The 72,089-nt window shown below is 37.2% G+C and overlaps 1 protein-coding gene across 4 annotated transcripts; it reads left to right on the forward strand.

Moving 5' to 3' along the window:
• The first annotated feature begins 2,693 nt into the window (after positions 1-2,693).
• Positions 2,694-55,930, forward strand: foi (solute carrier family 39 fear-of-intimacy). Of its 4 annotated transcripts, none has more exons than XM_073981010.1 (8): positions 29,100-29,221; positions 29,649-29,957; positions 44,146-44,955; positions 50,109-50,520; positions 50,592-50,761; positions 50,835-51,660; positions 54,332-54,600; positions 54,840-55,930. In XM_073981010.1, exons 3-8 carry the CDS (start codon positions 44,401-44,403, stop codon positions 54,975-54,977), a joined length of 2,370 nt encoding a protein of 789 aa, XP_073837111.1. In that variant the 5' UTR covers positions 29,100-29,221; positions 29,649-29,957; positions 44,146-44,400; the 3' UTR covers positions 54,978-55,930. The 4 variants fall into 4 exon arrangements, with proteins under 4 accessions (XP_073837108.1, XP_073837109.1, XP_073837111.1 ...); XM_073981009.1 differs by having other exon boundaries at positions 29,200-29,225; XM_073981007.1 differs by lacking the exons at positions 29,100-29,221; positions 29,649-29,957 and adding an exon at positions 2,694-3,257.
• Positions 55,931-72,089: the final 16,159 nt, after the last annotated feature.

Here is a 72,089-nt window from a genome sequence, read left to right on the forward strand (position 1 = left end):
TATAATTTGTGAACATTTTTCCGGTAACTCACGAGAAGAAAATTTCCCAATGGAGTGCTGTTGGAGTACATGTCGAAATCTTAACTGGTGGTGGGAATACAATATCAAATCCATTTAGCAGATGAAGCAAAAGCACTTAATCTTGGATTAAATGAAGAGCGGAGTAAACACACATGTTTGCGATTGAATTCAATAGAGAATTTTCATAATTTGTGTTAATTTAATAAAGTTATTAATATTTTTGTTTTACACAAATAATAAATGCATTTTATTTTGTTATTCAAAACACGTGCTCTGGACTGCCTCCTATTCTACCCCAAAGGGTCAGTTAAAATGCAGTGCCAAAGGTTCAGTTAAAATGCAATGCCAAAGGGTCAGTTAAAATGCGGTGCAATGGAGTGCCTCTTTCCGGGGTCACTCCCTTGTAAAAATCATGAGTGAAAATGCATAATTTGATGCACTTCCAAATCACTTGTACATATCATTTAACTGCCTCTTTGGAGGCAAACTTTTCGCTGGGTTTGGAAAAGCCGAAAAGTGAGTGTGATTCTCATTCATATGAGAATACTAGACACTTAAGCCCTCGGCACATACAGTCCGTTTTGTGACACGTTGCGCGTTGAAAACAACAACCACATGAAAAATGTGTAAGTGATGCCAAGTTTGTTTTTGCAGTTTTCATGTGGTTGTTGTAACGCAACGCTCAACTCGCCGTATGTGCCGGGGCCTTAAAGGCCTCGGCACATACGGCGCGTTGAGCGTTGTGTTACAACAACCACATGAAAACTTCAAGAACAAACTTGGCATCACTTACACATTTTTCATGTGGTTGTTGTTTTCAAAGCGCAACGCGTCGCACAACGTACCGTATGTGCCGGGGGCTTTAAAGAGTTCGGTTTTTCGCTAAAAAGGCATCATTTCAAAAACTGAGAAGCCAATTGATAATTCCCTTCGCCGGGATGAAATAACTTTAGATTTATAAACTCACGACAAACTCTGTTGCAAAAACAGTTGCAACTTTTGGTACTTTTTGAGTAGAGTTGGATATTTTTTGCACAAATACCGAATACAACACTGTATTTTTGGTGGATTTGTGCCGGATTTAAAATAAACCCAGTCATGACAGGATTTAATTTTTGTGTGGCAAATCTGATCAGATTTGAGCCGATTAAGCAAATAAATCTTCATGGAGTGGGTTAACCCGGCAAAAAGCTGTAGCGTAGCCGTGCTACTACGGCAAAAAAAAAACTCTGGTGTAACCGTACTATTATACCCCTTTTTGGCACTTAACCGGATTAACCCAGTGGGTCATGGTAGAACAAAAAAAGGTAGCAGCAATACCCAGCTGACTGAACTGGGCTGTAGTGTTAGTGTCAAATTCCATACGACATTTTATATACATATTTATTTCTATGTTCGATGTATATTAGGGATCTCTAATATACTCTAAAACACCACTTATAGAGGCGGTACAATATTTGTTAATATGTGTGGTATTTTGTAAAACTTGAAAATAATAAAGCCCTAAAAACAAAATATTGAAACAGCATCTCTTTTTTCAATGAATTACGAGCGACCCCAAAAATTTTTGCAAGAATTCTACTTCCTGCGTGATATTGTGCATTTAGTGAAATGATATGGAAACATTCAAACTGAAAATCTATCTTCCAATAATTTATAGGCATTTCCTTATTTTGTTTACATTTATATTTGACACTAACGTTCCAAACAAAAACAAATGTGGTTGTTGTTGAGTTGTATTTGTTGTAGTATTAACTTTACCTTATATTTGTTCTACAATGCCAGTGGGTTTGGGTTTCAAATGTTAATTCCATAGCGTAAACCTCAAATAAATTCTTATAAAGAATGTTAACCCGGCAAAAAGCTCTAGTGCTAACGTCGTTTTATATACAAGAGAATTGACAATTTAAATCCACTGGATTTACTAAATCTGGTACAATGTAACTGAATTTTAACATTAAAACTTATGGCAAGGCGTATATCTTTTATGAAGATCTAACGCGCTGTAACGTGTCATAGAATATTCAATAATAACATTCTGTTTAAATTTCGGAAATGAAATTACGTATTATTATGTCTTTGTCAGTAGTCACACGCGCAAAATTTGCGGTAAAGAAAATGGGTTTTTTGGATGAGAGCGGGGAGGAAAGATTATAGAGAAGCGATTTCCTCTCTGCTCTCTCCCAAAAACTCTTGCACTGTTCCCGAACCTGCAAGAAGCTACTACTTTTTACTACGATTACATTTTTTCCTTTATGTTATCGAAAAAATAGTAACAATTAGTAGATTTTTGCTGTTCTAGATCAGACCATATATTTCTTTAACGCATATTTTGCACGTGTGACTACTGACTTTGTCTGGGAAATGGACATCCTTCAAGGTTTATGTTTTATTTCAGTGTCCTTTTATAGCTCTGTTCCAGAACTAAAAAGTTTTTACAATTTTTACCACTTTTACACATTTTGCGTTCCCGTACACAAAACTTATATGAAAATCGTTTACGACTTTTACAACTTTTACGACTTTTACCACTTTATAAAGTACGGGAACAGGCCATATGTTAAATAAATCATCCATTGTGAACAATGCTTGCATTGTTTACGCTATGCCAGATGCCATATTGTTCAAATATACTAAATTGATCCATGCAATTACTGGTGGTTGTGAAATCTTGTGTTTGTAAGCTATCATCATGTGATGAATTGCGCCAAAAGTAAGAAGCATTCAGCCGATTTTTTATGCGGTGGGATTTAGGTTATTTTTTCTGTAAAAATAACAAATAACTTTAATCTAAACAATTCTAAAAAAATGTATAAAGTGAAAATAAATGTATGGTTAATACACGCACATATTTGCAATTAAAACAACAAGACAAAAGTAAATCTTAGTAGAAAATCGTGTGTAAAAAGTTGCGTAGAGGAGGAAGAAATTTGAGATGAGTGCAAAAATATAATATCCAAAATATAAAGAATGTGCGGAAAGAAATGTGATATTGGCGTTCTCTAATATTGTTGATTGAATAAACAATTCTCATTTGGAGAGAATTTGAGAAGTGTTCATTGATAAAAAAAAAATCCCAAAAAGTAGAAAGAAAGAATGTGTTCCGTATACGATTTATAATTTATGCTTTAAATAATTGTACATTCGCATTTTATGACCGCCGTTCTTGCGCCTGCCATCAACCTACCTACCCAACCACCAATCAGCCAGCCAGTTCATTATCAAATTTTCTTCAGGTAAGCAAGTTTCCTTTTTCCCATCCAAATCCATGTGTGTAAACATTGATGTAGATTTATAAATAAATAATCATCAAAAATATAGTTGTGTCCATATATGTATTATATATGTATGTAAATGACATCCATTCACACATATGGATGTGGAGGGTTGCATGTTGTTGCTTTTTTGGAGCTTGGAGACATGTAATAAAAAGAGGGCCCGGAGTGATTATAAAATAAGGCCATAAATTGCGTATAATGCTTGTGTGAGTGGGGGGCTTTGTTGAGTTTGCAAAATGTATAAAAAAATATTTTCCTAAAATAAACACACGAGATATGTTGGTTATGTTGCGAAATTGAAATTTCCGCATCAGCTGCGAGAGTAGTGTTGGTAAACGTACATTTTGTTTGAATGGCACTATCGATAACATAATAATCTTAAGGTGGCCTTGCCACACATCAACAATGCAACTTATTTGTTTTAGTTTTATGGCTTGGAACCGTTGTTGTGGAAATAAAATCTATTGATTATAAATATCTGTTCCAGAACTGCAAGAATCTACTAATTTTTACTAATCTTTCGATATCATAAAGGAAATATTTGCTCTGTTCCAGAACCTGCAAGAAGCTACTACTTTTTACTACGATAACATTTTTTCCTTTATGTTATCGAAAGAAATAGTAAAAATGAGTAGATTCTTGCAGTACTGGAACAGACCAATTGTTATAGTACTAAAGCATAGTACACATTGACCAACAAAACAGACAGCCATCGAAGTCTATTTCGTTTATATCAAAGTCTAGCTGAATAATTACTTTCCTAAGACCAAAACTTAAAACTCGACGCCTGACGTGTGCGTACAAAAATACAAAAACAAAATACATGTATTTGTTTTTGTTTTCAATTTGAAATACATGTATTTTGTTTTTGTATTTTTGTACGCACACGTCAGGCGTCGAGTTTTAAGTTTTGGTCTAATATTTAAATAAAGGCCTGGGTACATAAGCTGCCTCGCCTGGGTGTCTTGCTTTCCTGCTTCATTTTCGACATAATAAAAAATAAAAGAATAAAAAAGGCCGAGCAAATTTCGAACTGGGTTGTCCTTTTCCTTTTTTAGTCTTTTATCAGAAGCAAGCAAGCTTACTACAGGCGAAGCAGCTTATGTGCCCAGGCCTTAAATGCTTAACATATTCCACTACAAACATTTTTAGCTAAACAAAAGTTTTTATTTACCAGAAAATTGCCGTAAAAGTACGTTGACTGTAAGTTTTGAATGATGGTGTGAGTTAAGGTGCTTCATATTACTAGTGGACAAATTCTATTTTCTCCGGTAACCTCCAACTGCCTTAGGATGGCTATTACGGTAACACCGGAGCAAGTACTGCAACGAGAGCATGCCATTGTGCTGCTATGCTGGAAGAATCGTTGTCTCCTCAATTGAAATTCTCAGCATTCCAACTGATTTGAATATTTTTCCATTGTGTTGCGTTTTATTGGTGGATTACTCTGGTGCCGCATAGCTTACCACAGATCAACCTACCGCTTTTTATGTGGTCAAAAAGGTTTCTTTATCGGCATCCCAAGTTCCTTCTTCCTACATCTCAGCTAGTCGCAGATAGCTATGGCAGGCGAGAACGACATGAGCATGATGTCGAATATGACCCCTAGTATCTTGGGGTAGTAGTTAGTGGTCGAAATCTGCTACTATCGACCATGATATTCAACTCAGTGCTCGCCTCTGTTAGCCAAGTGGTGAACAGAGAGGGCGTAGATTTGGTGACGGATATTTTCATATTGTTTGCGTGCAAAAAGTTGGTATGAACAGCAAAATAAGAGTTCGGCCATTTACAAATCACATCAGGAAATGTACCGCCCAGATCGTACAATCATCCGCATACTTTACAATCTCAATGTTTCGCTCTACGAGTCTTGGACTTCTTGTTCGTGAATTCCACGTACTTCCGGCTCATCCAGCTGTTTCAGCATAACTATGGAAATTCCATTAGGGCGCTTTGGATGATTATCGTTTTTGATGGCATTCGCAACATCATCTCCATTGTAGATTGTGGTGGTTCCTCCTCGGTAGAAAGATATCTAATACGACTTGGTATTCCTCTCTTCGCCCTCTCACTCCGGGGCTGTACCGAGCAACCTGTCGATTAAAATTACTTGCCAGACAAAATAAATATTTTCGACGGTGACAAAAAATACCCTTCATCGTATTGAACGCGATCTTTCCTGAGTATTTAAGTCATGTGAAACTTCTCTACATGTGGATCTTATGCTACGCCTTTAGGATTGATATAAGCGAACTTTGACCGTGCCCATTCTGGGATGATGTTGGGATATTTGTATGTAAATTAACATTTCAATGTTGGGTGTGTTGCTGGCGGGAACGTTAGCAAGGTACATTGGTGATGCAACACTGCTGGCGATCTCGTCTTGGGCTTTTTGGATGCTTTCTGTGCTTTTTATACCCTCAGCATTTATGCTAACGCTGGCTGAGCAGATTGATAGCTCTACGTTTTGCACGGTCAATGAGGACGCCCCTACCAGAATTAGAGGAGAGTGTCACAGTTCGCCTGACATAACCATCGTGTCACCCGGTCTGACAAATGACGTTACCTGGCAACCCGTCATTTTCCTTGGATCAGACCATCTCCCCATAATTGTCTCCATTAGCAGACCACCCGACTTCATCACCTTTGAACGCCGCACGTTCGTCAATCATAAAAAAGGTGATTGGCCGAGTTTCAGAGAGTTCACCAATCACCGCTTCAGAGAATTGCCCAATGCTTCTGATGTTCGGGTAGCGGAAAGGACGTTCCGGGACATCATCACTGCTGCAGCCGCTCGCCATATCCCTGCTGGTCGAATACCCGAAGTAAGACCAAATTTCCCAGCAGAGGCGACGGGATTAGCAAACGAGCGTGATGAGCTTCGCGGTATCAACCCCAATGACCCCAGAGTCAGGGAGCTGACTCTGGAAGTTAACAGGCTGGTCGGCGAGCATAAGCGGAACAAATGGTTAAATCATCTGAAGAGCTGCAACATTGGAGCCGGTATAGGTGAATTGTGGGCAACGGTTAAGTCACTCTCGAACCCTGGAAGAAGGGAAGATAGGACGTTTGGCGACGTTACGTTGACTGACCCGAAGTGGTGCGCAAGTCATTTCAATCGACAGTTTGTCGAGCATCCCGAGAGTGACAGGGCGAAGAGAAGAGTATTACGTCGCATCAGATCTCTTCCAGCCGAGGATGAGCCACCACAATTTACAATGGATGATGTTGCCAATGCCATCAGGAACGCTAAATCATCTAAAGCGTTGGGCCTTGATGGAATCTCCATGGTAATGTCGAAGCAGCTGGATGAGCCGGGAGTCGAGTATCTCACCAAAGTCTTCAACTTGTCGCTAGCCACCCTCGTTGTTCCCGAAGTCTGGAAAATGGGCAGGGTGGTACCACTACGGAAGCCAGGCAAGGATGCCAGCAAAAGTGAATCGTACAGACCGATTTCGCTTTTGTCGCCCGTAGCAAAGACACTTGAGGCCTTGATCCTCCCCAGTATCAGAAATAGCTATCAAGTTGCCGATCATCAACATGGATTCCGTAAGCAGCACAGCACGACAACAGCGCTGCACGCCATTACCACATATATCTGTAAAGGACTCAACCAGAGACGGCCGTGCGATAGAAAAGTGATGGTGGCTCTTGACTTATCAAAAGCCTTTGATACAGTCAGGCACTCCACGCTGTTTGTGGACATTGAGCAGACAACCCTCCGGCCAAGCTTGAAACGTTGGATAGTCAACTATATGTGTGGACGCCAGTCGTACGTGGAATTCAGGAATAAGAAGTCCAAACCCCGTAGAGTAAAACAGGGAGTTCCCCAAGGTGGGGTGATATCTCCGGAACTGTTTAACCTCTACCTCTCCTGTATTCCACCCCTCCAGACGCCATTGAGATCGTGACGTATGCGGATGATTGCACGATCTTGGCGTCGGGTACTAATCCTGATGACATCTGTGAGACACTGAACAACTATTAAACTGATCTTACCACCTTTTTCCATTCGAGGAATATGCAGATTTCCCCCACAAAATCTACAGCCACTCTGTTCACCACATGGACAGCGCAGTTTGGACGTGAGTTGAATGTCGTGGTCGACGGTAGCAGAATTCCGACCACAAACTGCCCTAAAATTTTAGGGGTCACATTCGACACTACATTCACGTCGTGCGCACACGCCACAGCTATCTGCGACAAGTTGAAAAGTAGGAACAAGGTCCTCAAGTCCCTGGCCGGCAGCACTTGGGGTGCAGATAAAGAAACCTTGTTGACCACATATAACGCGATAGGTCAGTCTGTGGTAAGCTATGCGGCTCCAGTCTGGTCCCTGAGATTATGTGATACGAATTGGAAAAAGATTCAAACTTGCCTCAAATCTTCAGTGGACCATCTACATGAGGAGACAAAGATTCTTCCAGTTAAGCAACACAATGATATGCTTTCGTTGCAGTACCTGCTTGGATGTTACCGTGTGAGCCATCCCAATCACCATCTTGTGGGTAGGCCCGGCTCATTCAGGGGGATCAGGAAGGATATCCATGCTCTAGAGGGAGAGGTCCAACGATACAGGAGAGAATCCCTAGATCAACAAGCATATCAAGCAGGATTGAATAGCATTCACACGGACGCAGTTGCCAAGACCTTAAGCAATTATAGTGTGAATAAAGTACTCGGAGTACATCCTCCATCTATCGCAGCTGAGGAGCGTCAGCTGTCACGACAAACTAGAGTAGTTTTGGCTCAACTACGCTCGGGATATTGCAGTCGCCTAAATTCTTATTGGGCGGAAATCGATCGCGCCGTGCAAGACATCTGCCCAGTATGCGGCATGGGCCCGCACGACACACAACACCTTTTTAACTGCCCCGCCAAACCTACCCATCTAACTCCAGTGGATCTGTGGCTACATCCCATCGAATCAGCCACTTTTTTGGAACTGGAGATAGACCCAGAGCCAGATTGAACAGAGGAACGAACAAATAAACATAAAACACTGTTACAACAACAACAACTGAATGCCAGGATAGGCTACATGAACGAATTACTAACAACGGTGGCAAAGAAACTTCTCTTGATAAAGTAGACGAATCCCCTGAAGATGCCAACAAACATTGACAAAACGTCGGGAAGAATGAATTGAAAAGGATTTTTTGCATGCGCTTAGGTCTACCAAGCTTAACGAAACAATGCAATTTTCAGCGTAATGTTGGCTCGCATATTTTTAAGCATCTAAAACATCTCAACAAGTGGTGACGTAATGCATGTCGTTGGGATTTGGTATGAAAAGCAGGTGCCATATTATTGAGCTATTATGAATCGTCCTTGTCCTTTAAGGGATGTTCGTGTCCTGTTTTTTAGTTTTGGCAGATAGTTTCTTGAATTTCATTAAAATTCTTTCAAGCATTTTGAGCTGATAATGTAAACCAATGGCCATAATTGTAAATATTTGCTAAAACAGCAGCCTCAAATCAAACCAGCCATGCAATTCAACCGGTTGTTGGTTCTCGCTCGTTCGCTGCTACTTTCAGTAATTCGAGTTGAAATTAAAAGTGTGATTTCGCGTCAACGAAACAAAAAGTTGCGTATGTTGGCACAAAAAATAGCAAACAATTGCTAACCGATTCTTTTTTGTGCCTGTATTGTCATATTTATCGTTTTTGTTTTGTTGATTTTTTTTGCTGTGGAATGAAGGAACGGCGTTAATATATCAGGTAAACGCAAAGTACTTAATTTTGTTTTTTATATTTTTTTGTAATTTTGTAGTGCTGCTGTTGCGGCTAACTGGCTATTGACTTTGCCTCTACATTTTTAATTTGTATTTTTTTGAATACGTTTTTTGAAATTTAATTCTTACTTTGTTTTTACATTTCGTATGTGACCAGCATTTGCAAAGTGGAAATTTCAATTTCAATGAACGTTGCTTGTCGGTCGCTTGGTGTGTCGCATTGTTGGTTACTGATCAAATTATTCGAAACGAAATGAATGACCGATGATTAATTAATATTATGTATATATGTCGGTGTCAAAACTATAAACATACCTAGGTACTCATATGTATGTAGGTATGTCAGAATTTAACTGATTTAATCCAATAAGCCAACAAAGTACTTACACCTAGATTTAGTTAATGAGTTGTTTAATGGGTTTCGTGTGAAATGTTGAAAATAAAGTAACGAGTGGTATGAAGTGCAGATAAAACATTTTTAAAGTACCCGTGGATAACAAAATACTGTATTTAATGGGAATAAATCGCAGTGAAGTTCAAAGTAGATTCTTTCAGCCATTCCAGGAAAATATGCAGAAACAAAATTACCATTTCGTTGTTGTTGTAATTGTTGTAACAGTGTTTTTTATTATGTTTGTACGTTCGTTCCTCTGTCAATCTGGCTCTGGGTCTATCTTCAGTTCCAGAAAAATGGTTGCTTCGAATGGATATAGCCACAGATCTACAGGAGTTAGATGGGTTGGTTTGTCGGGGCAGCTGAAAAGGTGTTCTGTGTCAAGCCCATGCCGCATACTGGGCAGATGTCTTGCACCGCGCGATTGATTTCCGCCCAATACGAATTTAGGCGACTGCAATATCCCGAGCGTACTTACTTACTTACTTAGCTGGCCCATTACAGAACATTTGTTCTATAGGCCGAACTAAGAAGAGATCTCCATTCCTCTCTATTTGTTGCTTTGCACACTGGAATACCGCGCCTTGTCATCTCATCATCCACTTGTTTGCGCCATCTATTCCTTGGTCTGCCAATTCTGCGTGCACCGCCATGTGGCATGTATTCATACGCCTTTTTAGCGGGTTCATCATCGCTCATTCTTATGATATGGCCTAGCCAACGCAATCGCTGCATCTCGATACGTTTAACAATATTGATGTCGTTGTATAGCAGATACAGCTCGTTGTTCATGCGACGTCGATATTCACCGTCAACGCAGATTGGTCCGTAGATCTTTCGAAGAATTTTTCTCTCAAACACACCAAGCACTGCCATGTCTGCTTGCGCAAGTACCCAGGCTTCGGAGCCATACATCAGCACGGGTAGTATCAGTGTTTTGTAGAGCGTTATTTTTGTTTGACGAGATGTGGCTTTGTTTTTAAACTGCTTACTTAATCCAAAGTAGCATCTGTTGGCCAATACCATTCTTCTTTTTATTTCACAACTGATGTCGTTTGTTGTGTTGACGGTGGTGCCGAGGTAGACGAAGTCTTTTACTACCTCAATATTATAGGAACCAACTTCCACAGTCGGTCCGAGCTCAATGGACGCATTGCGCGTCGACACCATCAACTTGGTCTTCTCACCGTTTACCGCCAGACCCACTTTAGCAGATTCTCCTTCGACCTTTATAAAGGTATCAGTTACTTCTTTTACTGATCGACCCATGATGTCTATATCATCAGCATAAGCAAGTAACATGTGAGCGTAGTTGAGCCAAAACTACTCTGGTTTGTCGTGACAGCTGACGCTCCTCAACTGCGATAAATGGGGGATGTACTCCGAGTACTTTATTCACACCAATAAGAATTTAGGCGACTGCAATATCCCGAGCGTAGTTAAGCCAAAACTACTTTGGTTTGTCGTGGCAGCTGACGCTCCTCAGCTGCGATAGATGGGGGATGTACTTCGTGTACTTTATTCACACTATAATTGCTTAAGGCGTGTGAATTCTGTTTATACCTTCTTGATATGGTTGTTGATCTAGAGGTTCTCTCCTGTATCGTTGGACCTTTCCCTCTAGAGCAAGTTTATCCTTCCTGATCTGCCTGAATGTGTCGCGCCTACCCACAATATGGTGATTGGGATGGCTCACACGGTAACATCCAAGCAGGTACTGTAACGAAAGCATCTCATTGTGTTGCTTAACTGGAAGAATCTTTGCCTCCTCATGTAGATGGTCCACTGAAGATTTGAGGAGGCACCCTGTTGCTGTTCTCAATCTTTTTCCAATTCGTATCACATAATCTCAGGGACCAGACTGGCGCTGCATAGCTTACCACAGACCGACCTATCGCGTTATATGTGGTCAACAAGGTTTCTTTATCTGCACCCCATGTACTGCCGGCTAGGGACTTGAGGACCTTGTTCCTACTTTTCAGTTTGTCGCAGATAGCTGTTGCGTGCGCGCACGACGTGAAAGTAGTGTCGAATGTGACCCCAAAATTTTAGGGCAGTTTGTGGTCGGAATTCTGCTACCGTCGACCACGACATTCAACTCACGGCAGCGGGTTCTAACGTACCGGATTGACCCGAAACCATAGTGTTTCGGCCAGCGGCTGCGAACCCAGCATTAAACTTATGCTTCTACGTAGGTTTCATGCTGCTACAACAACAACAACATTCAACTCACGTCCAAACTGCGCTGTCCATGTGGTGAACATAGTGGCTGTAGATTTTGTGGCGGAAATCTGCAAATTCCTCGAATGGAAAAAGGTGGTAAAATCGGTTAAATAGTTGTTCAGTCTCTCACAGATGTCATCAGGATAGGTACCCGACGACAGGATCGTGCAATCATCCGCAAACGTTACGATCTCGATGCCGTCTGCAGGGGGCGGAATACAGGAGAGGTAGAGGTTAAACAGTTCCGGAGATATCACCCCACCTGGGGGACTCCCTTTTTCACTCTACGGGGTTTGGACTTCTTATTCCTGAATTCCACGTACGACTGGCGTCCACAAATATAGTTGACTATCCAACGTTTCAAGCTTGACCGGAGGGTTGTCTGCTCAATGTCCTCAAACAGCGTGGAGTGCCTGACTGTATCAAAGGCTTTTGATAAGTCAAGCGCCACCATCACTGTTCTATCGCACCACGACTTTTTTATAGGTGTACTTTTAATGCTCTATCTCTTCTAGTTTCGGAGATATCACGACTTTTTTATGAGTGTACTTTTAATTCTCTATCTCTTCTAGTTTCGGAGATATCACGACTTTTCTACACGATCGTCTCTGGTTGAGTCCTTGACAGATATATGTGGTAATGGCGTGCAGCGCTGTTGTCGTGCTGTGCTGCTTAAGGAATCCATGCCGATGATCGGCAACTTGATAGCTATTTCTGATATTGGGGCGGAGTAAGGCCTCAAGTTTCTTTGCTACGGGCGACAAAAGCGAAATTCGCCTGTACGATTCAATTTTGCTGACATCCTTGCCCGGCTTCCGTAGTGGGACCACCCTGCTCATTTTCCAGACTTCGGGAAGAACGTGGGTGGCTAGCGACAAGTTGAGAATTTTAGTGAGATACTCCAATCCCGGCTCATCCAGCTGCTTCAGCATTACCATGGAGATTCCATCAGGACCCAACGCTTTGGATGATTTAGCCTTTCTGATGGCATTGGCAACATCATCCATTGTATATTGTGGTGGTTCATCGTCGGCAGGAAGAGATCTGATGCGACGCAATACTCTTCTCTTCGCCCTGTCACTCTCGGAGTGCTCGAAAAACTGTCGATTGAAATTACTTGCGCACCTCTCCGGGTCAGTCAACGTAACGTCGCCAAACGTGACTGAGGTTCTATCTTCCTTTCTTCCAGGGTTCGAGAGTGATTTAACCGTTGTCCACAATTCACCTATACCGGTTCCAATGTTGCAACTCTTCAGATGATTTATGCTCGCCGACCAGCCTGTTAACTTCCATTGTCAGCTCCCTGACTCTGGGGTCATTGGGGTTGATTCGGCGAAGCTCATCACGCTCATTTGCTAATCCCGTCGCCTCTGCTGGGAAGTTTGGTCTTACTTCGGGTATTCGACCAGCAGGGATATGGCGAGCGGCTGCAGTGGTGATGATGTCTCGGAACGTCCTTTCCGCTATCCGAACATCAGAAGGATTGGGCAGTTCTCTGAAGCGGTGATTGGTGAACTCTCTGAAACCTGGCCAATCAACTATCTTATGATTGACGAATGTGCGGCGTTCAGAGGTAATGAAATCGGGTGGTGTGCTAATGGAGACAATTATGGGGAGATGGTCTGATCCAAGGGAAATGACGGGTTGCCAGGTAACGTCATTTGTCAGACCAGACGACACGATGGTTATGTCTGGCGAGCTGTGACACTCTCCTCATTGACCGTGCAAAACGTAGAGCTGTCAATCTACTCAGCCAGCGCTGTACCTCTCTGGTCATTTCCGAGGGCCGAATGCCACATCTCATGATGCGCATTAAAGTCCCCCAGGACCAGACGATTACGACCTTCCAAAAGCGGGCTAATGTTAGGCAAGTAATCTGAGATACAGCTATTTCTCCGCGGGATGTATACATTCAGCAACTCTATCTCGGCAGTTCCACACCTGACTGCTACCCCCAGACAGTCCATGTACGGGTCATTAGAGACAGGCTTAAGCGAGATAGGTCTGTATTGGACAGACTGGTGCAATAGGAAAGCTAATCCCCCACCTCCACTTCTGGCGCGATCTTTCCTCAGAACATTGTAATCATCATAATACTCTAAGCTGTGGATGTTGTTCAGCTTGGTTTCCTGCACCGCAGCGACCTTGATGTTCTTCCGACTCATAAAATATACTATCTCCTCGATCTTACCTCGGAGTCCATTGCAATTCAATTGCAAAAAGGCTGCATTTTCGGGGATTGGCTGGTGTTAAAGGCTGCGTATGCGGTTGTTATCGAGGGAACTGCGGGGGAGTTAGATGCACCCACTCCTGACATCTATTGCATCTCACCGAAGGTTGGATGTGGGTGAAGATGCGGATGTGACAAACAGAGCATATATATATTGGTCCTGGGTTTTCCTCCGTCCCAGCTCGGACCAATAGAATTCGGAGCAGGCATTCCGGGATATGCTGCTCCCAATACAGAAAAACGAAACAAATACGAACATGTACACACTAAGGTGCAGCCGCTGGCCGGAACATTGGTTTTGTGTTGTTCCGGGTCAATCCGGTACGAAAGAACCCGCTGCCGTGGGATTGTAGCTTCTTGCAGGTTCTGGAACAGAGCAACTTTTTGTAAAATATTTGTAATATCGGCCAAGCTTGATCGATTTTGTTCTTCGTTTTAGGCTAACGATCAAAAACGTATATCATCGAAAAATTGATTTTAGACTCCAAGTATCTTTGGATGAAATCAGTTTCAGACAATTTGGAGTCGGTTTAGACTTGTCCGTGTCTGTCTGGTACTGGTATACACGATAACTCTCGAAAGGATCAAACGAGTTGGTCCAAACTTCGTTCTAACTTAGACCAAGTTTGAAGATGACCCTATCGGTTCAATCCTTCATATTTTCCCTCATCCCCCCAAAAAATTTCCTTTAACGTTTGCGCACGATTTGGTCCAACATAAATTATATCGGTAAAGTTTAAGGGCATTTCTTGAATTGTTTTGAATTTTTTGCCGCATTTTTTTCCTCGCGGACCATTGTACTATGTGGTGCTGATGGTGATACTACTCTGCTCCGAACTTTGGATATCACTTATGATACGACCTGCTTGGATTAGATTAGTATGATCACCTGCCTCTGAAAACCTTAGAGTTTCCCGCTGTCAAAAACTGACTCTGGGCTTGTTTCCTTAAAACAAAAATGGGAGAAGGAAAAATGAATAAAGTTACGGTGGTCTACCTATGAACAATCCCACGGCAGCGGGTTCTTTCGTACCAGATTGACCCGGAACTATAGTGTTTCGGTCAGTGGCTGCCAACCCAGCATCAAACCTGTGCTTTACGTAGGTTTCTGTGCTGCTACTACAACAATGAACAACTCTCTCCCACATATGTGGGTGCCTCCGAATCCGGCAACAACAGCAAAACAAAAACGGCGTTGTGGAAAGGAAGTTCATAAGATAGTGAGATTAAGTGAGCGAGAGCATCAAAATACAACAGGGCGGAAGAAAATCCTTTTTGTAGAGGGCGATAAAGTGAGTTCGGACATGAAGATAGTGAGTCGATCTTTGAAAAACTTAGGATTCTAAATGTAAATTCCGGATCTTCAGTAGAGCAAGATAGCAGCGGAGATTGAAAGGAAATCCCTCATCTGACCAAAGCGGTGACGTTCATCAAGGGATGTGGCTGCAAGCTCGAGCATGCGCTCCGTCATGCTCGAAATCTTTGGCAATCATATCTAGACCTTGGATGTGATGTGAGGTCTTCCGCAGGAAGAAACATGAGAAATGTTCTCTTCTTTTACTTAAATTTAAAGCATACAAAGTTGAACAGTGTCCCAAAACAAAAGGTTGAAGGGGTTGCTAAAAATCGAATCGATCGTATTTAAAATTTGAAGTATCTGATACTGATTTTCTATACCCCAGCAGCGCAGTATGAGGACTTGTTTCGGATCTATTTTAAATGCTTTACAAAAGATTGTTTTTACAGTCCCTATTACAACGGTGCAATTTTTCTGGAGTATGTCCATACTTCCTGAGATAATGACCAAAAGCTCCAAAAATCCTGCTGGCACATATTAAAATGGCTGCAAGTTAACTCTCAAACGTTTTCATAAATTTCTTCAAAATTTTGTTTAATGTAATTTAGTATTTTGAGTTTTCTATGAAACAGAAGTTTGCTTACTAAACATTTTTGTTATATATGCCAATGATTTGCTGTGACCCCAGATTACGGTCCCTACAGATTCCACGTATTTTTAAGCGAACTCGTGGTACAAAATCAATATATTTTATGTACGGCATAATTAATTTTGTTTGCTTCTTTTTTTTTTTGTCAGAGTCTGGGGGCATATCTCCGTCAGCACAGCTGACTGATACTTTCTTACTTGTTTCTGCGTATATTTCAAACAAATTAGCAAAAACTATTTGATTTTTTTTATTTTGTTGACCAGTGTTATCAATCAACAAGTTTATATATAAAGTCAATCTATTATACGGAATTGCTACTGTATTTTTATTGCTGTTATAAATTTAGGTCAATAATTTTAAACTTGTTCTATTTTCGCTCTATTAGTCAAATACAATATCAATAAATAGATCTATAGATCACTTACCAAAAAATAAATTATTTCCTATTGGTATTCATGAAATTATTCGAAAAGTTTAGTTTTCATATTATAAAAAATAAAACAGGTGTTAGTTGACAAACATTTTCATATACATACATACCCATTATGTTCTATTTATATATTTACATACATATATATGTGTGGGCAAGCATAAAACACGTGTTTAGAACGGAGCACCTTTCCATCCTAAAAACAATAATATTAAATTTTTAGCTATTAATAATTTCAAATTTCAAAATAAATCTATGAAATTATACGTGGAAAAAATAAAAATTATTCGTATTGGTCTATACGTATGATTTATTTATAGAATTAATTAATCTACAAAACGTATGCGTCTATATGTGCAATATTAAAAATATTCATACGTCACCCTAAACCATGTGCATGGTGGAAAATTTTTGAATGAATTTAATTATTATTTGTTATTGGATTTATTATTATTATTAAAATACAGTTTTAAACTGAGTTAAGTTAAATAAGAAAATTTAATTGAATGTGCATCCCAAATCATCACATTCACTTGAGTTTTGAATGTAAAATACATTCCATATTTTACTATTAAAATTAAAAATTTTTCTTTACAGTAATATATGAACTGCAATATATAATATATTATTTTTCTTAAAAAAATTCCCATGAAGATGTATATAATTATTCCGTAAAATATAATCTTTCAGCACTCTATTAAACGACATCTTTTGTCTTAAAATAGCTTTTAGTTGTTATGGATTCACTTTTTTTGTGATAACAAACTTTATAAACTATTGAAAAATATAAGACAATTTGAAGATGTGAATTTAGAATGGTACAATCTAGAAGGGAACAAAGCCGTTTTTCGCATTTTAGACACTAATACAATTTAGTTAAATTTCGAACATGTACAGGTGAATTTTAAACACAGATTTTTTTGTTTATTTTACATCTATTAACCGTGAAAACATTTATTATTCGGGATTATGACTTATTCAAACCATTTCAATGTATAAAGAGAATATGAAATTAAGAAACGAAGCAATATTTAGACATGTCACAGAAACGAATTCCGATCGAAAGTAGAATTAATTCCGTATTTAGCTTCTTCAGAAAACGAAAAAGAAGAATTTTTCGGAATGAAACCACTTTTGATTTTGCAAATGGAATTGTATTTTTTTTAATTTGTCACTTTAAAACACTCCAAAAACACTTAGAGATAATAAAAATTTAATTTTATTAACAATTTTACATTTAATTTCATATTTAAGCTAAATAGTGAAGTTTTTCCATTTCACCATATCGATCGGAATCTGAAGCTCAAGCAAAAACGATCGAAATGAAATTACGGAATTGAACTCATTCTGATCGGAATCTGTGACATGCCTGATTATTTTATTTTTCGTTACTGTTTTGTTTATCATCAATGAATTCCACCTATGTTAATATTTCCTTTTATTTTTACTTTACGTTTACGTTTCCATTAACTTCATTAACTTTCATTAATGAAATTACGGAATTGAACCCATTCTGATCGGAATCTGTGACATGCCTGATTATTTTATTTTTCGTTACTGTTTTGTTTATCATCAATGAATTCCACCTATGTTAATATTTCCTTTTATTTTTACTTTACGTTTACGTTTCCATTAACTTCAACAGCTAAAAATGCATCACTGTAAATATATTTAATACTACTATTTTAAGCAACTAAGTACTTTTAAATTTATCAAGCAACACTGGACGACTTGTCGCTTCTCAGAAATAGAAGCTAAGGAGAATAAAATTAAAAAAATCGTTTATTCCTCTTGAGCAACTTGAACTCTGTACATCAACCTCAGTGCTTCCTTAAGTAGTTGAAACTGATAGCAAAACATCATCCGCAATACAGATAGGTAATAAGTATTATTTTAAAACCTAATCATTTGGCGTTTTATTGTATGTCCTCATAAAACCTACATACGTAAACTGTCGGTTGCAATTATTAATTTACAGTCGTTTAAACTTCACATTAAAGCATAATTGATTTTATTTATAGACTTTAATAAAACATTTGGTTAAAATTTTTAAGAAATGGTTCTAAATATTGTAACTCCAAGAAAATCGGATTATCCATAATGCCTCCAGTCCCGTCCATCACAGCCATTCGTTTTCATAAATCATTTAGCAAATTCGCAAACACCTTTCTGTCTTTTCCATGCTTAATAGTTTTGTAATATTTCGGATACCCGTCCATTCTGTGATGTTATCAAACCCTTACTTACTTAGCTGGCTCAGAATATTTGTTCCATAGGCCGAACTAAGAAAAGATCTCCATTTCTATCTATTTGTTGCTTCGCACTCTGGAATACCGCGCCTTTTCATCTCATCATCCACTTGTTTGCGCCATCTATTCCTTGGCCTGCCAATTCTGCGTGCGCCGACAAGCGGTGCGTATTTATACGCCTTTTTAGCGGGTTCATAATCGCTCATTCTTATGATATGGCCTAGCCAACGCAATCGTTGCATCTCGATACGTTTAACAATATTGATGTCGTTGTACAGCAGATACAGCTCGTGGTTCATGCGACGTCGATATTCACCGTCAACGCAGATTGGTCCGTAGATCTTTCGAAGAATTTTTCTCTCAAACACACCAAGCACTGCCATGTCTGCTTGCGCAAGTACCCAGCTTCGGAGCCATACATCAGCACGGGTAGTATCAGTGTTTTGTAGAGCGTTATTTTTGTTTGACGAGATGTGGCTTTGTTTTTAAACTGCTTACTTAAACCAAAGTAGCATCTGTTGGCCAATACAATTCTTCTTTTTATTTCACAACTGATGTCGTTTGTTGTGTTTACGGAGGTGCCGAGGTATACGAAGTCTTTTACTACCTCAAAATTATAGGAACCAACTTCAACAGTTAGTCCGATCTCAATGGACGCATTGCGCGTCGACACCATCAACTTGGTCTTCTCACCGTTTACCGCCAGACCCACTTTAGCAGATTCTCCTTCGACCTTTATAAAGGTATCAGTTACTTCTTTTACTGATCGTCCCATGATGTCTATGTCATCAGCATAAGCAAGTAACATGTGGCTATTGGTGTAAATTGTGCCATTTCTTTTGACATTTGCATCTCGTATTACCTTTTCCAGCAAAATGTTGAATAGGTCACACGAAAGGCTGTCTCCTTGTCTGAAACGTTTTTTGGTACAAAATTCTTCGGAAAGGTTCTTTCCAATTTTAATTGAGGACCTAGTATCAGTTAAAGTCATCTTACAAAGCCGGATGAGCTTTGCGGGGATACCAAATTCAGATATTGCATGGAATACCTTTGAGCGCAGCGGGTTGTCGAAGGCTGCTTTATAATCGACAAAAAGGTGGTAGGTGTCGATCTGCATCTCTTGGGTCTTCTCCAGGATTTGCCGCAGGGTAAATATCTGGTCAATGGTGGACTTGCAAGGTCTAAAGCCGCATTGGTATGGTCCAATTATCTCGTTGACCATAGGCTTTAGTCGTTCGCACAATATCCCTGACACGATCTTGTAGGCAATAGGGAGTAGACTTATGCCCCTATAGTTAGAGCATACAGTCTTATCTCCCTTCTTGTGGACGGGACATAGGATGCTCAGGTTCTAATCGCCGGGTACGCGTTCTTCCTGCCAGATGGTGCTAACTAGCTGATGCATACACCTTATCAGCGCATCGCCTCCGGTTTTAAACAGCTCGGCTGGTAAGCCATCGGCTCCTGCTGCTTTATTATTCTTCAGCCGGTTGATTGCTGTTTTTATCTTGGCCGGGCGGTATACATTCTATACCATCTTCTGGGATTGGGACTGTGGTATCTTCGTCGTCTTCGCTGCTATTGGATACCAACAGTTTTGTAAAATGTTCTTTTCATATCCTGAGTACACTATCTGTATCAGTTACCAAATTACCTTGCTGGTCTCTACAGGAGGATGTGCCTGTACCAGAATGTGCCTGTACCAGAATAGAATTTTCGGAATTCATTCTGACTTCTGTACATCACGGTTTTTTCGCACTCCCGCTCTTCCATCTCTCTCTTTTTCATGCGGAAAATACGTATCTCCTCTCTCCTTTTCTCCCTGTATCTCCCTCGTGCGCTACGCGTTGCTACGGATTGTAAAGTATTCCTATATGCCGCATTTTTCTTTTCGGTGGCAGCACGACACTCCTGATCATACCATGGATTCCTTTGTGGAGGACTCTGGTATCCAAGTATGGATTTTGCGGTTGTTTGCATGGAGTGGGCAATGCTTTGCCATTGCGCCGATATGTTATCGGAATGAGGAGTGCTTTGATTAAGCAATTGGGCTAGTTGAATGGAATATGCTGTGGCTATCTGTTGTGATTGCAGCTTACAGATGTCTAACTTTAGTGTTGTGTCTGTTCTTACTTTGTTTGCTACGTTTAAGCGGGTGCGTGCCTTTGCTGCAACAAGGTAGTGGTCCGAATCAATGTTTGCTCCTCGGAACGATCGTACATCCAACACGCTTGATGCATCTCTTCTATCTATTCTTGTTCTTTGATCTGGTGACAGCCAGGTGCCCTTATGAATATCGAGATGATTAAATCTGGTACTGCTAACTACCATGTTTTTTGCAGCTGCAAAGTCTATCAGCCTCATACCATTGTCAGATGTTTTACTGTGGAGACTGAATTTCCCGACTGTTGGGCCAAAGATATTCTCCTTTCCAATTTTGGCATTAAAATCGCCTAGAATGATTTTAATGTCATGGGCAGGGCAACGGTCATATGTTTCTTCTAAGTGCTCGTAAAATATATCTTTGGTCTGTTCGTCCTTTTCTTCAGTGGGAGCATGAGCGCAAATAAAGCTGATGTTTTTCTAGGGGAGGGTTACTAACCTGATGTTTTTTCTAGGGGAGGGTTACTAACCCGACACCCAAACCCAAGTTTTTAACGTTCTTATGGGTGCGCGGCACATGTTAGCTCACTACCTTTAACGGAGAGGTCAGTGTCCACTTGAGATGAAAGAGGGACCAAGATAAATCCTGGGATTAGCCATGTTAAAACCGGTCAGGACTGTTCCTTGGTATCTTCCATCCGTTATCAAACCCTATTATCTCTTTATCTTCCTCTAATGGTGTTATGTTTTGAAATAATTTATATTTTTGATATACTTCATTATTTCTCAATACTTTAGCATATAATGCATTTTTAGTATTCACCGATGTATCCATATTTCAAAGGCTTGCAACTTTTTAATAGATTTTAGCAGATTTTACAGTCCACAACTCCATTACGTACAGTAGGACTGTTTTGATAAAACGAGTCTTCGTTTCAAGATCGTTTCAAACTCTTTAATAAATATATTAATTTTTAGAAGAATCCAAAGTGAACAACGAATGTGACTTTTCCAAATTATTTTCCGGAGTATTCAAAGTAAATAGTATGCTAGGATTTCAATAAATTATCAGACGAATTCAATGGATACAATAAACGTATTTTTTTTTAAGATTTAATAATGGACACATTGCATGGATTTTTATGAATTATTACAAGAATTTCAAGATGATCTAAGGAGGATATTCTGTGAGCAAATTTGTCACGATAGAGAACAAGTGATACCACATTACTAATATTTTCCATGGCCTGCATAAATGTGCAGTCGTATTTTTCATATTTGCAAACATTGCAAAAAAGTTATAAGAAGAATACATAGTATTAAAATATATTTTATGTAACCGCCTTTCCATTTAAATTAAAACACGTTCCCCATTGTTCCATTTAATTAAAATTGTTTTTTTTTTCTTTTAATTTTTTTTTATTTACATGGTCTGATAACTGATTTCTTCCATTTCTCTCGCTCTGTCACTCGTTCGCTCATTGACAATCATTTTTTTGTTTGTGTTATTGAATTATTTTTGATTTACCTCAATTAAAAGAAATAAATCAATGAAGACATTGTTTTAGCTTTTATTGTTGTTGCTGTTCTTTTTGTTGTTATTATTAAATAAACAAAATGCTGGTCTCGGTCGTTCCGACCAAGCCTTTATGAATGTAATTTATTTAAGTCAGCAGAGATATTTAACTGCCGACAGTTATGGTTGGTTGTTGTTGTAGTCGTATTGTCGCTTATGTGATGCGTTGTCTACAACCTAATTCCGATCAATTGTTTAACTTGCAAAAAGTTTGCAAGTAATTGAATATTGAACAAAAAATCATTTTGTATGCGTTCTTTAAAGTTATGTTCAAAAACTGTTTAAATCCTGTTGACTTATTTGAATTGGAAATATTATGCCCAGTTAAAAAACAAATATTGAACAAATATTTACGATACCGAAACAAGCGTATAAAAATTCCTTATATGCACGTGTTTTTAAACCGTGCTTTTGAACCAGGCAAGAACATGTTCAACTTTACATCTCTGAAGATTTCACACCACTGATAAAACCCCATGATGAAAATAGTTTCTAATATACCTCTGTAATTTTATATTTTACTAAAACCAAAACATTTCAAGCAAAAATTTCACCGACCCTATGTGGGCGTATAAGTATTTTTAATACCATGTGAGCGTATACGTATTATTCAGCATATTTGGTTATTAATACGCATCATCAGCATATTTTATTTGATTCAAAATAATTTCGTATGTTTCATTTTGCAAACTAGCACAAGAACACATTCCACTTCTTTTTGACCCACTGATGTCAACAAAAATTTATGCTGCGTTTTTACATTAATTTTTTATGGCAACTTGACAAAATTGTTGTTGTGTTCTTGAAAACATTATGTTTAAAAATGTTCCAAAATAATTTTTAGTCAGTCAGAAACATATAAATTATATAAATTTTGTAAGAAAAATATTGTAAGAAAATATTACAATTTGATTAATAATGGCTAATTCCGAAGATGAAACATTTTCCTCTACTTCTTCATCTCCACCGATTGGAATATCTCGTGTTGGTGTAAAAATCCCACCATTTTGGAAGACAAATCCTAAGCTAATGTTTTAATGCTGAAATAAACCAGGACGAAACGAAATGTCATACATTGGTTGGATCAATTGAGACGAATATTCTCACAGCTGAACGTTATACCATCGAGAATCCCCCATCTAACAATAAGTATGATGTATAAAATACGGCAATGCAGGCTGAATTTCAAGATTCCGAGGAAAATATACTACAGAAAGCAGGACGATAAATAGAAATTCCAGTCACTTTCGTGATGCTTCTGGACGTCAATGCTGGCATCATTTCAAGTTTGGAAATACATAAAAGCCAGAAAACTAAAAACTTCTTCGTCTATGATGACGGATGATGCTATGTCACCTGATTTTAAGAGGCACACATAATAATCAGCAGGATACCGGCGCTGATGTGTCTGTGATATTCGCTTACAAAAACCTTCAACTTCTCATAACATGGAGCTCCTAGCCGCCAAAAACTCTGCTATAAGAAGTTATGGTGAGAAAATCCTTGAACTGAATCTTGGTTTCAGAATACATTTTGTTGTGGTTTTTTTGGAGAAAATATTTCATTTTAATAAAATTGTTGAAGAAATCAAAAATTCAGAAGTTTTAACCCATGAAGAGCCATTACACCCGCTCAAAGTCACTGGAGGAGTCATCGGACCTTTTTTTTCGAAGACGTCGCGGGCCAAACGGTTACTGTGAATGGTGAGCGCTACAGAGCAATGATCAACAAGTTCTTTTTGCCGCAACTTGATGAATTGGAATTGGAAAACATGTGGTTCCAACAGGACTGTGCAACGGCACACACTGTACGTGCCACAATCGATATGCTGAAGGAAGCATTTCCCGGGCATCTAATCTCCCGTTTTGGCGTTTTTCACTGGCCAGCAAAATCGCCTGATTTGACCGCTCCAGACTTCTTTTTGTGGGCCTTTTTGAAGTCGCGGGTTTATGTCAAATAGCCTCAGACTCTTTCAGCTCTTAAAGATAATATCCGTCAAGAATATGAGGACCTATCGCCGGAAGTTTTGGCCGAAGTGATGGAAAATGCTATAAAAAGGGCTCAAATGGCAATAAACATCATATTCTCGACTTGACGTAAAAAAAAATAAAAGACCAAATAAAAATAATCCACAAGAAGAATCAATTTTTTTTTTTTTAAATTACAGCCAAAAAATATCGGAAGTTTACTTTTGCGCCGTCTTGGACCTTTGGATACAATAAAAGAAGTATCAAAAGTGGAAATGAAGTGAAGGATCCCAATGGGATGATTCTCAAATGGAGTATATGATTTGCTCCTAACACGCAGCTTCGTATATGGACTATATACGTCCGCTCGTTCCCTTCCCAGGCAATATTTCAAAATTGTTCGTAAAATATTAAGGATCGCTCGAGGATCGTTTTGATATTTTACAGCAGGTTGTTCTCGAGGTCCCTCTTACGACAACTACGGTACTATTTTTTTCGGGGACAACTCAATACTGCCAAAAGCTCTATAAAAAAAACCCTGCCGACAAATGTCTAATGAGCACAATAATTTACAAATTGGGTATTTAATTTGCCCAAAAAAGGGGTCTACATCGGACAACACCTTCCGATCCGCCCTTATAATAATTCAAATTTTTCGCTTCAGTGCAGTTTATGGGCTGTTCGAGAATCGTTTTGAACTGTTTTCGAAGTTGCTATTTATGGTCCTGTTAACAACGATATAATATTTTTATACCCTCAGCATTTATGCTAACGACGAGGGTATATACACTTTCATACAGGCAAAATGTGCCTCATCGAAATAATGGTTTTAGACCCCAAGTATGTTTGGACGAAATGTGTTTCAGACAATTTGGAGTCGATTGAGCAATGTCCGTCCGTCCATCTGTCTGGCTGGAGCGCACGATAACTCTCGAACGGATAAACCGATTCGGTTCAAATTTTGGTTTTCGTAATATTTTACCCAAACTTAGTTTAAGTTCGAAGATGGGCTATATCGGTCTACTCCTTCCGGTACATCCCCCACAAAAGTTCGAAAATGTTCGGAAAATTTGTGCCCACGATAACCCTTGAAGGGATTAACCGATTTGGCCCATACTTTGCAAATCGTGAAATTTCTACCAGACTTAGATGAGGTTCCAATATGGACTCAATAGGTCAACTCCTTCGGATACCTACCACACGAAATTGCGGAAAAGTTCAGTTTAGGACCTGCTCTCGAATCGCTTTGATTTTGGTTGCATGCACTTGTATTCACTGCCCTCCATACGACGGTAGAAGTTTCATCAGGCGCAAGTCCATACTTCTTGAGAAAATAGCCTGAAAGGTGCAACAAAAACACCTTGACACCTTCAGTAGTGGTTGGAGTGCGAGATAACTCTCGAACGGATCTGCCGATTCAATCCAAAATTTGGCATTCGTAATATTTTGTCCAAACATAGCTTAAATTCGAAGATAAGCCATATTGGTCCACTCCTTAAGGTACCTCCCCCACAAAAGTTCAAAAATGTTCTGAAAAATTGTGTTTCACTTTAAGACCTGCTCTCGAATCACTTTGATTTTTGTTGAAGCAACTTGCATTCGCTGCCTCAATTACGACAGTAAAAGTTTTTTCGGGGGCAAGTCCATACTTCTTGAGGAAACAGCCCGAAAGTTGTAAAAACCCCCTATGGAACCATATGTAATGGCTGGAGAGCTCGAACCGAATACCGCGTTCGTCCACACTTTGGATATTGTCTTATTTCTTCAAATATAAGATATAATTCGACGATGGTGCTTCTAGGTCCACTCCTTCTGGTACTTCCCCAAAAAATATTCGAAAATATTCACTAAAATGGTACGCGCGATATTTCATAGATGTAGCAACCGATTTGGTCCAAACTTTGGATCTCTAAATATTATCCAAACTTATTTTATTTTTAAAGTTGGACTCTATCTGTCCAATCCTTGTGGTACCGCCCACACAAATGTTCAAAATTTTTGTTTGGTTAAGGGTCTGTTCGAGAATCCTTTAAACATTTTTACCGAAGTCTTTCCTAGTGGCCCTGTTTACAGAGATATTATGTTTATTATGTTAACGACAGAATTACCGACAATTATCGATAACTAGAAATTGTTATTTGTTCATAATTTCGATAAATAACGAAATTTGTCGGTAAGTTACCGACCAAAATAAAATTGTCGCTAACTACTACCGATACGGCAAGTGTCGTTGTTGTTGTAACAGTGTTTGTTATTATGTTTGTTTGTTCATTCTTCTGTTCAATCTGGCTCTGGATCTGTCTCCAGTTCCAGGAAAGTGGCTGCTTCGATGGGATGTAGCCACAGATCCACTGGAGTTAGATGAGTAGGTTTGGCTGCGCAGTTGAAAAGGTGTTTTGTGTCGTGCGGGCCCATGCCACATACTGGGCAGATGTCTTGCACGGCGCGGTCGATTTCCGCCCAATTAGGCGACTGCAATATCCCGAACTGCAATATCAGCTGCAATAAATGGGGGATGTATTTCGAGGACTTTATTCACACTATTATTGCTTAAGGCCTTGGCATCTGCGTCCGTGTGAATGCTATTCAAACCTGCTTGATATGCTTCTTGATCTAGGGGTTCTCTTCTGTATCGTTGGACCTCTCCCTCTAGAGCATGGATATCGTTCCTGATCTGCCTGAATGTGTCGGGCTTACCCACAAGATGGTGATTGAGGTGGCTCACACGGTAACATCCAAGCAGGTATTGCAACGAAAGCATATCATTGTGTTGCTTTACTGGAAGAATATTTGCCTCCTCATGTAGATGGACCACTGAAGATTTGAGGAGGCACCCTGTTGCTGTTCTCAGGGCGGCATTCTGGCAAGTTTGAATATTCGTATGACATAATCTCGGGGACCAGACCGGCGCCGCATAGCTTACCGACCGACCGACCTATCGCGTTGTATGTGGTCAACAAGGTTTCTTTATCTGCACCCCAAGTGCTGCCGGCTAGGGACTTGAGGACATTGTTCCTACTTTTCAGTTTGTCGCAGATAGTTGTGACGTGCGTGCACGACGTGAAAGTAGTGTCGGATGTGACCCCTAAAATTTTGGGGCAGTTTGTGGTCGGAATTTTGCTACCGTCGACCACGACACTCAATTCTCTTCCAAACTGCGCTGTCCATGTGGTGAACAGAGTGGCTGTTGATTTTGTGGCGGAAATCTGCATATTCCTCGAATGGAAAAAGGTGGTTAGATCGGTTAAATAGTTGTTCAGTCTCTCACAGATGTCATCCGCATACGTTACGATCTCGATGCCGTCTGGAGGGTGCGGAATACAGGAGAGGCAGAGGTTATCAGTTCCGGAGATATCACCCCGCCTTGGGCAACTCCCTGTTTCACTCTACGGGGTTTGGACTTCTTGTTCCTGAATTCCACGTACGACTGGCGTCCGCACATATAATTGACTATCCAACGTTTCAAGCTTGGCCGGAGGGTTGTCTGCTCAATTTCCTCAAACAGCGTGGAGCGCCTGACTGTATCAAAGGCTTCTGATAAGTCAAGCGCCACCATCACTGTTTTATCGCACGGCCGTCTCTGGTTGAGTCCTTGACAAATATGTGTGGTAATGGCGTGCAGCGCAGTTGTCATGCTGTGCTGCTTACGGAATCCATGCTGATGATCGGCAACTTGATAGCTATTTCTGATACTGGGGAGGACTAAGGCCTCAAGGGTATTTGCTACGGGCGACAAAAGCGAAAAAGCGGCCTGTACGATTCACTTTTGCTGGCATCCTTGCCGGGCTTCCGTAGTGGGACCACCCTGCCCATTTTCCAGATTTCGGGCACAATGAGGGTGGATAGCGACAAGTTGAGAACTTTAGTGAGCTACTCCACTCCCGGCTCATCCAGCTGCTTCAGCATTACCATGGAGATTCCATCAGGGCCCAACGCTTTGGATGATTTAGCGCTCCTGATGGCATTGGCAACATCATCCAAACGGTCCCAAATAGCTTATTATTGTAGTCGATTGCTTCCTATCCGCTGCCACACATGCGCTTGTATTTGTGGGTCGGCCCATAACTTGTGTACTAAATCGATATTTGCCCTCAAATAGTTTCATGGAATTCTTAATTTGTGACATTCTTAACCATTTCCTGGTTTGCCTTGTTATCGACGATAACATCATTAACTGTCAAATTGTAAATGGCCAATGAAATCTAACTTCCCATCTGCAATTCCATATTCAATTTCAATTTTCCCTTAATTGTTCAATAGAATATTTAAATTTATTATTACCTTAAAATACCTCCTCAACCCCCTTCTCCCTCCCTTCTATGTTATTGGCAAAAAATATTCAATCAGCTATTAGAACGTACGTTGAACATAGTTTTGACCCTAGCCCATCCAAACACACACACTCCAGCAATTGTTGGGGTTATACCCTTTTCGGTTTTTGGTATGCCGCCACAACAATTACCGCAACTTGTTGGCTTCATTCAAGCTACAACTAACTATTCCATGCCAATTTAACGTAACCGAAAAATCGTTCCATGCATACCAAAATTAAATCTAACCTTGAAAACTTTCAAATACTAACTTTGTGTACCAGCCAGCGTACAATCAGCAAACAGCAAGCCAACAAAAGCGAACCTCCCAACCAATCTAGCTACCTATCTGCCTACCTACCCATAGACCCAATCAAATGCTAAATTTTAACTGCCACAAAAATGTTTAGTAGTCAACGTTAGTAGCATTCATTGTACTTGTCACATTGGGTTCATGTATCTGCTGCTGAATGTGTTCGGGTTGCACTGTGTGTGTGTAAGCGAGCGTGTCTTCTTCTTTACACCAACAACAATAGCTTGATATTTGAATACAAAAACAATATCGAGTTAAACTAAACAAAAAATAACGGCTCAAACGGGCCGGGGCCGGGTAGTAAATTGTTTTTCGTTGCTCCAGTGGATTGTCAGTTATCAGTCAGCCAGTCAGTCGGTTATTACGGGTGGGTGTTTGTTGTTCTGTTCTGGTTCATTGTTGGGGAGGAGTGCTCATCGCTCATCGTTCACGGTTGATCCAACTATAGTAGGTATCCTGCCTCTGCGTAATTGTTGTTTCTGTTTCTTTACAACAACCACAACAAAAGAAAACTACAACAACAACAGTAACAGTGAAAATATTTGCAATAATAGCACCAAAAATAGCATCGCGTGTAACCACCGATTTTTCATTATCGTAACTTATTTAATGTTAGTGCATGAATGTGCGTGTGTGTATGTCCGTCTTAAGGAAATAGCTCCATTAAAACATGTGTATATATCTTTGAGTGTGTGTGTGTGTTGTGGGGGAATGTGCGAACGCTTGAAGAAAAACTTTTCCTATACAAAAACAAATTACCTTCAAAACAATTCCAACATTTTGCTTTTGCTTCAAACTGCGAATTTTCCTGCAAAGTTTTATCAATAATTTTGTTTATTTGTTGTTGTTGCTGTTGATTTTTTTCCGATTCCAGTGTCGTATAATCCTTCATGATTATTTTGCCCGTGGCAGTGTTGTCTTTCCTGAAAAAAAAGTGATTTGCCAATGAAACAACCTTTAAGTTTAGTTTCGTCTTACAACTGAACACGAGGTGAAATTCAAAACGCATCACTAAAAAAAATATGTTGGTGAAAAATTCAAAATTAGTGAAATATTTTTGGTATTGAATTCTGTTACTAACAACCAAAAAAAAAATGGAAATTTAAACAAACTAATGAGTGTGTGAAATTCGTGGACTTTCCAATGTGAAATGTGGGATAATAAAATTCTAGAACCATTGCAAGTAAGTCTCGACAGTTGTTCATTCCCAATAGCCGAGTGTTATTGAACCCAAAAATGTGGACATGATCACATTACAGAATAATGTAAATGTCTCATCGTTAAAAAAAAAAACAAGAATGCCACTTAGACGAGATATTTGGAACATTCCGGCCATTATCGAGAAAAGTACAGAGAAAAAAGTGTATCATTGTTAAAATACTACAATGCCTGGACTAGAAACTTTATGCCGAGAGGTATGTAAAGAAGTGTCCCTAAATATTGGTAAATTTTGGGTCCATAACTCAGGAAGAATTGGCCCTAAATTGGATTAAAAAGCGAAAGGTTTGAAAGAAAACACTGTCATAGTCCTTCTTGGAATTAGATCTAATTTTGGGCCATTCCTTTCGATGGTTATCGTTCCAACCCCCGAAAAAAACTGTTACTATCTCAAAAGGGGACCCAAGAACCAACTCTCGAATTAAGCGAAAATTGAATTTTTGTGAAAGGAGGAAAGTTTTGTCCGATATGGACCTTCATGGAACTTTTGGAAGAAATTTTACAATGTGCAATGTTTCGTCAAGTTTATATAAGGTTTAAGTATGTGCTGCCTTCTAATAGTATCTAATAGGTCTTCTATCTACTAAAGCAGACTTTTCAAGGTCTTCTGTCCACCAAAGAAGATATTAAAAGTTCTTCCGTCTACCAAAAAATATATTAAAAGGTCTTCTGTCTACTTGAGAAGGCATTAAAATGTCTTCTGTGTACTAAAGAATATCTTTAAAGGTATTCTATCTACTTAGGACGACATTAAAAGGTTTCTGGTTACTAGAGAACTCCTTAAAAGGCCTTCTGTCTTCTATGGAAGATCTTCAAAAGTCTACTGTCTACTAGGAAAGATCTTAAAAGGTCTTCTGTCTACTACACGGAGGAAAAACGGCCTCTCTAATATATGTCCCAAAAATATTTTGCAGCAAACATATATTTGTTTGCAATCAGTCCCAAACATAACATATGTTCTTACTTGCTCTCAGTAAGCGCTCACTGGTAATATCAAACATATAGACACATTTATGAATGGTGGTGGTTTATTGAAAGACATAGAAAAAAGGAAAAGCAACAGCGGATACATAGGTACATAAAAAATTCCAAAGAAATACATAACACACTTTAATAAAAAACTGAATGAAATAATTTATGAAAAGTAGCACTTTAGAAAAGAAAAATTAAAAAAAAAAAATTCTCCTTAGTTGTGAAATAAAACACATCTTTCTCAAAGTTGAAATCATCAGCGGGAAATCGGCATCTGAAATCAAATGATTTTCTAATGTAACTAGCAAAGTACCCGCTACTTCGTACCGAAATCCAAATTGTATCAAATTTAGTACTTTTCGTACCCATAAGTAAAAATTGTCAAAACTACCTCAGTGCTAAGTTCGAACAATAAGCTTAATTCAGAATTTCAGGATTCCAGATACATATATCCGATCACTCAAATCCAAATTTGGTACCATTTAGTACTATTCGTATCCAAAGTACGAATTTCTAAACCTACCTCTATCAGCACTCCAACATACAGTTGCGTTCAAAATAATAGCGCCCATACAAAAAAAAAGAAATATGTCAAAAAATATGGTTAAACTTACCCATTTTGGTTTATTTTAAATTTGTGTAACATTGTTTGCCTCCCAACAGTTAATTCATCAGCAGAAATGGGACAATCTGCTTTAAATTATTTACTGTTCACACCAACATTATAAATCGTGTTTAAAGTTTTTGTTCAAAAAAATAGGAGTGTGGAAGAAAAAGGACGATAAAAATAATTTTAGTTGAGTTTAGGATCAGAATTGTCAATATTTTAGCTAACAGTAGTAAATCCAATTGATTTTATGAGATTTGATTGTTGTTTGAAAACAAAAGTCCTTTGGAGGTAGCCAAAAACAGGCGATTGTCCTTGCAGAAATTTTTTCCATAAATTGAGCACTTATTGGGCAACTCAATGGATTTTGTAGACAAAAGCTTTAACGATTAGATTTGTTTAATGCTATGGATGTTATCTCTAACAATATATAATGATTGGTATCCATAAATTTGTGTATTTTGATCCTTGATCCAAGTTTAAGACAGTTTACATTACCCCTTAAGGTAAGGTTCGGCCAAAAAAAAGCGTATCTATAAGGAATTTATTTCCCAACCAAATAATATTTGGAAGTCCTTAGGGTGCTAACAGTGTGTATGCAATTACTTTTGCTTCTATTCAAAAAATGTTTAAAACGTGAACGGTTGAAATGTACTTTGAACCATTTAGTGATAGGCAGGCTGGGATTACACAATGGTTGGTATACGCCGTAATATATTTTTCAATATAAACTTACGTTTTTCACTCAAAAATACTTCATTTAGGTTAGTTTCATTAAAAAACTGTTTATTATACGATGCAAAACCTAATAAAAATAATCTTAGGTCAACTTCAAAAGTTTGTCTTTAAAGTTTCCTTCTCAACAAAGCGTTTTGAAAAATGTCTCATATGTGCCAATCATCCAAATATTCAAAAATGAATCATATAATCAATTCTGCGTGCAGTTAAGATGCTAAGGACCTCAAAACATCACTTGATTGAGAAATCAATGCCTTATAGATGCGCTTTTTTAACCGATCCTTACGTAAAGAATTAATGGAAACCGGCTTTAACTTGGCTCAAGGATCAAAATGCACGAATTTCCGGGATACCGATCATTATATATTGTTCGAGATAACAGCCAGAGAATCAAAAAACTCTAAACACTAAAGTTCTGTCTACAAAATCGATGGAGTTACCCAAAAAGTGCTCAATTTATGGAAAAAATCGCTGCAAGGACAATCACCTGTTTTAGGCTACCTCCAAAAGAACTTTTGTTTTCAAACAGCCATCAAATCTCATAAAATCTATTGGATTCACTACTGCCAACTAAAATATAGACAATTTTGATCTTAAACTCAACTAAAAATATTTTTATTGTCCTTTTTCTTCTGCACTCCTATTTTTTTGAACAACAAATTTGAAGGCGATTTATAATGTTGGTGTAAACAGTAAATAATTTAAAGCAGATTGTCCCATTTCTGCTGATGAATTAACTGTTGGGATGCAAACAATGTTAAATAAATTCAAAATAAACCAAAATGGGCAAGTTTAACCGTGTTTATTCGACCATTCCCTTGGTGTGAATGAGCACTCCTATTATTTTGAACACAGCTGTATATTTTAGTTCCGAATTTCACGATTCCAAATGTACCCTATCACTGAAATCCAAATTGTACCAAATTTAGTACCATTAAGTACTTTTCCTAACCATAACTAAAAATTTACACAACTTTATCAAACCTACACTCCAACAGTACTCCTTATTCCAAATCTCGGGATTCCAGCTATATCCGTTCACCCAAATCCAAATTGTACCAAATTTGATACTATTTAGTACTATTCGTACCCATGAGTACGAATTTCCACAACTACCTCAACCCTACACGCCAACAGTAATCTTAATTCCAAATTTCAGGATTGCAGCTGCATCCGATCACCGTAATCCAAATTGTACCAAATTTAGTACCATTTAGTACTTTTTGTTCCCATAGGTCCGAATTCCCAAACCTACCTCTATCCAACACTCCAACAGTAATCTTAATTTCGAATTTCAGGATTCCAAATGTATCTGATCACCCAAATCCAAATTGTACCAAATTTGGTACCATTTAGTACTTTTCGTAGCCATAAGTACGAATTTTCAAAAGTATCCTAATCACACACTCCAATAGTAATCATAATTTCAAATTTCACTATTCCTGCTCTATCCGATCACTCAAATCCAAATTGTACAAGATTTGGTACCATTTAGTACTTTTCGTACCCATAACCAAAAATTTCCAAAACTACCTCAATCCTACACTCCAACAGTGATGTTAATTCCAAATTTCAGAATTCCTGCTATATCCGTTCACCCAAATCCAAATTGTACAAAATTTAGTACCACTCAGTGCCCACAAGTACGAATTTAGTTCTTTTCGTTGCCATAAGTACGAATTTCCAAAAGTATCCCAATCCCACACTCCTATAGTAATCTTAATTCCAAATTTCACTATTCCAGGTCTATCCCATCACTTAAATTCATATTGTACCAAATTTGGTACCATTTAGTACTTTTCGTACCCAAAAGTACGAATTTCCAAAAAAACTATCCTACACTCCGACAGTAATCCTAATTCTAAATTTCAGGATTCCAGCTCCATCCGTTCCCCCAAATCCAAATTGTACCTTATTTGGTACTATTTAGTACCTTTCGTACACATATGTACGAATTTTGAAAACTACCTCCATACCATTTAGTACTATTCGTACACATGAGTACACATTTTCAAAACCACCTCCTTATATCAACTCATCTTCTAAACCTTTATTTCATTCTATCCGTTCACGTAATACCAAATGGTACTAAATTTAGGAACTTTTAGTACTTTTCGTACACTTATAGTTCGAGTTTCCAAAAACCTTTCTAACTCTCCATCAGTGAACCTCATTCCAAATTTCAGAATTCTAGCTCTTCGCGTTTGCCTAATACAAAGGGTACCATATTTAGTACCTTTTAGTACTTTTCGTACCGTTCTAGTTCGAATTTCCAAAAATCCAGCCTTATCTGACACCTTCGGGCCAAGGGTGACCCTCACCCAAAATTTGAAGATTCTAGCTTTAGCCGTTTAGTCTGGGCGTTGATTATCAGTCAGTGAGTCAGTCAGTCATCATTACTCAACTCTTTTATAAGTATAGATAAATATTTCATATTTCAAATATACATATCGTCACCAAAAATGCCTGAAGACGAAACCCACACGCAAATCGAAATTCATTTTTTGATGGGATCTGATACATAAAGCTAAAATACATGCTCTGAAAAATTTTCAAGCTTCTTCGTTCAAAAACAACGATCCTATTCAAGAAATGGCATTTCGGAAAATGGGATAATATTGCAGATTTTCTTGTAATGACGGATCCCAACACCAAGCGTTTCCGGTGTTTTGGGTTCATTTATTACTCCCATTCGTATAGGATTGATAATATCCCGAATACTCGCCCTCATAAGAATTAAATTTATTATATTATTTGTTTGGACATAAACAAATTATGTTTGGATCCAAACATACACTAGCGATCATCTGAATAGGTGTCTCTATCTACTAAGGAAGACATTACAAGGTATTCTGTATTCTTAATAACTACTTAAAAGAACTTCTGCTTACTATATAATACCTTAAAAAGTCTTCTGTCTACTACTAGGGAAGGTCTTAAAAGGGTAAAAAATCTTCTATCTACTATATAAGGTCTTAAAACGTATTCTGACTACTAGTGCAGACCTCAAAAGATCTTCTGTACACTAGAGAAGACCTAAAAAGATTTTCTGTCTGCCAGGGAAGGTCTTAAAAGGTCATCTGTCTACTATAGAAGGTCTTAACAGACCATCTTTCTATAAGTGCAGACCTTAAAAGGTCTTTTCTCTACCAGATAATACCTTAAAAGATCTTCTGTCTAGTAGAGAATAAATTACAAATTCTTCTGTATACTATAGAAGACATTAAAAGGAAATCTGTTTACAATAGAATACCTTAAAATGACTTCTGTCTACTATGGAAGACCTTAAAAAGTCTTAGTAGGGGACAGACAGTAGGTCATGTGCCCAATGTCCTATATATAGGACGGATTCAAAAACCACTTTTTTCAATAAATGTTTAAAAACCTATAAACGACGAGCCAGAGGATATTTACGTACTGGTTTTTTTAATCGTGTCTTCTATGAATGAACTTATTGAACTCCTATTAAATAGCATGAGATCTTCTATGAGAAATCCTACTACTGATCATCAATAAGAAGACCAACATATTTTCCTACTAGACTTCTATGAAGAGACCAGCTGAATTTCTATGAAAGTAAGCCAGTAGTTACTTGTACCCGATTGCAACTGCGAGCTGACACGATAAATATGGAGTAATTTAATACAATTTTTCATTCCGCTCTTTTGGGCTCTCGGAGCACACCAAAAATTTGGCTTAGATCCACTTAAAGACTAGTTTTTGAATTGCTTAGAATTTTTACCCACTTCAGAACTTTTTACATAAGAGTTAAAATTTTGAAGAAATTCGAAGAACGAATAAACCGATTCGAACCAAATTGTGGGTATCGTAATATTTTGTCCAAATTTAGTTTATATTCAAAGACGGGCCTCCCCCACAAAAGTTTAAAATTTTTTCGGTAAAATGGTTTGAACGATAACAATCGAATGGGGCAATTGATTTGGTGTAAACTTTGCACATCGTATTATTCCTTCCAGATATATATTCGAATATGGACTATATTGGTCCACTCCTTCGGGTACCTGCCACACAAATTTTGGATAAAGTGAAATTTATGAGCTCCTCCGGGATAGTTTTGATTTCTTTTCACTAGGTTGCCTTTGGGGCTCCCTTTACGGTGGTACAATTTTTTTCTTGTGCTAATCCATACTTCCTGAGATATTGGCCTAAAAGCTCCAAGAAACCCTGACGGCAACAACCAAAATGGCGAATCCGCAAGATAATTCTCGCAGGGAGTTTCTAATTGTTGTAGACTTTGCACATCGTATTATTTCATCCAGTCATGTATCAGGTTGGAATATGGACTATTTCGGGTACCTCACTCACAAAATTCGGAAAAAGTGAAGTTTAAGAGCTCCTCTAGCATCGTTTTCATACTTCTTGTTATTTTTTCTGTCAGTGGCTGAGGATATATCTCCGTCAGCACAGCTGACTAATACTTTTTTACTTGTTTATCTCTAATTTAATGCATTTATTTTGGTTATGCAAAGATAGTTGTTTACATATGTAAGTTAGATTTACACGTGTTCAATTTATGCAAACATGTAAATATTGTACATTTGCAAATTATTAAAAAATCATTATTATTTGATGAATTGGATTTTGGTCGAATCGGATCTGCTCTACGATCATCCTAAGCATACATGCATTTGCGCATTTTCATGGGACTCCGCTATTTAATCATAAGTAAATAATTTCGCATATTTAAAATTAAAATAGAAAAATGTTATCAAAATATTAAAGCAGACTTGAAACCGTGTGCATTTTTCTGAAGATTTTTTGCATTATTTTAAATTTTATTGATATATTATTGCATATTTGACATGTTTTCACATTTATAGTCGAATATGTCAAAAATTTGATGTCTAATCATAAGGTAACTGTCAGTCGAAATGTCTTTATCTAGGCTACTGTGGATCGTAAGTATTTGCTGCCATAGCAAATTCTGTCGGCCATATTCCATTTTGGAATGTTTCATTTTTGAGGCTAAGTTTTTGGGAGTTACGTTTTCCCGTTCGATATTGGTATTAAGAAAGGGTCATAGTGATAAAATTTAAAATTTAAGTCGGTTTGCGGTTAAAGTTATGTATGACCTTGTATTGTTGTCAAGGGCAAATAGCATAATTGCCAAAAATAACCATTACATTAAACAAAAACAATACGCATTGGCAAAAACGATTGAAAATGTATAACGTATGCTTTGTAATAAAATTGTTGAATGTAGGTTGATACATATTTACATATTCACAATGATCGATAGACACTTTCAATCGAAAAACAAAACGTTGTACGTCAATAGTAAAGGTTGAAACAATAACATTCACATGTCAGTCAGTTTTAGGCGCGAATTTCAATTTCAGTGTTGTACATTTAAAATATTTATTAACGAGGTCTTTACGTCTCCATAGTTTAAGGGAATGTTAAATAAACTTAATTTACATATGTACATATGTATTTTTCATTAAGACTTTAAGAAGATATAACAATCTAAACTTTTTATATTGCCAATATAATAGTATAATTACATAATATGTAAGCTTGTGGGGCAAAATGTTATTCTGTTCCTTTTCGTTTTAATTTTAAAAAAATTACAACTATTTTTTGTTCATTATAAAAGCGTGAGCATTAGCACAATGACTATAATTATATGATAATATATGTAGGTATTTGTTTCGGTATGCAAACTACTGTCATTTTAATGGTTTTCAATTACATTAATTAATTTGAAATAATTACAAATTAAATTAATTAAAGCTGATGCAATTATTATAAGGATTGGGTTTGCGAAGTAGGACCGATAAAAACACAAAACAGATGTTAGATCCAGTTCGAATCTAATGGCCTCATCTAAACCGGGCTAGAACTACCGTTTTTTTGCATTTATCGGGCCTTTATCTCAGAAAGATTAGTAATTTCGCCTTGCTGTCTTTGGCAATATTGTAGCCCTAAACTAGAAGAACTTATCTATTGAAAAGACCACAAAAGAAAAACTCTGTCTAGGACATCAAAATCGATTAAATATAGAAAATTGTACATAATTGCTGAAATTCTGGTCAATATCAGCTAAACTATTGTGAGTTGAACCAAGTGACCTTTTGCAAAAATGTTCCAAATAAAATTCTTACTTAATGTTGTTTCAGAGGTATTTTGCATCATATCTTTTACAACACGTATTTCAAACACAGTTCCACACCAACAGTTTATTCTCGCATTTCGGATTTCACCCATTATTGACATACAGTGGTGGCCAATAGATTTGCAACAAAATTGCACGTTTTACAAAATTTTCTGTAAAATATTTTTTTAAAGACAATTTACGCAGTTTTTTGCAATTATTTAGAGTTCAATGTTTCAAGTATAAGAAAATAAAAAGTTTTGACACGTTATCCAACAAGAATTATGAAAAAATTTGAAAATACATAAAACGCCTTAAAATTTAATGGTCAAAACATATGCATCTGAGCCACTGAGGATATGAGTTCTCTAAGTTGTCAGATCGTATACACTATCTCTGCAAAGGGATTTAAAAAATCTGGATACAGAACAAGATAACAAAAAAGACGATAAACATCATGTAAATTGGCTTGCTGTAAAAGACACAATTTCAAGAATTGTCTGCCTTTGAAAGTAAAAACGCGGAAGGACTGCCGTAGTTTTTAGTTCTACACAGAAAACTAAACAACGTAGAATGGTTAAATTGGCAAGCTGGACCACCTGTGTGGTCTTGTTTGTTTACTGTTTATATATCCTGGTACATTTTTAGTCAATCTGGGAACTCTCCTTATCGAGATATCCTGTAGCTAGTATTTATTGTAATAGATGCTAGCACATCCTCGTGAACTAAAAGTCTCATAAAACATCTTAGTTTCAAAATATTCCCTTTTTGAGACCTATAGGACATTGTTTGCATCTAATATAATCTGGTTCGCACTTGGTCAATATGTGAACCCTCCTAGTAAGAATATGATGTGCCTCATATTGTTGTTACCAGTTAATCCTTGTCAAGAATAAAATTCATAAAATATCATGATTTTTAAAAACGTTTTTGTAAAAAAACATGTAAAAAAGTATCAGTCGGCTTTGCCGACAGAGATATACCTTCAGCCTATTTGAATTAAACTACTTATTTAGGGGGGTTTCCAAATTTTTTGGCGTATGAACTTTCGACAAAAATATGGACATAGGAAAAAAGCTCAAAGCTTCGAGAGTTGCCATGCGCTCCAGCCACTACATATGGTGCCATAGGGATTTTTTACACTTTCCTTGCTGTTTTCTCAAGAACTAGAGACTTGCCCCTGATAAAGATTTTACCGCCGTAATGGAAACAGCGAATGCAAGTTGCTTTAACAAAAATCAAAGTGATTCGAGAGCAGGTATTAAGGTGAATTTATCCGAAATGTTGTGTGGGAGGTACCCTACGGTGTGGACAAATACAGACCATATTCGGGTATGATCTATATCTGGTAGATATATTACGATGTGTAAAGTATGGGCCAAATCGGTCACTCCCTTCAATAGTTATAATGCGCACAATTTTTTCCGAAAATTTTTGAACTTTTGTGGGGGAGGTACCTGCAGGAGTGGATCGATATGGCTTATCTTTGAACCTAAACTATATTTTCACAAAATATTACGAAGGCCAAATTATGGAACGAATCGGCAGATCCTTTCGAGAATTATGTTGAGCTTCAACAACTACACACGGCGTCGCAGGGTTTTTTTTTGTACCACTCAAGCTATATTCTCAGGAAGTATGGACCTGCCCCTGATGAAACATGTACCGCCGTATGGAGGGAAGTGAATACAAGTTGCTACAACAAAAAACGAAGCGCTTCAAGAAACTGAACTTTTCCGAAAATTTGTGTGGGGGGTACCCGAAGGAGTGTTCCGATTGAGTCCATATTGGAACCGCATCTAACTCTAGTAGAAATTTCACGATGTGCAAAGTATGGACCAAATCGGTTGCTCCCTTCAAGAGTAATCGTGCGCACAAATTTTCCAAACATTTCCGAACTTTTGTGGGGGACGTACCGGAAGGAGTGGACCGATATAACTCATCTTCGAACTTAAACTAAGTTTGGACGAAATATTGCGAGAGTTATCATGCGCTCCAGCCAGCCAGACAGACGGACGGACAGTGCTAAATCAACTTCAAATTGTCTGAAACGGATTTCGTCCAAACATACTTGTGGTCTAAAACCATTATTTCGATGAGGCACATTTGCCCGTATATGGTTCTATCCACCATATGGTAATTAGGACGGCTCTCGCGGTAAAACCTGGGGTATTACTGCAAGGAGAACATGCCATTGCTGTACTGGAAGAATCTTTGTCTCCTCATGTAGATGGTCCAATGACGACGAACTTCTTACAGGTTTGAATATTGTTCCATCACGTTACACTTATATCTGAGGAACACATAGACCCGCATAGCTTACCACAGACCGAGCTAATACGTTAAATGTAGTCATCAAACTTTCTTTATATGCACCCCAAGTGCTGGTGCCTCGGTATTTATGGATCTTCTTCCTACCTTCCAAATGTTCGCATATAATCGAATGTTACCCCAAGAATTTTAGGGTAGATAGTGTTCGGAATTCTGTTGCCATCAACCGGCACATTAAACTCTATACTCATCTCCGCCGTCCATGTGTTGAAAAGAGTGGCCGTAGACTTAGTGGCTGATATTTACATATTCCTCGCGTGGAGAACTAGGACTCCAGCGTTTCACAAATGGCATTTGGGGATGGTACCCGACACCAAGATGGTACAATCATTTACATACGTAACAATATCATAAATACAGTCTGGAGAGGATGGAATACAGGATAGGTAGAGGTTAAACTGTTCAGGAGATATCACCGCACATTGGGGAACCACCTACTTCGCTCCTGAATTCCACTTACGACTGTCGTCCACACATGTAATTGATTATGAAATGATTCAAACTTGGCCGTAGGTTAGTCTGGTCAAGCGGAAGTGCTTGACAGCATCAGAGGCTATTGATAAGTCGAGCGCCAAAATCACTGTTTTATCGCACGGCACTGTTCTATCCTTGGCAGTTTTAGTGCTGCTTACGGAACCCATGCTGATAATCGCCAACTGGATAGCTGTTTTTAATGCTAGGGAGGAGTATAGTCTCAAATCTTTGCTGCGAAAGCACGAAATCGTTCTGTAATATTTATTCACCGCATCCTTACCTGGCTTTAGCAGCGAAACCACCCTGCCTCTTTTTCCCCGACTTTGGCTGGCTGGTTGAGAACTTTCGTGAGATACTCAAACTCCCGGCTCATCCAGCTGAGTCAGCATTACCATGGAGGTACCGTCCGCATATCGATTTCGATGATTTCCCTCTCGGCAGAAAGAGATCTAATGCGACGCAGTACTCTTCTCTTTGCCCGGTTACATCGACAATTTATCGAGCATCCCTGATGTAACCAGACAAATAAGAGTACTGCTTCGCATTAGATCTCTTTCCGCCGAGAAGGAAACACCACAATTAAGACAAATTGTCCATTCGGATCGTTGCCCACAATTCACTAAGTTCTACTCGCAAGCTAGCAACTCTTTAGATAATCTAGCAACTGGCTGCGCTTTTACTCACAGAGGGTTGGCTTGACGAAATTCATAACGCACGTTTGCTTGCTAGTCACGTAGCATCTACTGGGAAATTAGGTATCACTTGTGGTTTCGACCAGCAGGTATATGACACAGCTGCGATGATGTTCCGTAACGTCCTTTCTGCTGCGCGAACTGCTATGAAACTAGGCCAATTAGCTTTAGCTAAAAATGCGACATTCAGATGTGATGAAGTCAGTAGACCAGGTGACGTCATTTTTCAGACCAGGTGACACGATTGGTATCATTACCTATGACTGAATGTCACAACTTATGATGAGCTTTAAAGTCCCCTAAGACCAGTGGGTCCTTCTAACCTTGCAGTTCCGCAGGTCGGCGTGTTCTTCGATACCGAATTTTTGGAGCATACTGGTAATTAACTCAACAAATATGGACTTGCCCCCAAAAAATTGTACCCTCGTAATAACGGCCGCGAGAACAACCTGTTGCAAAAACTCCAATACCTTCCGAGACAAGTCCTTAACTGCACTTTTGCAAAAAATATTGAAAATTTGTGTGGTTGCGAATTCGAGTTGCTTCAAAAATAATCAAAGTGAACTTATTCGTAATTTTGTGTGATAGGTACCCCAAGGAGTGGACAAACATAGTCCATATTTGAACCTGATATATATCTGGTACATATATTAGGATGTGTAAAGTATGGACCAAATCGGTCACTCTCTTCAAGAGTTACCATGCGAACAATTTTTCCGAACATTTTTCAATTTTTGTGGTGGCGATACCTGAAGGAGTGAACCGATATGGCTTATGTTCGAACTTAAACTATGTTTGGACAAAATATTACGAGGTCAAATTTTGGACCAAATTGGTTGATCCGGTCGAGAAATATCTTGCGCTCCAACCACTGAACACGGTGTCATAGTGTTTTTTTGCATCTTTCAGGCTATTTTCTCAGGAAGCATGGACTTGCCCCTAATGAGACATGTACCGTTGAAAGCGAGGCAGTGAATACAAGTTGCTGCAACAAAAATCAAAGAGATTCGAGAGCAGGTCCTAAACTGAAATTTTCCGAAATTTTGTGTGGAGGTACCCTAAGGAGTGGATCGATTAAGTCCATACAAGAACTTCATCTAAGCCTGGTAGGAATTTTACGATGTGCAAAGTATGGACCAAAACTAAGTTTGGACAAAATTTTACGAAAGCCAAATTGTGGACCAAATCGGTTAATCCGTTCGAGAGTTATCGTGCTCACCAGCCAGCCAGACAGACGGACGGACATTGCTAAATCGACTCAAAATTGTCTGAAACGGATTTCGTTCAAACATACTTGGGGTCTAAAACCATTATTTCGATGAAGCACATTTTGGCCGTACGAAAGTGTATATACCCTCGTTAGCATAAATGCTGAGGGTATAAAAACTACAAAGTTATCCAAATTTTCTTTCTTTCATGAATAGGAAGCTCTCAGATATTTCATGAAGGACTCTTAGGGCGCTTGAGGTCTCTACAAGTGTATCCGAATAAACAGCATTCATGCTCACCCAAACGTTTCCCAGAGAATGAGGTTTATAATCCCAAAGCCCTTTCTGTAGCAGTAGTACGGCTACATTACGAATTCTTCCTCTATCAAGAAATTAATTTTTCCATAAAGGCCAATATAGTGTGTTGTAGCTTAACACATGGTCGATACAGCTGACTATAAATTCTATTTACCTACGTACATACATACGCGTTTCAATTATTTGACTGAATCTTAAATTATTGTTGATTACTTCAACAGTGTTCCAAAGTCAGCTAATGGCGATCGATAATAATCTGTTCGATTGAAACAATATCTACTACTATTTGATTGGAATAGTAGACGGAAATTCTTAATACAATCCTTTTATGTGAATATTACGTATGCAAATCATTCAGAATAACAATCTGCATACACGTTTTTGTTTCTAAAACAGGCCTGCTTTGATATGAATTGAAAACAGCGTGGGTTTTATATATCAACGTACCTTCCATGTGGATGAATAAATTTGGTGGTACTATATTGTGTGATTGTGGTTGATGGCTGTGATGATGTTGTTGTTGTATAATTATTATTTCTTAATATGGTTATGTTTGTTTAGAACACAACAACAACAAAAATAGCACCAACAAAACAGATGTAACAATTGAATTTTAATTGTTTCGATAAGATTTTGATTGTTTTTTTTTCTTGTTTTATTCTCTTACTAACAAATTCTCTTCCATTATTTGCTTTCAGATTCTAGTTTTTGTACGACAAATAACTACACGATTATGAAAAACGCTTGACTGTAAGCAATCAGCATCCCAACTGTTAACAAGCAAATTTTTTTCGCTGGAGGAATTTATAGCATTTTTTGTTCTGAAATAAATTTCCATCATAGCGGAATCACAGATCTCCTGTTGGATGCTATTACGCTAAACGCAAACAAGGATTCAAGTAATCACCACCTCCGCCACAAACAGAAAAGCGGAGCTCAAGAGAGTATGAACCATGGCTCGCCATATAATGGCCGTTTGTGTGGTCTGCCTACTGTGTGCAGATCACTTACCTTGTCAACAACATGTTGAGACACTATTTCCGGGAAACATTGGTGGTGGTGGCAGTGCCGCATCTCTTCCAAATGTCCATATCCATAGCACGGGCTGGGAACAAACACCAGTGAATGCCGTTGTATATAAAAATAAAGATGTAATTGCCGCAACGAGTTATTCTGCCAAATCGCAACAACAACATCAGAAACATACCACCGATACTTTTTTATCCACCTCAGCCGCCGCCACAACGAAGAATAACGGTGATAATCGCAGTCGTAGAAGAAAAAAACGTCATGCCGATCATGGTCATGGGACAGCAAATGAAGTCCAAAGACCAGAAATCACAGAAACATTTGTGAGGAGAATATTCAGTGAATATGGCAATGGTGGAGATACCATAAATGTTGAGGATTTCCAGCGTATGCTAGAAAAATTGGGTCTTCATCAATTGCTGCCACAAAAATTGCTGCAAAACCACGAGGTGGAGGAGAATGAAAGTGATAATGAAACCGTAAGTATACAAATTAAAATAAATAAAAAAATAACACTTAAGTACATCTTAAGGGCAGGAAGCATAGATTCGATTTATTTTCGAAAAGGAAAAAACATCAGTTGTATTGAGGATTTGATTTTCCAAATTCCCGGTATTTATCCTGAGAAGGTACAGTTTATGCACAAACAACATCAGTTTAAGATTAAAAGCTCAACTGGAGGAGGTAACCTCCGAACTTGATGTCATCCGGAGAAGAGTATTAATATAAAACCACTAAAAAAGCTTATAAAAATCATCACCTCTTAACGGCACACTTTCATCAATCAATCAGAGCTTCAGAGAACTGCCCAACCCAATAACAGAAAGGATTTTCTGGTATATCGTTACTGTATAGCATCAGTTCGCATATACCTGCAGATCGAATACCCGAATTGAGATCAAATATCCCAGCATAGGAGGCACGACAAGCAAGTCCGTAGAGCCAATTCAAGTGACCACAAAGTCAGGGAAAAGTTAACAGCTTAGTCGTTGGTGATAAGTGGCTAGATCACCCAGGATCGAGTGGAGACAAAATATGTGGGTAACGGTTAAGTCGCTTTTGAACCCTGGAAACGAAGAAGATAGGATCTCAGCCACGTTTGGCGAAAAGGTGACAGTATAATAGTATTACGTCTCATTAAATCGTCTCCAGCCGAGTAAGAACCACAAACACTTTAATGAAACAGGGATTTCCCCAAGGTGGAGTGATATCTCCAGAACTGTTCAGCCTTTATCTCTCCTGTATTCCACCCCCTCCAGACGGCATTGAGATCGTAACGTATGCGGGTGATTGTACGATCTTGGCATCATTTGTGAAAGGCTGAACTCCTCTTTGAATGACACTTTTTCCACGCGAGGAATATATACATTTGTATCATTCAGCTGTGAGAATAATACGATTTGAACAAAACCGGCTTCTCCCTTCGAGGGTTATCTTACGTATTACCCATTTTAGTTGGTACCTTCAGCCTTTTTTTTGAGATTTTGGGCCATTATCTCAGGAAATATGGGATTGCCTCCAAAAAATTGCGCCGTCATAACAGGGTCCGCAAGAAGAACTTTTTGAAAAAGGTCAAAACAATTAGAGATGAGTAACCGAAGGACGGGAACGATATAGTCCGTATTCAAATCTGATACAGGGATAGATGAAATAATACGAAGTGCAAAGTTTCGACCAATCAGAAACTAACTACGAAAGTTATCTTGCGGATTTGCCATTTTCTTGTGGGGTCATGGTGCTTTTAGGCCATTATCTCAGGAAGTATGGACTTGCCCCCCAAAAAATGTACCATCGTAAGGCAAGGACAACCTGCTGAAAAAATCAAAAGGATCATTGAGGATCTGTTAAACTTCACTTTTTTCGAATTTTGTCCGGGAGGTAACCGAAGGAATGGACCGATTTTGCTTGGAAACCGCAAGTCCAATCGAAATGGAGCTAAAGAAAATGTTGTAGCTCTAAAAATTCTCTAGAGGATTGACGTTTATCATTTGTTCCCAGCCTGTACCATTTTTGAGATAAAGAAGCAAGTTTACATTTTTCGGTTTTTTGTTAGGGTTTCGCGATTTTGCTTGAATGTCTTATCGATATGGGACCTGAGAAAATCTTAACGCTGTGAAAATTCTCTACAAGTCTGGCCTAAGTAACTTATTCTAAGTTGTACAATTTTTTTAGATATATAAGTTTAAGTTAGGAATTTGAAGTCATGACATTGTTTTATAAGGGGGCGATACAGAAATGAATTGAATTTGAATTGTCCCAATTAGAACTTTTATATCTCAAAAACGGTAAAACCGACGAGAATATCATAAAGGTCAATCTTGTAGAGAATTTTCATAGCTACAACATTTTCTTTAGTCCTATTTTGATAGGAGTTGCGGTTTCTAATCAAAATCGTAAAAACCTAAACAACCCCTAAAAATATTAACTTAAATCGCGATTTATTCGCGCTCCGGCGATTTTTTTGTTTTTTGATTTTTCTCATCTATAAACATTGTAGTTTCAGAATCCGCAAAAACTTCCAAGGTGTAAGCACCTTCCATTTAAAATTGTTTCAAGAGCACCGTGTTCATATTCGAACCCGATCTATGCCTGGAAGTAATATTATCATATGCAAAGTTATGATTAATTCGGTTACACAATTTCGAGAGTTATCGTGCGCACAATTTAAGCTAAAATAAATAAATTTTGAAATAAATTTTGTCCAAACATACATGGGGTCTAAACACATTATTTCGATGAGGTACATTTTTGGTAGCATCAAAGTGTATATACCCTCTTTAACCTAAAGGCTAAAGGGTATAAATATCCGCCCATTCTGTTCACTACATGAACTGCATCGGTGAGCACTGAGTTGAATATTATAGGGGTCAGATTCGACAACATGTTCACGTTGTCCGCGCATGCCACAGCTATCTGCGACAAGCTGAAATGTAGAAACAAGGTCCTCAAGTCCCTAACCGGCATGGGGTGCAGATAAAGAAATTTTGTTGACCACATATAACGCGATAGGTTAGTCTGTTGTTGTTGTCAACGCGATTGAAGAATAGTCAAACCTATCATTAATACCGGCCTGTGAACTGCAGTGTCGGGTGTCGTCTCATGTCGTCAGTATCTACATGAGGAAACAAATATTCTTCCGGTACATCAATACAATGGCATGCTTTCGTTGCAGTACTTGCACGGGTGTTACCGTGAGAGCCATCCCAATCACCATTTGGTGGGTAGGCCCGACACACCCAAGCACATCAAGGAGGATATCCACGTTCTAGAGGAAGAGGTCCAACGATACATGAAATAACCCCTAGATCAATAGGAATATCAAGCAGGTTTAAATAGCATTCACAGGGACGCAGTTACTAAGGCCATAAATAAATATAGTGTGAATAAAGTCCTCATCCCCGTCTATCGCAGCTGTGGAGTGTCAGCTGCCACGACAAACCAGAGAAGTTTTAGCTCAACTACACTCGGAATATTTCTAGTCGCCTGAATTCTTATAGAGCAAAAGTAGATCGCACCGTGCAAAACATCTGCCCAACATGCGGCATGTGCCCGCACAACACTGCACCTTTTCAACTGTCCTGCCAAACATACTCATCTAACTCCAGTGGATCTGTGGTTGCATCCCATCGAAGCAGCCATTTCCTGGAACTGGGGATAGACTCAGAGCCAAATTGAGCAGAAGAAGGAACACACAAACATACAACAATAAACACTGTTAGAACAACAACAAGCTGAGATGTAGAAACAAGGTTCTAAGGTCCTTAGCCGCCAGCAATTGGGGCGTATATAAAGAAATCTTGTTGAAACTATAATGCAACAGGTCGATCTGTGATAAACTATACGGCGCCAATGATATGTGATAAACTATTGCCAAGTGCAACGCGGTAGAAACACATATATTCAAATCTGTATAAATGCCGCCCTGAGAAAGTGCAAAAGGATGTCTCCTTCTATCTTCAGTGGACTACCTACATGAGGAGTGGTGTTCGGGTACATCTCCTAATGTCGTTTCTTTTCTCTAGGAATATGCAGGTAACCGACAATAAATATACCGCCACTATGTTCACGACAGCACTTTGTATGTAGATAAAGAACTCTTGTTGATCACATATAACGCGATAGACCAGTCTGTGGTAAGCCATACGAAGAATCTTCGTATCTTAATACAGCACAAATACGGGAGATGCAGCGAGAGTCATTCTAATAACTAGAGTTGCGTCGTTCATGAACGAACCGGCTCAAAGGAACGATTCCGTGAAAAGAACGAACGGATCCGTATCCAGCTCATTCTTTTATATCGTTCATTTAGATCCCCGATGGACGAGTCATTGCTGCTTACAAAATTATCAGCATTGGTTTTGCCGTCAAACTCTAAACAAACGCTGCGTTAGCGGAAGCAGCACAAATTTCCACACAAAACAAACAATGATTCAGAGAGCTACTCTCGCTCAGTAATTCAAATCATTCAGTACCACATCTCGGTCATATCTTTCTTTTGCATCATTCGTTCATCTGGTTCTTTCATATCAAAACCACCACCACTACGTTCAGAAACAAAACCACCCCCATTAGCACACAAACAAGCAAGTAACACAACAGTTGTGTCATTCGTGAACGAACATTTTCAAAAGAACGATTCGATGAAAAGAACGACGGAGTCATATGCAGCAGAGAACGAACGACTTCAAAAGAAAATAATACCGTCAAATGCATTGTTGAACGAAAAAGAGCCAACGAACGAAGTAAACGACCCGGATCTTTTTGGTGAACGGAATGAAAAAGATCGATCCGCTCAATGAACGAGATTGCCCAACACTACTAATAACCAATAGTGGATAGGACCCCACAGCCAGCCATGTCAGAAGGGATCTTCATGATATAGAGCAATGCCTTTCGTTGGTGTTGTTGAGGTTACGAAGTTTTTCGTCTCTACAGAAAGAGCCTAACTAATGTTTTGCTTCGCTTTTAATTCGTAGCTTGTGAGGCTACTGCTCACACAGTCATAAAATGACACACATTCGCACTTTGGTCTGTCTGCACTCTTCTTGGTGACACTGATCTAGAGAGGGAAGTCCATCGTCACAAGGGAGAATCCCTGGATCGGGCAGGATTGAATATCGAAGATGCCATTCGGAGATGGCATAAACAATACATACCCCCATATATCACATAAAATGCCAAGACAAACCAGAGAAGCTCAACTACATTCTGGATGGTGCAGCAGCCAGCAAAACATCTCGCCAGCATGCAGTACAGACCTACACGACACATTGCACCTTTCCAAACTTTCTCAACTAACTTCGTGGTTACAAAATATTGATGTAGCCATATTCATGGACCTGGATATACATAGAACAAATAAATCAAATAAAACAGCAATATCCAAAAATTCATAAAAAAAAATCAAATCAGTTGCATTCTCAAGGATCTCCTATAAAAAATCCATCTTTTTCTTCCGTAAAGATATATTTATTTTATTCAATTTAACATGTATATAAAAATCTACCTTAATTATGCTATTTGGGTCTTCCAAACCCACGATCATTGAACTTTACCACGATCGACGATCATCACTCTACCAAAATGCTTTCTAATGAATATCTCGTTCTTCTCTGTTCTCTTTTTATTTCAGTGTATTAGAGACTCAAAATTAATAAGTTATGTAAAACCTGCCTCTACAGAACATCATGATCACGATGGTGAACATGAAGATCATAATCACCACCATCATCATGAACCGCATAGTCATAAACATCATCACGATGAATTAGAGAGTCGAAATTGTTCCGATGCATCAGAAGGTTGTACACTGGCCCATACACATGTGGAAGACGGTGGAGATGGGCATGATCACGGACATTCAGGGTATTTTAATTATACCCTAACACATAACGATATTGTCCATGTGTGCCCGGTTTTGTTGTATCAGCTAACTTCCCAAAGTGATGCCAATAACAAAGGTTGCATAGAACATGAAATATTACGGCAAATCGATGAACATAATAAATCCCATGGTAGTGTAGCCAATGAGGATATTATGTATGGTAAGTAGTTGATATTTAAATATTCGAGTTATGCTGATTTCTTATGGTATACATTATTTCTTTAATTTCAGTATGGATATATTCATTTGCGGCGGTATTTGCCTGCAGTATTCTTGGTTTAGTTGGTGTGGCAATAATTCCCTTCATGAATTCACGTTTCTACAAACACATTATACAGTTTTTAGTGGCATTGGCTGTTGGCACCATGACAGGTGATGCTCTGTTGCATTTGTTACCACATGTGAGTTGAGTCATTCATAGTCTCTATTTGGAATGTCTTATATGTTTTTCTTTTGTTTCTTTTATTTTTACAGTCTTTAGCTGGTCAAAATGAAAGTAACATGATCTTTAAAGGCCTTACCTGTATGGGTGGTATTGTCTTCTTTTATATTATGGAACATGGTCTAACCATGGTTTCCGAGTGGCGTAAAAATATTGCCAAAAAAGAGACTAATAAACCCACCAGAGCCAAGGTAATGAGAGATCCCGATTCATCGCACAACAATTCTGTGGCTGGTGATAAAGTCTGTAAATCGAAATACAGTTCATATCCCTATTGCTACGATGAGATTGCAATGGATACCAAAAATGATGTATGGCTGCATTTGCCAAATAATAAAACTGTGGATACGGTTAATGCTTCGACACGCAATGGCAAATTGGATTTGGATGGGGGAGAAAATGCTACACAATCATTGCTCTCAACATCGCAAAATAATTATGCACCACTTACGGATAGAAATCACCACCACCATCATCATCAGCATGAACACCACAATCATTCGCATCATCATCAGCATCATCACAATGATCTGCAACAGTCATCACAAGCGAATAGCACATCATCGTGTCAAAGTCACAATATACCCGATAGCAGTACATTGGCCACAGATTTAGATGGTAATGTTGTGGGTGATAGTGCCGGTGTCGGTGGTATTAATACCGTGGCGGCCAATTCAAATGGAAAAGATCTAATGAGTGATACGGTAACAGTTATACTAAGAGAACATGAATCGTCACATCATGGCCATTCTCATAAACATGGTCATGTACATTCACCACCTGAATCATTAAGTGCCGTAGTCTGGATGATTATTATGGGTGATGGTTTACACAATTTCACCGACGGCATGGCAATAGGTAAGTGTCCTAATGTATTTTATAGATTAGAAGAATAATATTAGATACACAAGCTACTTATTTATTCCCAAAGATTATGCATTTAGAGGGTTCGAGAAGAAGAGAATTTTGCTAATAAATTTGATTACGATTATTTAAAGGCTCCAAAGACTCACATCATAAATCCAGGGATCAAAGTAATCAGGAGGCCTTTTTAAAAATTGTAAGAGAAGAAGCATGCACTTGTAGACAAAAATATTATAGCACTGTAAACGGGAACACAAGGAGCACGTTCTGTAAAAAATATCTTAAAAATCCTCCAGCAGCCCTTAAAGTACACTTTAGCGAAATTGTTGAATTTTTGTGAGGGAGGTACCCGAAATAGACCTTCTTGTAACTAGACGTACATTTGGAAGAAATGTTACAATGTTGAAAGCTACCCGAAGGAGTGGAGAGAAACAAAATGTGGACTAAATCGGTTGATCCGCTCGTGAGTTATTGTGCATGGTGCGCACAATAACTAAAAATTTTGAACATCTCTGGGGCAGGTATCGGAAAGAAATGACCGAATTCTTTCTCCTCTTTGGGTCCTCATAAAAATAAAAAAAAACAAGTAAGAACGGCGTTATGTTGGGCCGGGCCGAACTTGTTATACCCTCCACGATGATTTGTATTAAAGTAAAATGGAACAATTTAACTTCGTGTATGAAGAAGACACAATTCCAAATTTCAGCAATTTCGGTAAAAAAAATGTGGCTAATTTTCACAATAACCACATTCGGGAGGTACCGTTCTATGGGGGCTATATGAAGGCGTGGACCTATACCGTCAAATTTCTGGAGGAAAGTTTTATACGACCAATGAAGTCTAGGCACCAAATTTCAGCCATTTTGGTGGATTATTGTGGCCACAACCTTTAAAATACCGAAAATCGGGAGGTACCGTTCTATGGGGGCTATATGAAGGCGTCGACCTTAACCGACAAATTTCTGTGGGAAAGTTCTATACCGCCAAGGAAGACTAAGTACTAAATTTCAGTCATTTTGGTGAATTATTGTGGCCACAACCTTCAAAATACCGAAAATCGGGAGGTACAGTTTAATGGGGGCTATATGAAGGCGTGGACCTATACCGACAACTTTCTGGGGAAAGTTCTATACCCCCAACCAAGGCTAAGGACCAAATTTCAGCCATTTCAGTGGATTATTGTGGCCACAACCATCAAAATAGTGAAAATCGAAAGGTACCGTTCTATGGGGCCTATGTGTAGGCCTGGACCTATACCAACAAATTTCAGGTGAAAAGTTTTATACGCCCAACGATGACTAAATACCAAATTTCAGCCATTTTGGTGGGATAATGAAGTTAGAACCTCAAAAATACCGAAAACGGGAGGTACCGTTCTATGGGGGCTATATGAAAACGTGGACCGATATATCCCATTTTCAATACCAACCATCCTGGAAGTAATAAAAACTTCTGTACCAAATTTTGATGCTCTATCTTAAAAATTGCGAGCTGTGTATTGATTTCAACAGACAGACGGACGGACGGACGTACAGACGGACATGGTTAGATCGACTTAGAATTTTATGCTGATCAATAATATTTCGATGTGTTACAAACGGAATGACAAATTTAATTATACCCTCCATATGGTGGAGGGTACACCTACACACCTTTTGTGCCCTTTGGGACCCCTAAATGTCTTGAAATTATCTACGTTTTTCGCCTTCAATTCCTCCCTATTTATCTCTAGAAACTACAATAACAATATCGCTGATAAATGTGGTCCTAGAGTCTACATAAAATCTTTAAATAATTGTATTCTCAAAAACTCGGGAAAATCCAAGTATGCAGTCGTCTTCGAGTTTTCCCAAAAAATCCTATAAATTCCACGTTTTGTCCTTTTCGGTCGTAATAAAAACCTTGAAAAATATGTCCACAAATTTTGCAGATATCCATTCATGGTAGAACAAATACAAGGTAAAGTTAATACTACAACAAATACAACTCGAACAACAACCACAAAGGAATTTGTTTTTGTTTGTAACGTTACTGCCAGTTGTATTTGTAAACAAAACAAGGAAATGTCTATAAATTATTGGAATTTAAAAAACTAATAATTTTTCACATTTGGTTGAATATTTTGGAAAACATGAATGAAAATTCGTTACATTTTCAATTTTTATGGTTCCACATCATTCCACTAAATGCATAAATTCTCGCAGAAAGTAGAATTCTTGCAGAAAAGTTTGGGGTCGCTGGAAATTCATAGAAAAAGGAGAAGCTGTTTCAATGTTTTGTTTTAGAAATCAAAGAAGCACATGTTTATTAGGGCTTTATTTTTTTAAATTTTAACAAAATACCTCACATATTAACAAACGTTGTATCGCCTCTACAAGCGGTGATTTACTGCGCGGCTTATCGTTCGAACTTGGAGGAGGTTACATATCATTGATATGAAGAAGTCTTTCTGGGAAATGGTTTTTCCGAATGATATATTTTTTTCTCAAAAAATATATGTCCCTAATGTACATGGAAATAGAAATGAATGTATAAAATGTCATATGAAATTTGACACTAACACTACAACCCAGTTCAGTCACCTGGGTATTGCTGCTACCTTTTCTTGTTCTACCATGATATCCATTATTAATTATATGTCTGTTTTGTTTGTTTTCCTTTTCAGGAGCTGCTTTTGCCGAAAATCTTGCTGGTGGATTCTCTACAGCATTGGCTGTATTTTGTCATGAATTGCCACATGAACTGGGGGATTTTGCTATACTAATAAAGGCTGGCATGTCTGTGAAATCGGCTGTTTATTATAACCTTTTGACAGGCGTCTTAAGTTTTATTGGAATGATTGTGGGTATTATATTTGGTCAGTCACACGAAACTGCCCAATGGATGTTTGCAGCAGCTGCTGGTCTATTTATTTATATAGCTATGGTGGATATGGTGAGTAAACATTTTAATGTTATAGTTACAATCGACAATTTTAAATGAGTACATATTTTCGATGGCCATAAAAATTGCACACACAAACATATTTATCAAAGCAAGTAACAAGAAAAAGGTTTTAAATAAGTGTTTTTGAAATTCCATATTTTTCTTTCTTAGGTTCGCTCATTCATAAAAGATTATTTGATAATAATAATTCATATATTAAATATTCCATTTCTTTCTACCTTTTGCAGATGCCTGAAATATCAGCTGCACACAAATCGGTGCAACAATTCGCATTGCAAATATTGGGCATGTCAAGCGGTGTATTACTTATGCTTTTAATAGCCATTTATGAAGGCGACTTAATGAATATTTTCTCAACAAACTAAAAAATAAACAGGCAACTAAAGCAGCAAATAATTATTATAAAGCAGCAACAACTACAATGGCAACAATAACACTAACTTCATGTACATTAATATGGATTCCTAAAACAATAAGTAAAACAACAATCTAAAATATAAACCTAAAATATAAACCTATAATAAGAGTTAAGAATAAACAACCTATTTAAACAACAACAACAACTACATACATATGTATTTATACTCTTGAATTGTCGAATTCTAATAACTTAGAAATAACAACAATATACAAATCGAATCGAAACCATAAACCCACACGCCTACCTACTACTACAACAACAAAACCAACAAAAGAACACAGCCATTTTACGTTTATTATTTCACTAAGTAAGTTAAAATTTATCCTCTGAAACAAATATATTATATAACCCCAGCACAAATGTGGGTATATTTTGTAACTTTTAACAATTGTCGACAATCGTTTAAATGTCATTTATAAGAACAACAAAAAAATTTTCGAAAAAATAACCGCCCGTTGTTGAAAACTTACAAAATAGACCTACTGCTGGAAATCACCAACCAAGCTGTTTAAAACAACAACCTCTTATTTTTTAGTGATAACAACAAAAAAAAAAAAAAAACACAACCAATTAAGTGTATTTATACAAAGTATATTAAGCTCAAATGTTAAATTCATACACCTCCTCACATACACATGTATACCCTCCTTACTTCTTTGCTATCTAATTACTTAATATTATTATATAAATTATTAAACAAAAGCAGTAAAGAGGCAAACCTATTGAAGTGAATTGAGAATTTGCTGCGGTGTCATCATCGTCCAATGGTATAAATTTTGGAAACGACAAAATTTCAAATAAAAAACATAACAAAAGAGAAACAATACGCGTGTTCCCATAAACAAAAACGTGTTTAACTTTTACAATTTATAAAGAAAAAATAAAAAATTCGAAAAATTGTAAAGGTCATACTTTTCCAAAATTTTAAGGAAACTGTGCTGTGTTATGGCCTTCAAATTCTTGGCCAACATATTTACCTGCAAGAATCTACAAATTGTTAATACGATAACAATTTGTCCTTTATGATATCGAAAAATATAGTAACAAGTAAAAAAGTATCAGTCGGCTTTGCCGACAGAGATATACCCTCAGCCTATATATATTGAAACAATTTTTTCCCCAAAAAACGTATGTATTTAGACGTTTTTATAAATTTTGGGAATTTGAACCGACAAACATGTTCATCAGGATTAGGGATCAAAAGTTTTCCGGAGGAGATACTTAAAGGAATGGATCTACATTGACCATTATGGAAGTGGAAGCCACTACATATGGTGACATATGGCGTTTTACACACTTCGGGATGTTTACTCAAGAAGTATGGACTTGCCCCTGAAAAAACTTTTACCATCGTAATTGAGGCAGCGAATGCAAGTTGCTACAACAAAAACCAAAGTGATTCCATAGCAGGTCTTAAAGTAAACTTACCGAAATTTTGTGTGGGAGGTACCGGATGGATTGGACAAATATAGTCCATATTTGAACCTGATCTATATCTAGTAGATATATTAGGATGTGTAAAGTATGGATCAATTCGGCCACTCCCTTTAAGAGTTACCGTATGAAAAAATTTTCCGAACATGTTTGAACTTTTGTGGGGAAGGAGTGGACCGATATGGCTTTTCTTCAAACTTCGACTATGTTTGGACAAAATATTACTAAGGCCAAATTTTGGACCGAATCGGCAGATCCGTTCTACAGTTATGTTGCGCTCCAACCACCTCACACGGTGTCATAGGGTTTTTTTTTGCAACTTTCAGGCTATTTTCTCAGGAAGTATGGACTTGCCCATAATGAAACTTGTACCGTCGTATGGAGGGCAGTGAATACAAGTTGCTAAAACAAAAATCACAGTGATTCGAGAGATGGCCCTAAACTGAACTTTTCCGAAATTTTGTGTGGGAGGTACTCGAAGGAGTGGGCCGATTGAGACCATATTGGAAACTCATCTTCCTCTTGTAGAATGTTTACGATATACAAAGTATCGACCAAATAGGTTACTACCTTCAAGAGTTATCGTGCGCACAAGTTTTGCGATAGTTTTTGAACAGTTGTGGGGGAGGTACATGAAGGAGTGGACCTATATGGCCCATCTTCGAACTTAAATCAAATCTGGACAAAATATATCGATAACCAAAATTTGAACCGAATTGATTGATCCGTTCGAGAGTTATCGTGCGCACCAGCCAGCCAGACAGACGGACGGACATTGCTAGATCTACTCAAAATTGTATGAAACGGATATCGTACAAACATACTTGGGGTCTAAAATCATTATTTCGATGAAGCACATTTTTGATCATATCAAAGTATATATACCCTCATTAGCCTAAAGGCTGAGGGTATACAAATTAGTAGATTCTTGCAGTTTTGGAACAGGCCATACATTTAATTTATTTAGTCCTAGAACAGATCAATATCTAGCAGACTACCCTCGATTGTCACCGATTTTTACATCAGGAACAACTGTATCGATAACATCCAGTGTTTTGTTACTCTTTTAAGCACTGCTACTACCCGCGAGAAGAGATCCGGATGATACTTGTGGTTTGGGCTAGCTTGTGAGAACTTTTGACAGTAGGCAGACAATTTTCACACCTGATTCGAGTTGGGTCTCTTGACCTTCGGGAGTGTTTCCTTGTTGACCTAACTTGATTGGTTTTGGTAGAAACCACAACACATGCCCGAGATGAGTCAGTCTTGCCAGCTTTCTGCATCCTTGACTTGTTTTGTCTGATTCATTTGTTTAGACTTCACATCCTTCAATTTTGAGTGGTGTCTTGCCACTGGTGTAGAAGAGCATCCCTTTGAAGTACGTGTTGGGGTCATAAGTGTGAATGTGGCCTTTAGGAGGCTATTGAGGTAAATGTCGACGTTGAACTCAACTTGGCCTCTACGGACATCGGCATGAAATCATGCTTCTTAAGATCAGGATTGAGCACTGCTACTACCCGTTAGAAGAGATCCGTAAGATATCTTGCGGTTTTGGTTAGTTTGCGAGGCAATTTGATAGCAGGCAGATGGGATAGACAATTTTCAGACCTGACTCGTGTTGGGCCTCTTGACCTTCGGGAGTATTTCCTCTGTTGACCTAACTTAGTTGGTTTTGGTGGAAACCACACATAGGACCAACCATTTTCCCAGCTTTTTGGATCCTAGACTTGTTTTGTCTGATTCATTTGTTTTGACTTCACATCCTTTGAAGAGCGGTGTGAATGTGGCATTCAGGGGCTATCGTTGAACTCAACTTGACATAAGCGGACATCGGCATGATAGAAAGTGATTTAATATCAGGATTTCCCTTGGACAAGTAAAGGTATCTTCTTGCAAATATCAATCTTCACCATCTTCGTCAAATGTGTCCTGCTCAAAAGGCTAGTTCTATCGGCTTTTGTTGGTGGATAATTTTCCTGAATTTGCGAAGGTTCTTTCTTGACAGTTGCTGGAACGACTGTAATCTCTTGTTTGTTATCGGATAAACTGTCGTCTTCCTAAACAGACTCAGGGTCTCGATTTTATCATTATCCGTGGGCGTTACTAAAATGTTGTAATCGTTGAGTCCATATCCACGTGATCTTCGGCTCCGGCACCATTTTCAGCGGCTCTGGCTTCATTCGAAGAAGGTTCATTTTCATTCGAATAAGGAGGAGTATTTTCAGCAGCGGCTGTGGCTGACGATGATGAGCCATTTGCAGGCTGATGTTTAGGGGACATTTTCAGCAGCGGCTCTGGCTGGAGTTGAAGGGTAATTTTCAACAGCGGCGGCTCAGAAGCGTTTCTTGCTATTTCTCTTCTTTCTGTTCGTGTTGGTCGTCGTCGTCCCGTCATTGTTTTTAAACAATAATTTTTCCATTTTGTTTCCATGGTTTCCATTGGTTTCTCTTGTTACCCTTGGCCATGTTGAGACTTCTGATGATGATGTTGATGACGGACTATGAACTAAATGCTTCATCTTGGATTTTCGACGCCTCCTTTGCTTCTTTGGTTTTATTTTTTTTTCTACTCCTGCTTTTTTAAAATTGTTTGAATCACAATTTTCCCAAAAAATGAACAGCAAAAAAAAAGGAATTTTTCATTTTCAAAAATAAAATTAAATTAAGTCCTTTCTATGTGAAAGGCGATAGTAAGTCCCAATTTACATTAGGCGAGTTTACTTGCGGCAATTGTCAGTTTTTTGAAGAGATAGGTGAGGCATATGGTAACCCTTTGCCTCTCAACACCCTCTCTCACCGACAAACTGACAATTGCCGCAAGTAAACTCGCCTAATGTAAATTGGGACTTAGATTGTGAAATTACTCAAATTACTTGTTCTTAACTGAGTTCACCATGGCATAGCCCTCCATTAACATGCAAGCATTTGACAAGTAAGTCTATGCTACATTAAGTCGCCCGTATCCATATGGTTTAGAATAGACAGTGGTTGATTTGTTTGCGTTAACCTACAATTTCTCTGTTCCTTTGCGTGCATGGACCTTCAAGTTTTACCGCTTTTTACTCATAAAAAATACACTTGATATGGGAACAGTTAAAAATTTACTTTTTCCACCTTTTTCGTCTTTAAATATAAAAGAACAGACTAATAGTAAAATAGATTTGACGCTACAGCTGAGGAATCTTATACTTATGATTGAAATGTTACTGCAATTTCATGTTTTATATGTTGCAATGGAAGCACTTCTGACCCAGTTGTTGTGTGTATAATTCAGCATTCGTTTCATATGGGTATCTTCTTCAATACTGTAATAAAAAATTATCACATAAGCACTTGGTTTTCACAGTTCACAAAAATTGTCTCAAAACAATTTACACATTTTTTATTTATGCATATTTCTATACACAAAATATTATTCAGAAACAAGTGATTCTTTTCATTTCATGCATATTTTTAATTTTAGCTTCATTTGGGAATTTTATCTCCTGCATAAAGCCAAGCACACACATATATTTGCGTGTTTTTGAACAAAAATAAAAGGACTGATGAAATTGTGGAAAAATAAAATTATTAAAGATTTTGATACTACACCGTAATTGGAATCTGCAAAGATACAAACAAAAATATGTAATTACAAACATACGTAAAGAACACCAAACGATTTCTTCACAGCTTCAATTATTTTGTTTTTTATTATTATTTTAAGTTAATTACATTTGTTAATTTGTTTATCTACTTCTTTCCCTCTAAGCCAGTTTTTTACATTATTTTTTTTCTACTTAAAAACAACAAGAACTATAGTGCTAAGTCGATTATAATGTTAATTATATTTAAGTTTAACAAAACACAGGAAAAACAAAAACTAAAAACAGTAGATGAAAAGCAAATAAAAAGCAAAACAAAACTGCATTATAAAATAATTAAACATAATTCATAATTAAAAGAAAATATTTATGAAAAATAACTTTGTCGTAATTTTTTCTTATTTTTTTTTTTTCATGAATAACACTTTAAGTGATTTTTTGCGTATTTTTTTAAACTGAACAAAAATATATACTTAAAAAATAAATATGATTATCTTGTTTTATTTTTTTTGAGTATTTTTGTAGGAGTTGAGATGTGAAAATAAAACTTTATCCGAATACTATGGATCAGTAGTGGGACTCTCTAAAGCATTTTTTGGTTGAAAAAATCGTTACAATTGAAATGCTTATAATTTCGGTAATTATCGAAATTTGCCGGTAAGTTAGCGACCAAAATAAAGTTGTCGCTAACTGTCCCACTGTATTTTCTGTTATTTTATAAACTACCAGAGTGAAAAACTCAAAGAAATCTGCAAGGGTCCGCTTTAACGACCTATACGCGAAGTCTGACCTTAAATAACCGCAATTTATCCCCAAATATGTTTCTATTTTGTCTGAAAGATATCATTTATATCATGGACAACCAGAGTCATTCGCTAAAGCAAGAAAATTTAAAATTTGTATTGCTTTTCCATAAATTTTACGGTAATATCCATAATTCATTGGGGTGTATGTACACTATTTCCCTATTATTATTTTTTTTTATAGAATTTACCGTTATTCGTATTATAGAATATATTTTTGTTATATTTAATATTGTTTATTAGGGATATGAAATAGAACTATGTACTTGGATTTTCATAACAACACTTCCTTACCCTTAAAACTCGAGATTTACCCCCTGTTTTTGTAAAAAAAAAAATATTCAACTAACACGAATTGTCAAATTTTGTATATCAATTTTCTCGCCTTAGCGCAAATATAGAGAGTTAATTTTTAAATGAGGAATTCCTAGCTATATCTTTAACGTGTCTACGAAGAATCAGGTCTCTATGTCATCTATAGGCTGAGCAATTGATGCCTAAATTATTACGAAAAAAGACGAACGAACAAAAATAAGTTACAAAAGCAGGGGGTTATAGGGTGCATGTAGACTTTTTAGGTTGACTGTATATACATACGAATTCGTTTATATTTTATAAATTTTTCTTATTGAATAAACTTTGCATAATTTATAATTTAAACATAAAATTATGTGTTTTTCGTAACTACTCGGTAATCCGCACAATTCGATAATCCGGACACTGCCAAAACATGTGTCCGCATCAATGGTGTCCAAAATAAATGAGAGAGAATTTATGGAAGAGTAATATCCCTTTGTTAAACAACAGCTGACATACAGGTATGTGATGGAAAACGAATTGACTCGTTTTGCCATAAATCGAAATCGTATATCTCTAATTTTGGTGAATATTTTAATGAAATTGACAATGGATTTTAAAAATATTATTCAAATAAGAACCGTTTGCGAAGTAAAACTATATACATATATCATCAACGGCACTCCGACTATATACCATTTCGATTCTGCAAATCGATTCGATTCGGTTTTCATCACATACCTGATAGCTCTCATTTGAATTCGTTATTCTCTGTTGTTACGACAACGTGCAGGCGTTGACATCAATGGTCCGGATTATCGAGATTATACTGTACAAGTATTTTGTTATTGTTTTTGAACGCATACGCAACTAATTAGGTAAAGCCACTGGTCGTTTAAACACCACAAAAATTTGTTGCAAAAATTGACGTAAAACTTGGATAGTTTCGGATATCTGCCATTATCAGCTTTATTTGACCTACACATTTCCACGAATTGAGCCAAAAACGCAAGCAATTCAAATAATAATAATAATAAATCAAAAACCAGGGGATTGGCATATAAGAATACACCAATATTACCCTTCAAAGTGTTCGGCACTTTTAAAACAAGGCCCAATTGCAGGAAAACTATACCCTTAAAAAGTCTCAGAAATATAATTTTCATATAGAGGGTGTGAGTTTCGTTTGCGCTACTTTGCCTTTCCTTAAATTCTTCAACCTGATATTCCACTTTGTACATTTTACATGTTTCAATCGAGTGGGCTGTTAGGAAAAAAACCAATTGAAAATAGACTTTTTCAAAGGAAAAAAATATTGTCGAACATTCGATTTTTTGGCTTTTGCCCTGACAAGAACACATAAAATAAATATTAAAGAAAAAAAAAATATATTATATTCCTCTAAAGGAAATTGTGAAAATCCCTCGAGAAGGATTCCTTATATTCAAATTGTGTTCTAAGGATTAATAATTTTAATATCCGTTGAATGGGACTCCTGCTTAATAGTTTGTGAATGAGGATTGGAACAAAGAATCTAGAACGTACATAGAACGAATCCTTTATATATTCAAAATTTGGAGAAGATTTTCCAAGGAATTTTTATACGAATTTTGCAACTATTAGTCCTGACAGGACGAATCCTTGAATTTAAGATAAAGATTTGGAATTTTATTTGAATTTGCAATTTTTTTTTGTCAATCTGGGCTTGCTGGCTTCTTAATATCCTGAGACGATAACAATTCAAGAAAATCCTGATACAGGACAATCAACCAAACTAAAAGGTATTTAGCAAGAGTAATTTGTTTAACCCTGCTATTACGTTGGGGTCATTTGATGACCCAAATCGTATTTATCATCACCGTATGTCTTAATGGTGGGATATAATTAAAAGTCCTTACTACTCAGTGCATGAATTTTTGAGATTTATTGAAATCAATTAGTTTCGTCCATATTTTGTGCTTAGAAATCTATTTATTGCATGTGTATACACATATTATGTTAGGGTCATTTTATGACCCCGTGCGTATATAATGTGGCATGTCAAAATTTAATTTTATTTTTTTTTTGCATTTGCCTTACATATTTTCTTGTTTTAGATGACATCAAAACTAAAAATAAAAAAAGAATACAACAAATTGATATTTATTGTTGTAATTTTTACATTCAATAACAACGAATCCTAATGCTTTCAGTTCAGCGACAAATTTTTTGACGATAATATTGACATCGAATTTATGTAAATTGTTGGGTCCTTACTGAATTTATTAGTGATCAGACAAGAATTGTCTCTAATAAACACTTCAAGCTATTATCCCACGCCTTAAAAACCTTTTTAAAATGTATACTATATAATTTTTCACTAAATGGGTCATCAAATGACCCCAACATAACGTATGTGATTTTTTTCTAACGTAGTAGCAGGGTTAAAAGAAAATTTTGTTCTCTTTATGACTTTAAATGTTTCCATAGACACCTATAATGTAAAGAAATGAGCCCTACAGTACCGAGTTCTCAAGATTCTAAGGGCCATATCTCTGGATCCAGAGAAGGTATTACAACATATAGCACCATTTTGGAAAGGCTAAAGTGCGAGCTATAATCTGACATACATTAAGCGGGCACCCATATTGGGTCAATTTTCGACTTTTTGAGGGTTTTATGGAAAAGTCCGGGTCCAAAAATCAATTTTTGAGTTATATCACCCGACCACCTGAAAATAACCCTATCATATGACCACTTTTTGGATAGGTATTTCCATAACTTTTCCAATGAATGTAGCAATCGGTTCAGTAGAGCCGGGTCTAACCCAGGTTATGTACCCGGATTTTCGGGTCCAATAACCGGGTAACCGGATCCGTCCCCCAAGAAAACTATACATTCCCATGATCAGCGCAACAATATATACCTTTGGAAAAAATTTCAAAAAAATCGGAGATTTTTTACTTAAGTGGGGTACACACTATCAGTTTTGCTCAAATAATCGATTGCTTGCCATTGTGGCCGCTTACTTTTGTCAGTCAAAATATTTTGTGGTTGCTGGACTGTTTGACAGTAATCGATAATTCCGAAAAATCGACAGTCAAAACTGATCGTGTGTACCCCGCTTTAACTAGAGTTGTTCCGTTTGTGTTGATGTATTTTCTCCAAGCGCTTCTTGTCTCTGATTTTCCGCCAAAAAGCGATCCTAGATAAAAAAGTGAAATTAGACTATCAATGATAATCTTCCTTGGCAAAAATATGAAAACCCACTGTTCATTGGTGGCGTTAATTTTATGTAGGTGAGTTATGTGTTTTTTAATTATGCAATAGTGATTAAATGAAATTTATTAATTATTTACAAAAACATAAAAATAATGAAAATGAAAACCAAAGCAAATAATAATATAATGAAAAAAAAAAAACAAATAAAAACAGAAAGCAAAAAGCTTTTGAGAAAAAAGTTCATGTTTTTCGACTAGAATTTTTTTTAATGACCAGAATTGGAACTCTTTCTATTTTACTATTAGAAAAAATAATACAATTAAAAATTACAAATGCTCAAGCCCATTGTTTGAAAGAAATGAGTCATAAGTTAATGTTTCTTTTTAATTTGTGAAATTTTTTTCTTATTTTTCTCCCCTATTTCTTTAAGTCGGTTTTTATGTTCATCAAATATAAAATTATACGTTTCTAAACTTTTATTGTTCTGGACTTCTTAAGGTTTCGGGCTTTTCATAGGGTCCTCCTTCATATCGATAAAGACTGTACATTAACGTTATGTATGGTATGTTTAATATGTCTGCTACTTCTGTAGTGGCTTCCAGGCTTTCGTTGCATAAAAATATGGCAATTTTAAAGTCCTCCTCTGTGTAAGATTTTTCATGACATGGTGATGACATTGATGGCATATGTTGCAGATTAAAACCAGCGGAAGAGGAAGAACCCTCATCATCTTCATAATTAATTGCTGAACTAGAAAAAAAAAAGAAAAAATATATTTTTCTATTTTCTGTTCTGTCAATAACACTGTGCAACATTTTTAAGGTGATCTTGTGCAAACAATTCGAACTGAGGATTTTTTGACAGTACAGACCCAAACGACAAGAAGCCCTAGTTGGGATTTGTTGTGTCAGATCCAGTTCGGATTTTATGGCCCCATCTAAACATGGCTAAATATTGAGTTTTTCAACAAATTCTGGGCTATATCTCTGAAACCTATGCAAATCTTCTTCTGACCTCTGAAGCAAACTTGTATATAAGGACAAGAATAAAATATTTGGAGAAATAATGAGCTCGAAAAAATACATTTATTGCCTCAAATTTCAAAATGTATCCAAAAATTCCACAAATTTTATACATTTCGCACCGTATCTACAAAACCGTTAATTTTTTCTCAATGGGGGTTATCATGAATGAAATTTCCCCGTGAGTTCCGTCTTTCGGCCGTTGCAGCTTAAGGGAGAAAGTGAAAAAATTCACGGCGAATTGCCGCACATGATAACCCCCAATATTTTCTTTTGAAAAAATATTCCCTGGATTTAGATAGATTTAGCCCGGTTTAGATGAGGCAATAAAATTCAATTCATTTTGTAGTCTTAATACGTACTTTCAAAAAATGCATACTAGAAGTTGTTTGCATTTTCAGGGTTGCATAGTGTAATTGGTGAACTACTTTTCGAAGTTCAATTGATAGAATAATTGTCAAATGACCTGCATGATAATTAATTCTTTCAATTTAAATTACCACAATGGATGCACGTCAAATATTAAATAACTTATATTTCGGTCAGAAAGAGTTTTCTCCTGAAGAAAAACGATATTTAATAATTAAAGCTCTTGGTGGTAGGGGGTCATATTTAATGCATAAGCGGTTTTTGGATGGTGTGATACCGCCATACGACACCATCATAAGTTGGTTACCAGAGAAAGAAATGGGATTTTCCGTAAGTACCGCCAATAAATTAAGGACGTTTTTCGCGGGAAAAGGAAATAAAGAAAAAATTCGTTTTGAGTTTAGACGCGTTGCGTGTACAAACAGGTGACGCGAAAATGATGCAATATGCTTTCCTATTACGCGGCTTATTTTGTAATTGGACTATGTTGGTCGGTACCCAAGGTCCTCCGGGAAAAAGAATAAGATATACAGCTCGCGCCCTAAATCAAATGCTTGGGATAGTGTATAATGCGGCAGATATTGCCGTCAATATCCAATACAATGTGTGCGAATCGGAGTCACGCCACAAACGATTGTTGCGTCCTCTAGAAGGAGGTATTGTTGTAATTGAATTAGTTTTTCAAGTGAACATATTGATACCAATAATAATTATACAATACTCAACAGGTATAAGGGGGGCCTTACCCAAGAGTAAGAGGAGTAGAGGACGACAGGAGGAGAAAACTGTGGGGCTTGGACATACCACATTTAATATGTGCGATGTCCCAAGATCTTATCCGTGGAAGAATATTGAATGTGAGTTTTCGCAGTATTCGAATGGCACTAACGCGTATGAAATATTTAAAATTGAATCCTACACGGCAGTTTGTAATGTGAGAGTTGTCCGAAACCTACGAAATATTGTGGCTGAAGGGGAGTTAACGATTGAATTCATTAACGCAATGATAGAATTAATTAGGTTGCAATTCGACGACAACCTTACATTAGGTGAAAAAATGCATCATATTACTGATGTTATTTGGACATTCGGTACACTCAGTAATACATAGTTATATAAACACGAAACTATAAACACATTGAGAACGTGGGAGAATTTACTGGATGACCATACCGATGAGGATGTAAGCATGAAAAAGCTTCACCATAGAACAATTTTTTGAAAGAATTAGAAGAAGGTGTTGTAGAGACCCTTCAACACCTTCAACGGACACAATGAGTTGGGGGAAAGCTCGTTTTGATGCGTGCTTGGAAGTGACGAACACCAATGAGAAGGCCAATCAGTTATTCTGGGTGGAAATGCGGTTCTCAATATAAGCAATGTAAGTTTGTGATACTTACATATTTTGGCAATTTATTGGTTTGTTCCAGAACTGCAAGAATCTACTAATTTTTACTATTTTTTCCGATAACATAAAGGAAAAAATTTTATCGTAGTAAAAAGTAGTAGCTTCTTGCAGGTTCTGGAACACAGCATATATTTCATCATCTAATTAATCTTTTATAAATTTTTTTCAGAACATCGCATTATCGTTGAGAGAGAGTGGGAATGCGAAATAAGTCAAAAACCTTGGAATTGTCTTTAACACGGCGAACCCATTAACATATTTATTTTTAATATTTTGCCCAACGATATGAAAGTTTTCCATGTTTCCCCAAGAACGTATGCAAAACGTCTTTTATGCCACTTAACTTAATTTGTTCTCCTACTTTTAATGAGTTGTTATGTGATCGTTAAAAGGTTTTGTCATTTTTACCCCAGATCTTACATTCTATATACAGTGAATCACAGTCAAAAGTATCCACTTCACTTTCTTTCATTAAAACTGCGATTTCTCAGAGTTAATTAACGATAGCGTTTTCATTCTTTTTTTATATTGTTACATTAGTGTCTTAACTTAAATATTATAAAATAAAATTAACAAAATTCAGGCAAGTGTAGATAAAAAAATAAAAATTGTTAAACATCGATTTCTACCTCACAGTGAAAAGTATCCACTCTAAAAGTTTCATGAAACAAAAAGGATTTTTTAGGGTTTCAGCACTTGGTATGACATCCTTTGCTATCCTTTACAGTTTTTAGCCTTTTTGACAAAAAATTAACTAAATTTTTGGTGCACGATATCTGAATTTTTCCCCATCCTTCCTGCAAGGCATTTTTCAGGGTTTCTATACTTTAGATCATGGTAGAACAAGAAAAGGTAGCAGCAATACCCAGCTGACTGAACTGGGTTGTAGTGTTAGTGTCAAATTCCATTCGACATTTTATGTATATATTTCAATGTTCGATGTATATTAGGGATATACATATATTTTTGAAGAACAAATTTATTCATCAGAAAAAAAACTATTTCCCATAAAGACGGCTTCATATCATTGACATGTAACCTCCTCCAGGTCCGAACGACATGCCGCACACTAAAACACCGCTTATAGAGGCGGTACAATATTTGTTAATACACAGTCTTACATAAGTATACGTACGCCCCATAAATCTCGAGTTTTAGAAAAAGTAATGATATATCTGAAATTCCAAGTACACAGGTTTATTTCGTCTCACTAATAAACAATATTTAATACAACAAAAGTATATTCCATAATATAAATAACGGCAAATTTTACAAAAACCAAAAAATGATACTTACAAAAGTATACATACGCCCCAAGGAAATATGAGTATTATCGTACAATTTATGGAATTAGCAGCAAAATTTATACATTTTATTGTTTTGGCGAATGTGTCTGGGTGTCCGAGATATATTTTAGAGAAAAAAAAATAATTTTTGGGTGTTAAGTGCCGTTATTTAATGCCAAACTTCTTGTATAGCTCGTTAAAGCGGACCCTTGCTGATTTCTTTCCGTTTTAGGTATTTGAGTATACAAAAGCCACAATATTAGTGTCAGATTATAGATTTTGAGATCCTAGAAAGCTTTTTAGTTGACATTTTGCATAACGCACCTTCCTGGGTGTCGATAAATTCACATTTTTCCTAGGATATCTCAGTAAGTTAATAGTTTCCTCGGAATTCTTGGCTCAAATTACATACAGAAGACCTTGAATTGTGTTTTAATATGGCGTTATATAATCCTTGGACACCAATTGAATCAAAAATGTACAATTATCCGATACTTTCCGACCCTATATTGACGGTAATGGTTATAATACGAAAACTACGTTGTTCACAGTGTAAATTTCATGCTTTTTGGTAGAGATTATATTTTGATGCTTTGGGAGCAGGTTTTTAACAGAATATTTCACATTTCTGATTCAATTGGTGTCCAAGGATTACACAACACCATATTAAAACACAATTCAAGGTCTTCTGTATGTAATTTGAGCCAAGAATTCCGAGGAAACTATTAACTTCCTGAGATATCATAGGAAAAATGTGAATTTATCGACACCCAGGAAGGTGTGTTATGCAAAATGTCAACTAAAAAGCTTTCTAGGATCTCAAAATCTATAATCTGGCACTAATATTGTGGCTTTTGTATACTCAAATACCAAAAACGGAAAGAAATCAGCAAGGGTCCGCTTTAACGAGCTATACAAGAAGTTTGGCATTAAATAACGGCACTTAACACCCAAAAATTATTTTTTTTCTCTAAAATATATCTCGGACACCCAGACACATTCGCCAAAACAATAAAATGTATAAATTTTGCTGCTAATTCCATAAATTGTACGATAATACTCATATTTCCTTGGGGCGTATGTATACTTTTGTAAGTATCATTTTTTGGTTTTTGTAAAATTTACCGTTATTTATATTATGGAATATACTTTTGTTGTATTAAATATTGTTTATTAGTGAGACGAAATAAACCTGTGTACTTGGAATTTCATAAATATCATTACTTTTTCTAAAACCCGAGATTTATGGGGCGTACGTATACTTATGTAAGACTGTGTATGTGTGGTATTTTGTTAAACTTGAAAAGAATAAAGCCCTAATAAACATGTGCTTTTTTGTTTTCAAAAGCAAATGATTGAAACATCTTCTCTTTTTTCAATGAATTACCAGCGACCCGAAACATTTTTGCAAGTATTCTACTTTCTGCGAGAAATTATGCATTTAGTGGAATGATATGGAAACATTAAAATTGAAAATCTAACGAGTTTTCATTCATGTTTTCCAAAATATTCATTCAAATGTGAACAATTATTAGTTTTTTAAATTCCAATAATTTATAGACATTTCCTTGTTTTGTTTACATTTACGTTGACACTAAGGTTTACAAACAAAAACAAATTCCTTTGTGGTTGTTGTTCGAGTTGTATTTGTTGTAGTATTAACTTTACCTTGTATTTGTTCTACCATGACTTTAGATGTTACGATTTTTTATACTTGTCTCCAACATACTCCATAAATTACCTCTAGGATTCAAATCCGGGGATCGGTGAGGTGTTGGATCACTTTTAGACAGTTACATAGCATCCATGGTAGAACAAATACAAGGTAAAGTTAATACTACAACAAATACAACTCGAACAACAACCACAAAGGAATTTGTTTTTGTTTGTAAACCTTAGTGTCAACGTAAATGTAAACAAAACAAGGAAATGTCTATAAATTATTGGAATTTAAAAAACTAATATTTTTCACATTTGATTGAATATTTTGGAAAACATGAATGAAAACTCGTTAGATTTTCAATTTGAATGTTTCCATATCATTCAACTAAATGCATAATTTCTCGCAGAAAGTAGAATACTTGCAAAAATATTTCGGGTCGCTGGTAATTCATTGAAAAAAGAGAAGATGTTTCAATCATTTGCTTTTGAAAACAAAAAAGCACATGTTTATTAGGGCTTTATTCTTTTCAAGTTTAACAAAATACCACACATATTAACAAATATTGTACCGCCTCTATAAGCGATGTTTTAGTGTGCGGCATGTCGTTCGGACCTGGAGGAGGTTACATGTCAATGATATGAAGCCGTCTTTATGGGAAATAGTTTTTTTTCTGATGAATAAATTTGTTCTTCAAAAATATATATCCCTAATATACATCGAACATAGAAATAAATACATAAAATGTCGAATGGAATTTGACACTAACACTACAACCCAGTTCAGTCAGCTGGGTATTGCTGCTACCTTTTCTTGTTCTACCATGCAGAGCATCCATTTTGGAAAAATATGTGATTTGTGCTCGGGGTCATATATTGATAAAATTGGAATGTTGTGCCAAATCCCATTTTTCAGCGCCTAAATTTTAAATTATCCTTTCAATACATCTTATCCTTAAGCACTCATACAACGCCATACCACAACAGAGTCTCTCTCCTCTGTGCTTTACTTTTGAAATTATGTGTTTGGTGTCCAAGGCGGTATTTGCCCTATGACATACCTTAACAGGTTAAAGTTGTCTTCATTGCTTTTAAAATCATTTGCACTTACAGTATGCAAAGTTCATATTCGTACACCCCTAAAAAATGAATAAACTCGTTATTAATTCCATATTTTATGTGCAAATATGAAATAATTGATAGGAATTACCATAACGAAGAATGATTTAAGAATAACAAAACAAATTTTTAATTTATTCTGTCATTTAGGTATAGATGGCTCCTGCGTGGGTGGCAAAGTTCGTATTCGTACACCTATAGGCACTATATATTTGGAGTTTTTATGGATTTTCAAAGCAAAATACCGCAAATTTTCGTTCTTTTGGAATGCCTCTGCTATAGAAATATGTAAAAATAACGGTAATTTTATTAAAATTTTTGCATGAATAAAAAGTCGGACGAATATTTGAAAAACTTAAGAAAAATGTGATAGATATGATTAACTACTGCAATTTATTCCCAAATTTTGGGCGAAAATAGCTAATAGCAGTCCTTCTGTAACAATATTCGAGGTCTAATATGAAAATAAATGTCAGCGTTTGGAAATGCAAAGAAACGTAATCCGGGCTTAGGTAAAGTAAACACATTTTTGGTTTTTACTTGGTGAAAATCGCAAATTTCGTTTTATATTTGACATTAAATGTACTGAAGTTTAAGAATACGGTTTCGAAAATCGTTTTATTTCAAGACATATCGGAAATTACGAGGAATAATAAATTTTAAAGGAAGAAAATTTGCCCGAAAATAATGCATTTCTTCAAAAGGTTACCCCACGTTCTTTCCTGGACAATTTACTTCATTCTTTTGACATTTTTGTACTCATTTTGGATCCTTCGGTAAAGAAATATAATTTTCAAAAAGTAAAAACCATTAATTTGGCAATTTTGACAGCCATTACCATCGTTCATATTAAGCGTAGAATTTCAGTCGTACGC

Source organism: Musca autumnalis, unplaced genomic scaffold (assembly GCF_047663935.1).
Source record: "Musca autumnalis isolate F117 unplaced genomic scaffold, ASM4766393v1 scaffold_4, whole genome shotgun sequence".
Lineage (NCBI taxonomy): Eukaryota > Metazoa > Arthropoda > Insecta > Diptera > Muscidae > Musca > Musca autumnalis.

Coding starts and splice junctions, on each gene's coding strand:
- foi (XM_073981007.1), top strand. CDS start 44,401: ATGGCTCGCCATATAATGGCCGTTTGTGTGGTCTGCCTACTGTGTGCA. Junction 50,521..50,591: donor CAATGAGGATATTATGTATG/GTAAGTAGTTGA, acceptor CTTTAATTTCAG/TATGGATATATTCATTTGCG. Junction 51,661..54,331: donor CACCGACGGCATGGCAATAG/GTAAGTGTCCTA, acceptor TTTCCTTTTCAG/GAGCTGCTTTTGCCGAAAAT.